Source organism: Peromyscus eremicus, chromosome 7 (assembly GCF_949786415.1).
Source record: "Peromyscus eremicus chromosome 7, PerEre_H2_v1, whole genome shotgun sequence".
NCBI lineage: Eukaryota > Metazoa > Chordata > Mammalia > Rodentia > Cricetidae > Peromyscus > Peromyscus eremicus.
Genome location: NC_081422.1, coordinates 34,305,896 through 34,377,984, shown reverse-complemented (window position 1 = coordinate 34,377,984; position 72,089 = coordinate 34,305,896). Strand labels below are relative to the sequence as shown.

At 39.7% G+C, this 72,089-nt stretch overlaps 3 protein-coding genes across 4 annotated transcripts; 2 read left to right on the top strand and 1 right to left on the bottom strand.

Annotated features, from left to right (window-relative positions):
• Positions 1-14,877: 14,877 nt before the first annotated feature.
• On the bottom strand, positions 14,878-17,339 carry Tmem225 (transmembrane protein 225). Of its 2 annotated transcripts, none has more exons than XM_059266840.1 (4): positions 16,942-17,339; positions 16,232-16,378; positions 15,831-15,965; positions 14,878-15,128 (listed from the first exon to the last, which is right to left on the bottom strand). In XM_059266840.1, the coding sequence occupies exons 1-4, from the start codon at positions 17,120-17,122 to the stop codon at positions 14,899-14,901; spliced, it is 693 nt and encodes a 230-aa protein (XP_059122823.1). In that variant the 5' UTR covers positions 17,123-17,339; the 3' UTR covers positions 14,878-14,898. The 2 variants fall into 2 exon arrangements, with proteins under 2 accessions (XP_059122823.1, XP_059122824.1); XM_059266841.1 differs by having other exon boundaries at positions 15,831-15,944.
• A 24,663-nt stretch (positions 17,340-42,002) lies between these two features.
• LOC131914249 (olfactory receptor 8D4) lies at positions 42,003-42,938 on the top strand. The gene has a single exon (XM_059266839.1). It carries the CDS (start codon positions 42,003-42,005, stop codon positions 42,936-42,938), a length of 936 nt encoding a protein of 311 aa, XP_059122822.1.
• A 24,829-nt stretch (positions 42,939-67,767) lies between these two features.
• Positions 67,768-68,712, top strand: LOC131914248 (olfactory receptor 4D5). Its single transcript, XM_059266838.1, has one exon. The coding sequence runs from the start codon at positions 67,768-67,770 to the stop codon at positions 68,710-68,712; it is 945 nt and encodes a 314-aa protein (XP_059122821.1).
• Positions 68,713-72,089: the final 3,377 nt, after the last annotated feature.

Sequence of the window (72,089 nt, the reverse complement as noted above, 5' to 3'; positions counted from 1 at the left end):
AACTCATACAGAGACAAATGTATACCTGTTAAAAACTTAAAGTATTAAAATTATTGGGTCCTGATAAGATTATAATGTAGTGGATGTGCTAGAAAGTAAGGTTCCTCCAGGAAATTTTCTAGGAGTAGTGATGGGCCGTTCACAGGTGCCCTGAGACAAGAAGAAAAGGCCATATTTGTGTGTGTGTGTGTGTGTGTGTGTGTGTGTGTGTGTGTGTGTGTGGTGAGCTTGCATGGAAACACGTGAAGGCTAGAGGAAAACATTGGATGTTGTTTCTCAGAAATGCCACCCAGTTTGTTTTTTTGAGACAGGGACTCCCACTGGCCTGGCACCAGGCAAGTAGGCTAGGCTGGCTGGCTAGTGAGACCCAGGGATCCGCCTGTCTCCACCTCCCCAGTGCCATGATGGAAGTATGCACAGATGTGTGGGTTTTGATGTGGGTCTGTGGGATTGAACTCAGCTCCTCATTCTTGCACATCAGGCACATCGAGGCTGAGCGATGTCCCCAGACCTATCTTGACCTTGCTTTGATCTTTTCTGTAAATCCTGACACTGCTATGGTAAACTGTGAAAGGCAGGGATAGAATGACAATTTTTCTCTTTGCAGTTTTGGTCAAAATTATAAATAAATTTATCCTTTTTCATTTTCATACTTATTGTGTCATCTTCTTTTGATGGTAGTGGGTATTTGGACCCAGAGCCAGGCATTATGAGTGAGGTCTACTGTAACATAGGCTTAATTTATTTAAAAATGAAAGACAACAGTAGACATGCTAAAGTGGGGATGGGGAAAAACCATGAGGTCTCAACCCTACACAAAAAACTATAGGCAGCTAAGGACTGCTGAAAGTGAAGCACACACCAGTTGGTTATGCAATACCAAATGGTCAGCCCTGAAAACATACGGACAAATAGGATTATACAGACTGAGCAGGTTATATTTAGGAATATGTGTATATTATATCATATAGCTATAATTTATATTATATCTAGTTATAATAGAATATGTTATATACATGTTCCTAAATACACATATATGCATGTAACAACAATTAATAAAGGAAGAGGCCTTGAATTGGAAAGAGAGCAAGGAAGGTATATGGAAGGCATTAGAGGGAGGAAAGGGAAGGAGACAATGATATAATCATATTATAATCTCAAAAATAGAAGAAATAAGTACAAAAATTTTTAAAAAAAGCATTAAAATGAGTAAAGAACATGCATGAAAAATAGTCTAAGTTTGAAAAAGACATTTATGAGACTTTGAAAAATGTAAGTATGTTAAAATTTGCAAATTTAATGTACTGGTTTATTCAAATGAGAGGTTTTATGCAGCCTGAATAGATTAGTTATGGAAGACGGGAGGGAATTAGTCACAATGCAGAGACAAAGGAAAGGGGAAAAAATGAAACTGGAGTTTGAAATGGCATCGATTCACAGATTCAGGAGTTCTGCTGAATCCCGAGGGGAATAAACGAGAAGACACCAACATACCACTTGTAGACAGTATAGCATCAGTGACACAGGAGCATAACAAAAGCCAGAGGACACATTATATACAAAGGGGCAGAAGCAACACACCGACCCTCCCACAGCACAACGGAGACCAGACTATTAGAGAAAATACTGCCGTCCATCCTATTAGTTCACAGCTAGAAAACTCTTTGGAAAAAAAAAATGGAAATATTTTCAAAGGAACAGAAACTGAAAGTGTTTCTACCCACTGGGTCCCATTAACAGAGATTCTAAAAAATAACAACAACAAGATTAAACCAAGGGCTTAAAAATGACAAAACTATGGGGACAATAATGGTCTGTGAGCCAGGGGATGCTGGAGATGAAGCATCCCAGGGATTCTGTGTCATTGCGGAGGTGAGGGGAAGGAGATTGGAGACATTTTAAACTGTGCTTTACAAAACATTAGGAGTCCCTATGAAGAAATAGAGATTGGAGACAGCAAGTTGCAAACCAAACAGAAAAAATGAAAAATAACACCCAAATAAAAAGTCAGAACTCAGCAAAGAAGGAAAAGAAAAAGTAAAAGCAAGCAGGGTAACAACAGGAAGCTAAAAGATGTAAATGAAAGAAGAAAAGAAATCTGCATCTGTCAATAGGTTGAAGAAATGGAAATGGATGAAATTCTTCAGTGGAGAGATTGAAAATCAGTGAGTATTTGGAAAGCAGACATCCATACTATATGCCATTTCTAAGAAGCATACCAATATTATAAGGAAGAAAAGTGAAATCATTAGCTGAGATGAACCAGGCAGATGTGAACACAAGGAAAGCAGGTACAGCCTCATTCTTACTAAGGCAGCAAATGATGGAAGGTTCTTGGCTGCCATCAGCTTCTTGGGCATCACTTGGGACACGTGGATATCAACACGTGGGCATCTTCTGGCACAAACGGCATGTGTGGTGGTTGGTAACACCCTTTTAAATGTAATCACTGAGCACTTCCATGTTCTGTCCAGACAAGATGGCGGGGGGGGGGGGGGGGGGGGCGGCTCTTTTGAGCAAAAGTCCTGACTGTGTTAGAGATGAAGTTACGTCCTGAAGATGATCTACCCAAACCAAATGGTTCAGAGAAATCTGGCACATCTGCAGACAAATGGAGGGACAGCTGTCTTTTTAATGAGCTAGCATGTATGATTTCTAAGACTCTCACCCTGCCAGGCAGCAGCATCCAGACTTCCCCTGCTGAGCTTCCAGCTCTCTGACTCTTGGTTCAGAAAGCATAACTTGCTCTTTGCCTCCTTTTTTTCTACCTCCCTCCTCCAGGTATCTGCAGAGACTGTAATATCGTGTGTCCTGATATTCAGGGTACCCTCTCACACTCTGAGCCTAGTAAACTCATTGAATCCCTTTCTGAGTTCATTTTAAAATTTCCTTTATCTAGGAGGCCAAGGACATGCAAAACAGACTGTATACTCTGGTGACAGTATCAGATAAGACAAAATTTATAGCAAAATGTATTACTGTGGATGAAAAGGTATGTTGAATTCACCAAAAGAATGCTCATTAAGATCAACTGTCATGCACTGAATCAAAAGCTTCGAACTGGTGGAGCTCCACAAGCCCAATTGGCGAAAAAGAGGAGGGTTTGTGTGAGTGAGAATTGTTGAGACCAAGGTTGGAAAAAGCACAGGGACAAATAGCCAAACGAATGGAAACACATGAACTATGAACCATAGCTGAGGAGCCCCCAACTGGATCAGGCCCTCTGGATAAGTGAGACAGTTGATTAGTTTGATCTGTTTGGGAGGCATCCAGGCAGTGGGACCGGGCCCTGCCCTCAGTGCATGAGCTGGCTGTTTGGAACCTGGGGCTTATGCAGGGACACTTGGCTCAGCCTGGGAGGAGGGGACTGGACCTGTCTGGACTGAATCTACCAGGTTGAACTCAATCCTCAGGGGAGTTTTTGCCCTGGAGGAGATGGGAATGGGGGGTGGGCTGGGGAGAAGGCGGGGGTGAGTGGGTGGGAGGGGGGAGAACAAGGGAATCCGTGGCTGATATGTAAAATTAAATTAAATTATAAAATAAAAAAAATAAAGCACCCAAAAAATAAAATAAAAAAAGCTTCGAACTATACAAACAAAAGTTAAAAAGTGCAGAGATATTGACAAGCTAATCATGCCTGTGAGAGCCTTTAACAGGTATCTCTCAATAATCTATAGGTTCCAAATGAGTATAAAAAAACAACAATGTACTTAGTCTAGTGCACCTCACTTAAGTTGTGGGCCCTACCCAATATAAGGGTCACAGGAGGTTTGGCAACAGTAAAGGTTTCTGTAATACAAAATCAAGACATCTAAAGTATCATTGGTGTTTTGGGCAGCTTTTGCCTATGTTGCATCACAAGTTTTTTATTTGTGTATGTGTGCTGTGTGCGCATATGTGTGTTTATATGTGAGAACGGACATGCACATGCCACAGCGTATATGCGGAGGTCAGAGGACAACCACTGGTGTTGGTCCTTGCATCCCATCTGGAGACAGGATGTGCTATTTGTTCACCTCTGCATGTGCCAGGTTAGACTTTTTGAATTTTCAGTAATCCTGCTGTCTTTGCTGCCAATCTTGTTGTAGGAGACTGGGATTACAGGTATGTGCTACCATGCCCCCTTTTATGTGGGTTCTGGGAATTTGAACTCCAGACCGTGTGCATGCATGGTAAGGGCTTTGCCCCTTCAGCCATCTCCCCCTCCCAGTGTCACAACTTTACCTTTACTTTGTGTTGGTTCTGAACATGAAACATGTGTGCTTTGCATTGTATGTGCCGTCATGAGAGGCCGTGCCAAAAGATGCCACTTGAAACACCTCGCTCAGACTGAGACTCCGCGATGAATGCTTTTCTTGGTACACAAAGTTCCCTCTCTATAGAAGCATAGTGATTTACTCACAGAAAACAAAGGCTTTTACTGACATTCCTCAGCATATATCAGATTAGTATATCTTTGAATTGTACTGTTAGGATGTCTGGTTTTAAAACTTGCTGTTTGAGTTGCATAACTAATAGTTATTTAAATTTTAGCCTGGCATTAGAACAGAATTTCTGGCAATTTCTAACATTGTCATTAAACACATCTCTTCTGTTTTGGGGTGTCTGTTTATGTAAAGCAGCATTCTCAGCCTTGGTGATTATAAAATTAAAACCTCGATCAACTATGAAAAACATTGGAGGTGCTCTGTATCCTGCTGTGCCCGATATTCAGGTGAGACTGAATTCTTTATGTCTAAATACAAGCACATCCACCTCAAAATGCACACTTGTTCTCATCATCACCGAGTTGTAAAATTATACGTACACCAAAGGATTATTTTAACCTGAGTTTCTTTATGATGCATCATCATAGATGTTTGAGTTTTGTACCCATTTTATATGCTTGTATACCAGTCACATAAAAATTTCCAGGATAAAAAGGGTTGTGAGTGGAAGATGTTTAAGAAGCACTGATCTAGTGAACATGATTGTGTGGCTCTGCTTCTTCCTCTGGATTGTCGGCTGCATTGGTCCACGAAGGTGGAGGGAGCAGAAGTGGGGAACCAGGTTTGGACGGCTGTGGGTATGAGATAGCCCTCTGGGAGACTACTTCCACGAATCAGCTCATGGCTGTGAGTATGAGATAGCCCTCTGGGAGACTACTTCCATGAATCAGCTCAACCTTATTCCAGAGTATAAGGAATGTATAGGATTGGGAAGCCTGGGGACAAACCCTAATTTGCATTAAGTGGCATGTTCCTATCATAAGGCTTATGTGGCAGCAGGGTCCTATAGCAAAGCTCCTTGTACAAGTCTTAGTTACCATATGTACAGGAGGGGGGAGGCTTCTAGCGGGAAACTGTGCCAAGGGTCGTGCTAAAGACAAATCACTTATCCAGGCTTAGAGACAGCTTTCAGATAAGGTCAGTCCTCCAGGCCCAGGGACATTCTCCAGATAAGGGCAGGTAGAGAGGAGAAAGTCTCACGGTGGGGCAGGGAGTCCCCAATGTCATCCAGCTTTGGAAAAAGTTGCCAGGCCATGATAGACCACAACCTCTGACTAGCAAGGCCTTCCAACAGACATGAATAAAGCTCTTCACCTTCAAATCAGACCATGTATTCATCAAATGGCCACAGGGTATTCACACAGAACACAAGCAAAGAAGAAGTAGTATGCAGCCAGGATACTGTGGGTTCTTGGATTACAATAAAATTAAGTTACAGGGAAATAGTTAAAAGAAACAGCATGTAAGTAGATATACTTTCTTTCTTAGAAATTTAAAATCATCTTGAATAAACTCTTGGATAAAAAAATTATAATGTACCCTATTAGGAAACATTTGGAACTGAATAAAAAAGATAGTAAAATGGTAAATTACAGCGAAGGAATGTATATATATTATAGCTGATGAGTATGTATATATATATATATATATGCATGTATGTATGTGTGTGTGTATGCCTATGACTTTGTAAGTTACTTTGCTCAAAGTATATAATTTAAATACACTTAAAAGATTAACCAAACTTTAATTTTTAAAAATTAGCTAGAGATTTATGAACTGGTTTCTTTTTCTTAATTTCCTTTTGTAAGCGAAATTGTAGTTTTATGTGGTATGTTGTTTAGATTTAGGGATGCAACACAGCTGAACTTGGTTACAGACATTCTGGCTGTCTAAGTAAGCATGGTCCATTTGTTGTTTTGACATCCTCATTGAAATATCTTTAGACACACAAGCATTATATCTGCAGGGAAACCTGGACTTACTGGTTCAACTGAACTTTCTTGATTCTCAGCCTTAGGGTGAAGGGCTTCTCTCCCTTCCCACATTCCCTTAATTTTTTTCTGACTTTCTATGCTGCCCTACTTTTCCATAATTCTTTCCCATAACCATGTGAGGACCCTTCAATGTGATGTCAACCCATTGCTTCTTTGTCCACTTTAACCCTACAACGACTATACTTTCTAAATTGTTATTTGAACTCTAATCAATCGTACTTTTACATGAGAATCACTTTACCTACTATCTCGCCAGACCCCATTGCTATTTTAACATTCTTATTTGAAATATCTCCACATGAAAAAAAAATTTTTATGTAGAAAATCTTCTTAGTGATCTTTCTTAGTTGTGCCAAGATGTTTTACTCTCATCTGTTGAGAGACTTTAACTAGATTCTTGAGTTAAGGATTGCTTTTCCTCACATATCCTCTTTGTCTGTCTATCTTTCTAGCCTGTCTCAGAGAGTGTTGCCTCAACTATGACCTGCCATTGCTCTGGATCATTGCTATGTTTTTTCAAAGTTTAGTTGAGCTGAGAAGACTGATGGGCTGTTTTTAGTCAACACTAAACAGCAATATACATGATATAAGACCTCATATAAATGAATACTGCCTTTCAGAGGAGGCAGGGGAAGGTATTCTGGAGTAGAGAGATTTAAAAAAGATTGAAGCAGATGAGGATTTTGTCCCATATAGAACAATACTCATATTTTATCTTGGCCTGAGATGTATGGTGTACTTAATTTTGTCAATCTAAATAACAATGGGGGGGAGAGAGAGAGAGAGAGAGAGAGAGAGAGAGAGAGAGAGAGAGAGAGAGAGAGAGAGAGAGAAGAGAGATTCACCAAAGACAATAAGAAACATTACAATGTAGATTATGTATACCTTCAACCATATCTAAGGACGTCGAGACAAGGGGAAACATTTAAATGCAAGAGAGAGGAGTCCAAATAATTTGTTTTGAAATAAAAGAAGGCTGGTGACAAGGTCCTATAGCAAGAGTTCTCATCCTTTGTTCATGAATAGAACGTTAAAAGCATGTTAGATAAGTATTCTTGTACATCTGTATAGCTACTCCATAATTCATGAGGGAGCTCTGGCTTGGAAAGTTCTTAGGAAAAGCTCTTATTATGGACATCTGCTTGAAAAAGTCCTCAGGAAGGGTGTGTAATGGTTCCTACATGCATGGGTGCAGAAAGTCATGCTTCCCTCATGGTTTCTAGCTCTACACACACACACACACACACACACACACACACACACACACACACACATACACACACACACACATTTGTTAGGGTTTTGCACATGGGCCTCCATTTTGACTCAGCTTTTTATAATTATCTCTTTCTGAATGGATGTGAAGAGAAAGAAGGAAAGAAAGAAAAGAAAAGAAAAGCAAAAAGGGCACCTAGAGCTTTGTCATGAACGTGGATGATTTGAAGGATGCTTTGTTATCAGGCTGTTAGGATTCTCTGGGCTGTGGTAAATGCTTTTCCTTAAGTATTAGAGCAGTGCATCTACTTTACAAATGAAATTCCCCTGGGATTGCTGCACATATTGGCTCAAATCTTCCTAGTCTCTGTCACACAACAACACAGTCACTTTATTTTATAATTGAGGCCACTGAAAAGATAGAAATATATTGACTTGCTGGACTCTGTTGTGGTATGTGGTGGAACAGGCCTGCCAGAACAGAGGCTATTATAAAAAGACACATCTCTCAATCTGACTCAGACTGTTGAAACAGTGGGTCCCAAATGGAAATTTCCCCAGGAATCTCAGGATGGGAGAAGGACAAGGGCACCAACTAGAGGGGAACTTGTCTCCCTGAAAAAGATTTCACACAGTTCTAATAACTTGTCAGACCACCTCAGAGGATGGGACTGAAGCCCACACAATGAGTCAATGGAGGGCAGGGGGTAGGGAGGGGTGGGTGGGATGAGGGAGAGTTGGGATTGTTCACTGGATCTCCTTATCTCTCTTCCCAATGTAGCCACGTGGAATATATCTCTGTTTTCTGCTTTCCACTTTTAATTTGGCTTTTTGAATTGGCTTATTGAGGACTGGAGGACTTGATTTAGGACACAAGTTGTGACCCTTGAGTTCACTAACAGGAAGTGGAGCACAACTGGTACCCAAGGCATTTGTTTCTTATGCAAGGACTAGGCCTCCCCGATAACAGATTTCTTGATTCCCAGGTTTTCCTGAAAGAGTCTAGATTTTACTTCTTTAATCCATAGTCATTTGGCGTTATCCTCAGCTGTTGCCATCAGCTGCTCTTATTTCTATCACTTATTATGTGGCCAGTGTGCAGAAAACAGCTGTCTGCTCCCACTGCCAGAGTCTCTTTCTGGCTTTGTATTCTTGTAGTTCGTTTCCATGTATAAAGAATGGTGAGTTTAATAACACACTCCTTTAACATGCCACAGGACTCAAACGCTAATTACAAATTTATACCACTCATGCCACATTAATATTTATGGATACAAGAATATATGTATAAGTTTTAGAGAACTGTGCCATTCATACACTGTGGCCACACCTCAGGGGATTCCTTTGCCCCCAATTTATGAAAAGCTGTTCTTTGCCAGATGAAATTTCAGTCTTTTGTTGCATGAGCTTGATTCTATTATTTTTTGCTACTGAATTCTTAAAGTTTGCAGATGCCAACTTCTCACTAAAGTCCTCCTCAACAAATTTATCAAGGGAATAACCTATACATGATAAAAGTATAATTACTTACTTATGCACAATACATTTCTCTCAAAATTTCAAACTTGGTCCCTAAGGCAGAAACCAATAGAGAGATGGCTGGGTCCCATGAAGCTGAGTTCTTAGTTTTGTGACCAGCTGTCTACAGCAGCTGCAGTCAGTCTCCTGAGTCTGTGCAGGACACAGACAGAGAAACAAAATTGCTTATTATTGAGCTTGAAGCACAACCTCAATGTATTCCTTTGATGAGGTAGATGATTTGAGTGACACCAAGACTCTTCCTATTAGAAGAGGTACTCCCATGACTGGAGGCACTTTAGGGTCACATTTGTTCCACGACTCCTTGAAATCTTACTATTCTGACAGCATGAAGAAGGGGAAACCCCTCAAAGAAATAGAACATTTGTGCCCCAAACCAAGAGCCTCTAGCCTATAATAAGAAGGACCATATACCATTGATGTCTTGGTTATGTTTCTCTTACAGTCTAGCAGTAAAAAAGACAATACAAAGATTACTTTTTAACCCTTTATTTATCTGTTTATCCTCATCTTCTTCTTCCTCTCCTCCCTGCCACCCCTCTTGTGTGTGCTGTATGCCACAACACACATGCGGAGGTTGAGGAGACTTGGAGGAGTTAGTTCTCATCTCACACCATGTGAGTACTGGGGATTGAACTCAGGTTATCAGGCTTGGTGGCTAATGCCTCTACTTGCTAAGGCTTCTTGCCAGTCCTTCCAAATTCCAACTGCTTTACCCTTTTTAAAAATCAGAAGCACCAAAACAAAACAACCCAATTTCAAACATTTCTTTTAAAAGCATTGTTTAAAATTTGACATAAATTATATGCATTTACCATATATGTACAACATATTATTTTGAAATATGTATGTATATATATATGTATATACATGTTGGAAAATTACTAAATCTAACTAATTAATGTATACATTAATTCACATAGACACCTTGTTTTTGGCACAGGGAGAGTCAGAATACTTTCCCCATCTTAACACTTTTTTATAAGAGTATAATAAATATATTATTAATTCCACATTATGATGCAACACATTTCTTGAACTTATTCGTCTTATCTGACTGATAAGGAATTTATGTGACTTGTGTTTTTACTTTTGCAATTTTCAAAGCATGTTCTGTATACTTAGGATTTTAAGTATGGTGTGCTGTGGGGATATTCTTTGTCTTGTCTATTTGGTGTCTTGTGTGATTCTTGTATCTTTATTCACATGGCTTTCCTTAGTTTGGGGGAAGTTTTCTTTTGATCTTGTTGAAGATCCGGCCAATGCCATTGACTTGGGATTTTTCTCTCTCATCTATGCCTGTAATTCAAAGGTTTTGTCTTTTTCATTCCCTATATGTCCTTTTCCTGTTCTTGAAATTTCATATTCCTCCCTTATTTGGTCTAAATGGTGCTTTGTCTTTGAGTTCCTGGCGTTCTATCTTCTGCTTGATTCATTCTATTTGTCAGGCTTTCCTTTGCATTTTCTAGTTGAATTATTGGGCTTTTCAAGTTCATTTTCATCCAACTTGAGTTCTCATTGTTAGTATTCTTCTGACCTGCCCCTTGGAAACCTATAGGTATGAGTCTATTCCTGAGGATGGCATTTTTCTCTCTCCTGGTCTCCAATTACCAAAACTACAGGCCTAAAAATTCCAAATAAGTCCATAAATTTTAACTCTGTCTCTAGGCTGTATCTGTTTCAATGGACTTCCATTTGGCTGACTGACACATCCAGGCACTGACTACTGACTTCAACCTGTGACATGGACTTGAAGGCTGATGTAGATTAGTCTAGCCAAACATAATTATTTTCTTTCTCTATGGCTAGGTCTAGACACAATTTATCTTGTTACCAGATCAGATAAACTCACAGAACAGATTCCAATATAACTTTTTACTATTGACTGCTCTCAGTATATCTTGGCTTGTTTATATGAAGTTAGGAAAGCTGTCTCACTTCTTTTTACGTTTATCCTTCTCAGATCTGATCGTGTTTGATGACTAGGATGTATCAGTTTAACAGCCCCAATCCCAAGACTACAAGCACCTTCATAGCTCATTAATAAATTTCCTGTTAAAAATACAGACAGGCATGCCTCATTCACAAACTTCATGGTACAGGTTTCAGATATAACTCCAGAGGTTCAAATTTTTCGATGCAGTTTTGATAAACTAATACAACATTGACTACAAACGGTTAAGAGTCCCTAAATTTCTATGGATTTTTAACTCTTTTGCTATGATGTAAATCTATTCCAGCTGTCTTACAGATACCTGCAGGTTCTTGGGAAAAGTTCTGTTACTGTATCAAAAAATCTGGTTTGATGAAAACTAACAACCTCCAGAGCCCATTTCTGACCCCGCCTATTTTTCGAGCATATTTTGCAGATTCAATCTTCCCACCTGACCTCCAGAGAAACAGCAGATGCTGTGGCTTCTATACTCCTGATTTGGTGTGCCATCCCCAACCTCCTGGAACATCACTGCTGCAACCTGCCTCCTCAGCTCCCTCAAGGAACAGACGCCTGAGATCCCGGCATCGTGCATGACTCCCGGTTTCCCCCTCTACACTTTGCACCATGTCAGCTTGAAGCAGTATCAGGAATTCAGTGCCTTTCTTCCTTCCCGCGCTTGCTATTCATAACTCACCTTTTTATAATAATCAAAATGGAGGAATGTTAGTAGTCTGACCTGCCCCTTGGAAACCCGCCCCTTGGGGGCCCCCTGCATCCTGATGTAAAAACCTCATTCTAAAGAAAGCCCCCCTCCCCTTCCTCTCTTTCTCTCTCTTTCCATCCCACGAGGTGTGCACACCTCCGCTTTCCCTCCCTTCACTTTCTTCCTGTCTCCCTCTTTCCTATCTTTCTCTCCACCTCTCTATTATAATAAACTCTCCATGTGGATGCAATGTTCCACGTGCTGTCGCCTACTGCTGCATCTGCCTGCCACGTTTCCCTGCATGTGTGGGATACCCTGGCCTGGCGAGCTAGGGTCCCCTGCATGATATATCATAACACTCATCAGTGTTTCTATCTCTTATTTAATTCCATTTTAAATTCTGGATTGTCTTTATCATTCCGTCATCCTTGTGTTTGTATTTTCTTGGGCATTATTTAGGTGGTTATTTTCCTTAAGCTGATTCTCTTTAATTTCATTGAGTTGTTTCTTTGTGTCTTTTTTAAACTCCTTGAATTCTTTGATGAAGTTTATGACTGCTCTTTTAAATTTTGTGTGCTGTGGTTCATCTATGTAATTCTTACTGGCAAGCATTTCTATAGGACTTGTATGTTTTGGAGGGAGATACTGCCTTGATCTTTAATATTGTTTGCATTTTGCGATGAGATCTGGACATCTGGACTTCATTAGTTCTGTGTCTGATATGGACAGAACAGGTTGTGGCAGAAGAAAGGATATTTAGTTGGGTTGGGCTTAGATTCTGGAATGAAGTCAGGTGGATAGATAAAACTGAGCTTGTGTGAAAGGTGTGCATCCTGGTCCAAACTTGGAGTGTGGAAATAGATCTGGCTGGGAGAAGAGGTTGGATGTACAATGAGAGGGCCCAGGCACTGGTGGCCACACTAAGCTGGGGCACAGGATGTGGGGCCTGGGCTGGATCAGGGAGCTTGGGGATGGTGTGTGGGAAAGAAAGTAAGATAGACTTACTGAGCTAGACCTTGGGGAAGGATGTGAAGGATCTGGCTGAGTAGAGAGGTTTGATATGGTGTCTCTTTTAGGTTTTTGAACTGCACAGTAAAGTTATTCAGTCAATTTACTGCACTATAGTACCCTAGAACTTCTTATGAAAACCTAAAGGATCCTAACTATTGAAATAAGGTTTAGGCACTAATAAAAATTCTTTCATTACAAATATTTGAATATTGTTTTCCTTTCCAAAGTTTCTGTGCCCAAACAATAATAAATGTCCATACTATTTTCTGGTGCACAAACAGCATACTCTACAATACAGATGGGACAAATGCATTAGAATTCACATTCATTCTTCCTTCTTCATACTAATACTAAGACTTGACAGGCAGGTCAAGTAATTTGTATTCACATTTAGTTGCCTGTTTTCTCTCCCATGTTTTTCAGCCATGCTCTTGCTAACTTCAAATCATCTTTAATATCCTACCCCTTCCTTCTTGTCTGTGTGGTTTTTTTTTATGGCCCTGAAAGTAAAACTGTACCAATTTCACCTATTCTCACCAGGCTGAGAATAGCAAAACTACGGTTTTGCTATATTTGGTTTTCCAGTGATGTAGCTCTAGCACCCAAAGCTTGGTGTGATGTCTACCATTTGCTCAAAAGGCATAGTTGGTACCTAAAACAATCAATATATTAAGTAATAAGAATAATGAAAACTGCTGCTGGAAAAATCACTTCTTAGATAGCAAGCCTGGGAAATGACCTCAAAGAGGAATAGGGTAAACTTGAAGATGAAAATATCCCCAGTTCAAGTGTCATACATTGGTCCTCTTAAGTAGTAGAAAACAGCTATAAGACAACACATCCAAGAACAGTCATTGAAAACAAAACAATACAGTCAAAGAACAATGCATCAAGTTAGATAGCTACCCAGTAGAAGAAGACAAACAACAGTCAGCAGTGCTCAGAGGCTAACGAACTTGTTTCAAACATGTCTACAGAGAGCTGCTGTTTTACACTCCTGTTGATAGCCTGCTTTTCAAATGGCTAGAGAGAGTATGAGAGCATACAGTTTGAGATCTATTTGAGAGACTCTGTAAGAATGAGTTGGGAAACGGGGAAAAAGGATGTTTAGTCAATTGGTTGGTGCTGCAGACTGTAGAGAACAAGGAGAAACACACCAATGCTTTTTCCACAAGGCTTCTCAAGAAATTTGTTTAAAAATACATATATAAATACGTATTATAAAGATACATACATATATGTATGACAAGACATTTGAGTTATTCATTGTATATCATGTTTTATAAGTAACTTACTAATATGTTGTGTGAGATTTGCCTTATAGTCTCAAAAATGTTAAGCTTGATACAAACATTGGTGTAACTAGTGATTAATGGGGGTGTACAATAGCCCCAAACAGTTTAGTGCTTGTCTTAAAAGTCTGTATCTCCACCAACATAATGTGATGCTCTAGCTACCTGGTGGAAGCCTGCTTTTAACACAGGAGAAGCATCTTTAGGGAAGTTTAGTTCATGTTTGCATGCTTACTCTTAACAGGAATCGCTGCCATCATTGACCTATTATGTGATGTTGCCACATTGCTATAGGAAAACTGAATAGCTACTGATTCACAGAGGTAATAAACTTCCTCTTGTTTTTCCTCCTGGTTCTGTCCTAGCTTATGTTTGCCACTGTGTCCTATACCTATACAATTTCTCCAAACACCTGAAAGGTTAGTTGGACATCATTTATCCAGAGGCATTGAGGTAGAAATGAGTTCATGATGTAAAATCACCAGCAAGCCATCCTGAAAAGTGTTTTTATCATAGTAAATAAAGATGAGATTAGGAAAATGTCTAGAGGAATGACAGTTTGAATAAAAAAAAAAAAACTCCCAGTAGAAATAGTGGAAATAATAAGAAAGGATGTAATGTTAAAATTTCATAAAATGGAGTGATGTATTTACAGGTGTTTATCATATTGCTTTGTCTTCCCATCAGTATGTTCAAAATATTACACAATAAAACAAAAAATATTCTATACTGTTATAGAGTTAACGGTGCAGCAAATATGATTTATTTAGAGTTTTTGCATCGATAACAAATATAGAGGAAATTAATGGTTTATCAGACCAAGATTTAAAAAGTGACATTTTTGGAATATTTTCATTGACCTCAATGCATTCATACATATTCATAATGCCATACACAGATGAAATTATTGGAGACACACACACACACACACACTGCTACGTCATAGAGCCCAGGTTACACGACGTGATTGTACATGTGGTTTGTGCAGGGTATCATCCTTTGAGGTCATGGAGTGCACATGGACAATGCTCCGAGGCATTGTGGTGCGCTCTGGAAATGAAATAACTTGGATTGAACTCCCAGACAGTCTTCTGCTACTAACTTCGCTGGATGGTATACAGAATTTCAGGCAGGCACATTTATCTGTGCACTGCATGAAACAGAAGATACCTAGGGACAGAGACACAAGGGAGCAGGATTAGTGTACTGTGCAGAGGTGTGGGACCACTTCCTTCCAAATTCTTAGAAGACTCTGACCACTGAGCCTTGTGAATGCTTCCCAGCTCCTATCTGTAGTCATCCTGGAGAAGAATGATTTAGTTAGAGGGAGTGGAATTATCCACAGTAACCTGTGGAGGGTTCATTCTGAATGAAGATGTGCTTTGATATGGGTTCTTTGAGGAGGTGCAATTCTTATGAAATTTTAAAGACTCCCCAGGAGAAGGAGAAGGGGACCCCTTGTCTTGGTGGGTCCCTCTCATATCAGCTTTGACACTGCCTGTCTTGTAACTGCTTTGGCACCATGCGCTTTTCCTTGGCTCCCTGGCCCTCTAACATAATTGAACCTTGTTCTCAGCCACTGTCCTTGGTGGTGACCTTCATGGTTTATCTCTCCCTTGAAGTTGTAAAGTACTAAAAATATTGAAAAGGAGAAGACGAGGAGTGCTCTTAGAGGCAGGGATAGCCTACCATGTCCAATTTCAGCTTTCTGCTTCTAAGAACTGTATTTAGATTGTCCAGCTGATTTTTTTTCACCTTTTAAAGCATGGGTTTGGCCTCTTCTCCTCGATTCTCCATTTTCATTATTTTGTACTTTACTCTGTATGGATTCACTGACTTCTATCTCTCTTTTAGTGCCCTGGAGATACTCACCACAGGTAAGGAAGAGTGCGATGGCTAAGTAGACAGTGAAAGCGATCCATTTGACCTTGTAAGCAACAAAGTATGTTTGTTGACCTTTATTTAGCTTGTGATGATACACAGTGACTGCATAGAACAAAAGGCAACCTATTGTCCAAAATAAAAAAATTTTTTTCTCAAGAAATTTAAACTCATTAGTCACATCTTCACCCCCATTCACCTTACTTCCCAAACTGTCACTTCCAGGACAGCCATTTCATAGAGTGATCATAAGTTAGTGACAGATCTAACTCAGAAACAATATATACCCTTGAATCAGAGAATTGGAAAGACTAGCTATTTAAGGATTACAGGTGGAACCTACAAGCCCATTGCAACTTCCATCTATACCAGTGGAGCCAGGAAGTTGTTACCTGTGAAGAAACTCAGGAAACCAATTAGGAGGTGCATACACTTATTTTGAGAAATCATAGAGGTGAATTGCAGACCTATGATCAAATTAAGATAGATGGATATGTTGAGACTCATCCTCATCATGCTACTGATCGTCCCCAGGCTATCTGTTGGGAAACAGAAGCTGTATTGAGAGAATGGCAAGGTATTTCTTCTAGACTCATTTCCACAACTGTCGAGGTCAAACTTTCATGAGGATCTAAAAAAGTCAGAATGCAAAAGAGGGAAAAGGAGTAAAGAATAAAGAGGCAGTGTGCTTGAGACAGCTGAGAGACCCAGCAGAAACTTAGTGCTTTTATAAGCTCTTTCATAACTCACAGGTTAAATACCTTAATCCACCCACTCTCTCTTAGGGATGCTAAAATCCATTTGCCTTTTGGCTAGTCATTTTTGTCATACCCCTCATGTCCAGTTGTGCTGGTAACCCTACTGCTACTTACCAGTTTTATCAAAAGTCCAGTGCTTAAACAAGTGAGATCCTAATATTTTCTCCCAAAATCTAAATGGTGAAATTTTAGTTTTCCTCCACTACGTTATGTTTGCAAATGGATTTACTGTGGCCTGAGAAAGTTGCTCCCAGGAATAATGGGTAAATTGATCAGATGATGGAAGTCAAAGGAACCATGAAAATTTCCTCTCCACCCACTACTTTCCATAGTATAGTTCTGACCTTCAGGCCAAAAAGCAGGACAGCAACCCAGCCATGGACTGTGGGTAGTCTTATCCTTTCTTATTTTGGGAATCAGTTCCACCCAGTTTTCCATGATTAATCCTACCACCAACATGAGTATGGCCCCAGAGGAGAAGACTATGTTGACACTCTGGATACTTCTGTTTGGGAGATGCATCATTGTGGATAAAAATTTCTATCGGAGACTATCACCAATGTTTCACATGTCTTTCTTTGATCAGTCACAGGAAGAAGGACAAAATCTGAGTGTTCACTGACTGCAGAGGTGTTGCCACAGACATCAACAGAGGCAAAAGCTGAAGTAACCTGTAGAGCAGAAAAGATGACTTCCTCCCTTTACCATTCTTATATAAAGGGCAGACTGTTGTCAGAGCAACAAACTACCGTGGAATCCTTTGTCTGTTGGTTTGACCCTTGACCTTGGAACATAAGGCATAGGAGCAACCAAGCTGTGCAAAGGTTCTTTGAGAGAGCTGCATGTGGCAAAGTCTGATATCATAGAAAGAGATATCAGAAACGGACTTTAAAGGTGTTTGACAGGTGTAACTAAAGGAGTTCCATATTGCAGTCAGAACTATGTGTGCTGGGGTTAGTTGACACTGGGTGGAGTCTGTGAAGCAGACAATCCCCAGGTCTTTTGGATAAGTGCTCAGTTAATTGGCAGCACAAAAGGGAATGCCCATTAGAAATTTTGGGTGTGTTGTATAAACTCAGGTCTTCAATGTGGTTTCTCAAAGAAGCCTATTTAATTAGGCTTCTGGAGAGACTAAAGCTCTGAATCTCAAAAAAAAAAAAAAAAGTTCTGGTATACTGGGTCATTTCAGTCCACTATCTTCCATAAGATGTAAGAATCATTTCTTGTCAGAATTGCCTTTGTAACTTGACGGAGAAAACATTTTGTGGAGTCCTTGAGGAGAAAAAACTATGGTATGCATTAGGTTTGGATCCAGAGGGATGTTCAAAAACTCCTTAAATGCCTTTTCCTGGGAGCCAAGAAAACTGTCTCCAAATACTTATCCTTCTGTTTTTTCCCCCCATTTTTTCCTTTTATTGAAAATATTCTTTTCTCATACACTGTATCCTGATTATAGTTTTCCTGCCTCTTCTCCTCCCAGTTACTCCCCACCCCTCTCCCCTTAGAATCCACTCCCCTAATGTTTCCATTAGTAAAGAACAAGCAACCAAACATGACAAAATATAATAGATGAAGCAAAAACTATCATATCAAAGTTAGACATGGCAACATAAAATTAGGCAGCACATAAAGGCGTGCGTACATCTTTTCTGTTTCCCTTTTGGAGGTGGAACAGGGGTTGATATGTAAAAGCAAAGAAATTTTTTTAAATTAAAAAAAAGAAAATAGATTTTTTTTCTTACATAATACGTCCTGATTATGTCTTCCCTTCCCTCTACTCTTCCTAGTTTCTCCTCACATCCCCTCCCATTGGATCTATTCCTTTTCTGTCTTTTATTAGAAAACATACAGGTTTCTAGGGGATAATTAAAATAGAATAAAATAAAAACCAACACACTGGGAAAGGATAAAATAAACAAACAAGGAAAAGAGGCGAAGAAAAGGCACAAGGAACAGATATAGACATAGAGACACACTTCTTCCCACATTCAGGAACCCCATAAAAACAGTAAACTGAAAGCCATAATATATATGCAAAGGACCTGTAGTATAAAAAGAGAGAAAAATATATAAATAAAATGAAAACAAAAACAAAAAAATAAAAAATAAGATGAAAAAACTCCAAAATACAGAAAAGCCCTAACATGTAATGAGACAAGAAACTTCCAAAATAAAAATAAAAACAACAACAACAAAATAAGATAAAAAACCCAAAATACAGAAAAGCCGTAACATGTCATGAGACGAGAAACTTCCAAAATAAAAATAAAAACAACAACAACAAAATTAGATAAAAAATCCCCAAATATAGAACAGTTCTAACATGACATGGGACAAGGGACTTCCAATGATGCCACTGAGCTTGTTCGCTGTTGGCCGTCTACTGCTGGGCAGGCAACCCACCCTTATGAGTAGTTTGTTTTCCCAGTGAGATTCCTTTGGAGGAAGCTAAATTTTTATTTGCAAGTGGTTACCAATTGGAAATTGCTTCTGAGTTAAGGATGGGGGCTTGAGTTCACTTCTCCTTTCAGGCTGTAGGACTCCATCCGTTGCAGACCTGTTAAGGCCCTGTGCTTGCTGCCTCAGTTTCTGTGAGCTGATGTGTGCCTGGATCCTGTTTATTTAGATGACCTCATTTCCTCGGTGTTCTCCATTCCCACTTCCTCTTCTGCAGGGTTCCCTGAGCTCTACGGGGAGGGTTAGAATGAAGACATCCCATTTAGGGCTGAGTGCTCCAAGGTCCCATTCTCTGTATAATATCTGGATATGGGTCTCTGTATTTTCTCCCATCTGCCACAGGAGGAAGCTTCTCCGGTGGTGGCTGAGCAAAGCGCTGGGCTATGAGTCTAGCAGAAGGTTATCAGGAAGCCACTCACTACCATTTTTTATTTGGTTTTACTCTAGGTTCCTGGACTATCTTGTCTCTGGTTCTTAGTCACCAAAGCAGTCTCAGGTATTGGTTTCATCTCATGGAGTAGGCCTTGAGTCAAATCAGGTATTGGTTGGCCACTGTTTTTAGATGCTGAGTCATCTCTCTAGGCCCCTTTCCTGGACTCCTACTATTATTTGTCCTTTGCAGATGCCCATTCTGACTGTGGTGAAATGAAATCTCTGCAGAGTTTGGATTTGCACTTGCTTCATTGCTAAAGATGTTGCCCCCCCCCCCATATATTTATTGGCCATTTATATTTTTTCATGTGAGTTTTTTTCTCTCATTTCTATTTCCCATTTATTTTTTCCTTCTTTTCTCATTCCTCAGTGTGGTCCTCTACCTTATCCTTGGCTTTCACAAAGACATTATTTTCTAGGCTGTTGTACCAGAAGAAATGTAGGATAAAACTCGGGGGATAAAATATTTTTGATGACTGCTTTGAATTACTGTGACATTTGATTAAAAGATATCCCTCTGGAAGCTTCTACCCTGAGAACTAACTCTCGTAGTGTCTGAAGGCATTATTCAAACTGACACTCTTGTGTTTAAAGAAATCAACAATCCTATTTCACTATAAAATCTGTGAACCTCAACAATGAGTAGCTTGGCAAGATACTCCTCAATGTGCAGTAGTGGAACTTCTACCCTGAGAACAGCCAACAGCTATTTAAGTGAGTAGCTTGGCAAGATACTCCTCAATGTGCAGTAGTGGAACTTCTACCCTGAGGACAGCCAACAGCTATTTAAGTGGACTTCAAGTCCACTTGGCAGAAGGGAGTTCATGGCTGGTACTATAAACCTAGCCAATTTTCTGTGTCTGGTGAGGTCAGGGACCCTAAAGAGAACCTGCTACTGTCACTTTGCTTAAACTGCATTCTAAATACCTATTCTTACACTCAAAGACACAGGGAGCTCTCACCTCTCATCAAATAAACTTCTTCTTCTTCTTCTTCTTCTTCTTCTTCTTCTTCTTCTTCTTCTTCTTCTTCTTCTTCTTTTCTCCTTCTCCTTCTCCTTCTCCTTCTTCTCCTCCTCCTCTTCTTCCTCCTCCTTCTTTTTTTCTTTTTAGCAGATGGAGATCATTATAGAAATTACAACTGACCAAAATGCCAAGAACAACTGATTATGGAATGCTCACCCTAAGTTGATATATCTACAACACAACCACACCTCAGGTTTGGGGAACATTATGGAAAATGTGACAGAAAGTGCCTAAGAGCTAGAGGATCAGTGTGTCTGCTGTGAGATGGTGTCTTCTATATATCACAGAAAAGCTGCACCCATGACCTCTCAATAATATGATTCCCCAAACAAGACCTTCACAATGAGTTGACATCTCAGTGTGGATGGGGAAAACCTTACAAGGTTTTCCATCTCGAGATGGAGAGCTATAGGCAATTAATAGCTGCTGAGAGAAGGAGACCTGATCTTTTCCAGGGGTGAACCCTCTGATAAGTTACCCAATCTTAAGATACCAGTTCTCAACATATACATATGAGTAACACCAAATGGCCTCATTAGGCTGTATTTATATATATAGTGTGTGTGTGTGTGTGTGTGTGTGTGTGTGTACAGTAAGAAGTATAGAAGAAGAGGTCATGAATTTGAGAGGAGGGGGGCCATAGGAGAAATTGGAGGGGGAGAGAATGGTGAAAATTGATGTAAATACAGTACCTATGAAATTCTGAAACAGTAAACTCTAGTTGGTGAGTACCTGACAAAAAATTATCTTTACTGAAAAACACAGAACTCTAGATATTGAGCAGTGTAAAGTAATGAAAATCACCACTAACAAGAAAAATTATCAGAGTAATAGGATATAAGAAATTTTTAAAAAGCTATAAAAATACTGTTTTGCTGAGGCAACCAATTTCCTTTTGCATATTATTTTCCCATTTCTGTTTATATGCATACATTTCAAATACAGATGTAATAAAAATGTTCATATTACATGTAGTTGATAGCATGAGCCATTAGAAACAATATTAATTAACAATATTAATATAACCACAGTCCATTGTATCAAGTTTGTATTAATGTTTTCCTGTAATATACTTGTCATGTTCACATTCACATATTGTATGGCAATGTATTCTGAAATAATATGGAGTCTGAGGAATTAGATGGTTTTATTTTCTCACTGTTTTCTTCCCTAGAAGAAATGACTACTGTTAATAGCAGCATATTTTTGTGTATCTCTTTATTTTTTATTTTTATTTATTTTTTATTTTTTTTTTGGTTTTTCGAGACAGGGTTTCTCTGTGTAGCTTTGCGCCTTTCCTGGGACTCACTTGGTAGTCCAGGCTGGCCTCGAACTCACAGAGATCTGCCTAGCTCTGCCTCCCGAGTGCTGGTATTAAAGGCGTGCGCCACCACCGCCCGGCATGTGTATCTCTTTATATACTTTATATAATTCTTCACATTTTTCTTGTGTGACCTTCAGAAATACAAAAAACTTAATTAGAAAAACTCCATTTTATATCAGTATTGCCAATAAAGAAACATTGGCTCAGAGAGGTGAGATAACTTGGCCATAGAACACAAAAGTTAATAAAATGGATTTTATTTATTTATTTATTTTTGAGATAGGGTTTCTTTATGTATCCCTGGTTGTACTAGAATTCTCTCTGTAGACCAGGCTGACCTCGAACTCAGAGATCTGCCTGCCTCTGCCTCCTGAGTCCTGGGGTTAAATGCATGAGTCATCACATTCAGCTTAGCAGAAATAGATCTTAATCAGTTTTGAAAATGAAAATGTCTACACATGTAGTCTCTCTCTCTCTCTCTCTCTCTCTCTCTCTCTCTCTCTCTCTCTCTCTCCTTCCTCTACCTCCCTTGTCTTCCATGCTTCCCTTCTCTCTCCCTCCTTCTCTCTCAATGCTATGTGCTCTGTCCAGTTACTTGGATGTCAAGATTATTAAGGTCCACAAGATAAATATGCCATGAATAATGAATCTTCTCACTCTTGTGATCAAAACTCACCATGCTGGCTAGTTTTATGTCAACTTGACACAAGATAGAGTCGTCTGAGAGAAGAGAAACTCAACTGAGAAAATGTCTCGGTAAGACCTGGCTATAGGCAAGCCTGTAGGACATTTTCTTAATTAGTGATTGATTTTGGAGGGCCCAGCCTATTGGGGGTCATTCCACCCCTGGGCTGCTGGCCCTGGGAACAAGAAAGGTTGTGCAAGCCATAAGGAGCAAGCCAAAAAGCAATGTTCCTTCATGGCTTCTGCTTCATTCCTTGTCTCCAAGTTCCTGCTTTGGCTTAGCTCAATGATGAACTGTTACTTGGAAATGTAAGATGAAATAAACTTCTTTCTCCCCAAGTTGCTTTTTGTCGTGGTATATTGTCACAGCAATAGAAACCCTGACTAAGATACCAATGAAAGGTTGGGGGCTAGTTTTTAAAATGGGAATCTATTTTTAAATATATCCCCACATAAAAGTGTTTTTCTCCCGTAGTTGTCTTAGAAAATAGAAATGATAACAGTGTGGCACTAATGATTGCAGGATTCACTTTCAAATAATTGAATGTGCCCCATTGAGACAATTAAGACTTTCCAAATAACACTAGCTCTAGAGACTGTAAGAAAAAAGAAATGATTACTAATCTAAATTACTCTCTCTCTTCTTAGTAGATTGTGTAGGTGCCTCTGTGATCCAAGTGGTAATTGTCAGAATCATAAGGCCTAGTAAATTACAACGAACTTCTGAACTTTCATAACCCTGGGATCTTGTGACAGTTTTTAATTGTATTGTTTCTGTGATTCCTATCTAGATATTGTTTTCTTTCACCTTAAGTGAAAGGGTGACATCTACCTTCATTGGCTCAGTAAGAATGCACGTTGGCCTGGTGACGAGAGGCCCTATAGTAGCAGTCATCTTTTGATGATGTCTGGGTAGTCTGACTCCAGCTTAAACAATATGTATCCAAGGCTATTTACTCAAGGTTTCCTGTAGCTGGAAATCCTGACATCTGAAAAAAATGGCACCAAGCGTCAACATAAATCCTGGAGACTTACATGAAGGAACTTCCTCTCTGCCTGTTGGGTTTAAGTGAAGAAAGTGTTAATGGGCAAATAGTATCCATACTGCATATGTTTATGGAGCATGTATACACTGACAATCAGATGTATTTTATACTACGTGGTCTCTATATTCTTTCCTTCCTTATTCAAGAATCTTGCTGAGATGTGAACAAAGTCTATTAGGATAGAATTTCCTTATGTGCAGAAGTAGGTGATGGACTTTGCTATGCTGTAATATTTCCTGACTCTGTAATTCAGTGAATACTTATGCTTTTGATTATGCTTATTCTTCCCAGTAAACTGGCTCCTGCATGCTATTGTACAAGTCATGAATAATTTTTATCTCACAAATCAACTACTTGCATATGCATAGAATCATGACAGGCTGATAAGAAATTCTTTTTATTAAACATCATTTATAGCATGTATAATTCATTGGCTAATAATCTATAATAGATCTCTGTGCAGTATGCTGGAAGGACGAATGGAAGCAGAATAGCTGATTACTTAGGACATTTGATTTTAAAGATATTTTTTGCCCATAACCACCTACCATCCTCATACCATAAACGTAATCGTTCATATCTGATCTTCTTTGTTAAGTACAGATATAGATTTTCCCCTGCTGTAGGGCTGTTTCCTACTTGAGTCCATGAACTAACAGGGTATCTGCATTTAATCTTTCTCCTTAGGAAATCTATTACTCTCAAGATAACTTGTTCCACATCCTCAAATGTCTGGATTGTTTGCCCCTGTTCTGAATTGGAGCTATTCTTTTTTTTAATTAAGAATTTTTTTATTCACTTTACATACCAAAGATCCTCCTCTTTTTTCCTCCTGCCCCTCCAGCCTCCCCCCCAAAACACCCCCCATTCCTTCTTTTTTTTTTTTTTTTTTTTTTTTTTTTTTTTTTTTTTTTTGAGACAGGGTTTCTCTGCATAGCTTTGGTGCCTGTCCTGGATCTCACTCTGTAGACCAGGCTGGCCTCGAACTCACAGAGATCCACCTGGCTCTGCCTCCCGAGTGCTGGGATTAAAGGTGTGCGCCACTACTGCCCGGCCCCCCATTCTCTCTTACAAGAAAGTAAGGCCTCCCATGGAGAGGTACATTTAGTAGAGGCAGGTCCATGGCCCCCCCTCGCATCAAGGCTGTGCAAGGTGTCCCATCATAGAATTGGGCTCCAAAAGGCCTGCTCATGCACCAGATATGGATTATGATCCTACTGCCAGGGGCCCCTTAAGCAGATAGAGTTATACAACTGTCTTGCTATGCAGAGGGCCTAGTCCAGTCCCATGTAGACTCCACAGCTGTTGATCCAAATTTCATGAGTTCCCACTAGTTTGGTTTGGTCATCTCTGCAGGTTTCCCCATCATGATCTTGATGCCCTTGCTCATAGAATCCCTCTTCTCTCTCTTTGACTGGGCTCTTGGAGCTCTGCCTGGTGTTTGACTATGGATCTCTGCATCTGCTTCCATTAGTTACTGGAGAAAGGCTCTATGATGACAGTTAGGGTATTCACTGATCTGATCATTGGGATAAGCCAGTTCAGTTCAGGCACCCACTCCACTACTTCAAGTAGTCTAAGCTGGGGTCATCCTTGTGGATTCCTGGGAACTTCCCTAGCACCTGGTTTCTCCCTGTCCCCATGATGTCTCCCTCTATCATGGTATCTCTTTCATTGCTTTCCCACTCCATCCCTCTTCTAGCTCGACCATTCCATTCTCTTATGTTCTCATCCCCCATCTCCTACCCTCTATTTCCCACCCCTCATCCCCAGTTTACTCATGGAGATTTCATCTATTTTCCCTTCCCAGGGCGATCCATTCGTCCCACTTAGAGTCCTCTTTGTTAGCTAGCTTCTCTGGAGCTGTAGGTTACAATCTGGTTTTCCTTTGCTTTATACAAATCCAAGGAATGCTCAGTCGTACCACAAGGACACATGCTTAACTATGTTCATAACAGCATTATTCATAATATCCAGAACCTGGAAACAACCTAGATGCTCCTCAACTGAAGAATGGATAAAGAAAGTGTGGTGCAGATACACAATGGGGTACTACTTAACAATAAAAAACAATGACATCATGACATTTACAGGCAAATGGATGGAACTAGAAAATATCATCCTGAGTGAGGTAACCCAGACTCAGAAGGACAAACATGGTATGTACTCATTCATAAGTGGATACTAGATGGAGCTATTTTTGAGAAGGAGTCCATGTGAGAACATGCCTGCTGGAGCTGGGGCTTCATGCACCTTGATGAAGATTTAGACAATTACATCACAATTTTTGCCTTTTATTTACTGGGATCACCAGACAACTGGGTTTTGGAGGTCACAGAGATGACCCCGAGCTGAATAGGAGGAGGAGGAGGAGGAGGAGGAGGAGGAGGAGGAGGCTTTCATATTTGCCCACACATTATATATGCTACTATGAATCTTATTTGATGCTCTTACAATAATTGACTTACTCAACATGCTCTCAACTGTATTTTAAATACTTTCAATAAATCATCTGTTTGTTTATAAAAATATAATTGACTTCTTGAGCTCTTTGACACAGGATGAACTTTCTGAACAGGATACCAATAGCACAGGCATTAACACCAACAATTAGTAAATGGGACCTCATGAAACTGAAAAGCTTCTGTACAGCAAAGGACACCATCATTAAGCAATGCAGCAGCCCACAGAATGGGAAAAATCTTTATAAATTATACATCTGGTAGAGGGTTAGTATCTAAAATATATAAAGAAGCAAAAATAGCAACAACAACAACAACAAGCCAAACCAAACCAACCAACTAAACAAACAAACAAACCAACAAACCCCCCAAAACCCCAACAGAACAAAACTAAACCCCGAGTATCAAGAAAATAAATAACCCAATTAAAAATAGGGTATATAACTGAACAGAGAGTTCTCAAAAGATGAAACATAAATGACTGAGAATCACTTAAAAATGTTCAACATCCAAAGCTGTGAGGAAAATGCAAATTAAAACTACTTTGCGATTTCATTCTATCCCAGTCAGAGTGACCAAGATCAAGAAAACAAATGATAGCTCATGCTGGTGACTTAAAGAAAGGGCATGACTTATTCATTGCTGAGGGGAGTGCAAACTGGTACATCCCCCATTAAAATCAGTGTGGAGGTTCCGAAATAAGCTGAGAACCAAGCTACCACAATATTCAGCTATACCACTCCAGCATAGAACCAGACTGCACATCTTACTACAAAGATTCTTGCTCATTTTGTGTTCATTGCTGCTCTATTCATAATAATCAGAAATTAGAAACAGCCTTGATGTCTATCAACTAATGAATGGCTAATGATAATATGGAACACTTGCATGATATTCAGCTATTAAGAAAAATGAAACTTGAAGGGAAGTGGATGGACCTCGAAGCAATCACCCTGATTATGGTAACCCAGACCCCAAATGACAAACATATCTTATATGTGGACGTTAGCTTTTAAGCTTTAGACATATGTGCTTCAATACATATAATCAAAGATGTTAGGCGGTTAGTAAGGAATCAAGGGTGGGGGTATCTTCCAAGGAAGAGTAAATAGTGTATAGTGGTATAAAGACACAATGGAGAAACTAGAATAGGAAGATTAAATGGAGAGTGGGATGGGAGTGCAAGGTAAAGAAGGGAATATAGCTGGGTGGTGGAGGTGCATGCCTTTAATACCAGTACTCGGGAGGCAGAGGCAGGCAGATCTCTGTGAGTTTGAGGCCAACCTGGGCTACAAAGTGAATTCCAGGAAAGGCGCAAAGCTATACAGAGAAACCCTGTCTTGAAAAACCAAACCAAAAGAGAGAGAGAGGGGGGGGGATATGACAGAGTGACAGCTAACTTTAAAAGTTTTTTGAAAAGCCATACTTTTCAAAAGAAACCCTCTACGATAGAAGCTTCATGTGTATGTGTGTGTGTGTGTGTGTGTGTGTGTGTGTGTGTGTGTGTGTAGTCAAAAGTTTTCTCCAGGACCGCCCGGTCCTGCTGTCCCACAGCTGCTCATAAAATAATCATTCAGAGGCTTAATGTTATTTACAAACTGTATGGCCTTTGGCAGGCTCTTGCTAGCTAGCTCTTACATCTTAAATTAATCCATTTCTATTAATCAATGTTTTGTCATGTGGTTTGTAGCTTTACTGGTCTACTGACATATTGCTCCTTGGGCGGCAGGCTGGTGTCTCTCTTGACTCTGCCTTTCTCTTTCCTGTCTCTCTCCTTGGATTTTCTGCCTGCCTCCAAGCTGCCTTGCCATAGGCCAAAGCAGTTTATTTATTAACCAATGGGAATAACATATATTCACAGCTTACGGAAAGACATCCCCCAGCATATATATGGAATTTAAATAGAGTCACCATAATGGGGGAGACAATGCCCTAAATAGACATATTATGCTACCAAGTAAAACCTCCAGTGCCAGAAATAGGTTACAACATGTTGCATCATTGGTCAAAGGGAACCTGTAGCTGCCTCACCCACCCCCAAATCACAGACAGTTGCTAAGGCTATCAGTTACCCTCCACAACCTGATGATAGGCTCTTATTGTTGAAGACATCATTTACTTATTTCATTGAACATGGAGAAATCATGATGGTGTCCAATTAGAAGTTTGATCCTTACTGATTAATGTTCATAGTGCTTACGGTATTTTGTATGCTATTGGAAGAGAAAAATGCTGTGGATATTGCTCTGTATGCTGTGAATATGTTGCTCTGATTTGGTTGATAAATAAAATGCTGATTGGAAAGTAGCTAGGCAGGAAGTATAGTATAGGTGGGACAAGCAGAGAGGAGAATTCTGGGAACAGGAAGGCTGAGTCAGGAGTCACCAGCCAGACACAGAGGAAGCAAGATGTAAAGATACCAGTAAGCCATGAGCCACGTGGCAAGATATAGATTTATAGAAATGGGTTAATTTAAGATGTAAGATCTAGCTAGTAAGAAGCCTGAGCCATTAGGCCATACAGTTTTAATTAATGTAAGCCTCTGTGTGTTTATGTGGGTCTGAGTGGCTGAGGGCCTGGGTGAGACTGGAGATAACTCCAGCTACAGAAAAATAATCATCAATATAACCCATCAACAAGCTTGTGACCTACAGCAGTGATCTACCTGCAATATAGTGGTACAAAGTATTAGAGAATGACAAATCACTTTTCTTTTACCTTGGACTTAAGGTCTGTTCCATGAGATGGAACCTATACATGACGCTGCTAAAGTGGGCAAGAACCTGATACTAGATAGGTTGTAAGCCTTAGGGGGAAACCTACTACTATTATTCTGCTAAAGGAAAATAACAGTAAGATGGCTCCTACAGACATATTTCTATACTCATAGATCAGTACATCACTCAACCTTCAAGAGAGAAACTTCTTGAAGCAGATGGGAATTAACACAGTGATCCACAACAATGTGGAAAATGTGCAAAGAGTGAGACACTTTGGAGCACCCAGTCCCAAATGGGATGTCTTCATTACCTCCTTTCCTTCATGGCTGAGTGATCTATGTGGAAGAGGAGATAGAAAGAGTGTAAGAGTGAGAGGTAGGGGACAATTCCAAGGAAACACTGTCTTCCAGATACAACAGGACTGATTCATGAATGAACTCACAGAGATACTGTGGGTATGCACAAGACCTGTACAGGTTCAAAAGAGACAATATTCCAGCACTGAGAAGGGGACATGAATGCAAAGTCCTACCCCTAACCGAGAAGCTATTTGCAGTTGGTACCTGCTGGGAAAGGGAAAACCAGTTTTCTCCAATGGAGTGTCACCAGGTATATCAAACCACACTTCAGGGAGGGAGTAGTTGGCCAATAGAAAATGGACTCCAAGATTTTTGTGCACTTTTTGTTTTGATATTTTTTCTTATGGTGTTTTATGTTGTTGTTTTGTTTCAGTTTTCAATTTTTTAAAAGATAGATAGATAGATAGATAGATAGATAGATAGATAGATATAGACAGATAGATAGGTCATGAAGTTAGGTGGGCAGGGAAGTGGGGAGAATCTGGGAGGAGTTGGGGGAAGGGAAGTTATGTGATTGTGATGGCTATTCCTGGTTGTTAACTTGACTGCATCTGGAGTTAACTAAAACCTGGTGACTCGGTGTACCTGTGAGGGATTTTTTTCTTAATTAAATCATTTGAAGTGGAGAGACCCACTTTTAATTCAGATTGTTGAGGTAGGAAGGTCCACCTTTAATCTGGGCCATACCTTCTGCTGGCACATCTATATAAAGGACATGGAAGAAGGAAGTAGCTCTCTTCCCTTGCTTGCTCTTACTCTCGTTTGCAAGTCCATTCCTTCACTGGCTTTAGAGCCTACTTCTTTGGGATTCTGGTGTGTACTGGAGACCAGCTGAGACATCCAGCCTTGTGAATTGAACAACTGCTAGGTACACGGATCTTCTGTTGGTAGACAGCCATCTTTAGATTAGTTGGAGCTCAGCCTGTAAGCCATTCTAGTAACTCCCACCCCACCCCCCCAAACACACAATGTTCTCCTCTAGAGAACCCTGACTAAGACAGTTTTCAAAATATACTGGCCCCACCTGGACCTGAATTGATGATGGACACAGATGGTACCCCCCAGACTTTTGGGTCTGTGGGGGCCACAGTCAACCAGGAGCTGCTGGCCCCACCAGGAGTCAGCCTGGTACCTCTAGAGCTGGGCAATCAGGTACCATCATACCAAGTGCTGCTCGAGATCTCTAGGCCCAGGCATGGGAAAGAGAAAGGCAATAGCTTTACACCATCCCTATGGCTGGAGCAGGCAGTACTCAACCAAGTGCCACTTGTGACCCAACCAAGAGCGCTGATACTGGGTGATTGGGCACCATTGTGGTGAGAGAGTACAGGGTGGGGAAGTGGAAGAGAGGGAGAAAGTGGGCTGTAGCAAGAGGTGGATCTGAAAGGCGAGGGTAGTGAGAAATGGGCTGACGTGAATATCCAGTTGGCCACCCGAGTCTAGGGAGATGTCTGGGCCTAAACTATCACAAAGGCCAGGTCTTGATCTAGGCCCCTGGAGCAGCCAAGAGGGCCTGTGATGATTTCTGTGGCTCCTGTTGTTCCTGGGGGGCTATATGGAGGCCTGTGGTGGGGCCACGTTTGTGTCCGAGCCTCATGGCTATGGGGGCCATGCCAATCTGGGTGGCCTGCACAGCCACCTGGGGCCATAACGACAACCTGGCCTGGGCTTCTGCTGAGGACCATGTCTGGGTCCATGGTCCTGCCAAGGTTGGGGTCTGTGTTGATGCTTCTGGCCCATGTTGCTGCCAGGGCCCATGTGAATGCCTGAGGTCTGGACCACAACCTGTGATCCTGTTGGTGTCCGAGGACTGTGCCACTGTTGGTGCCAGGCTGATGTGGGTGGCCATGGCTGTCAACTGGGGCCATGGTATTGTCAGGAATATGTCTGTGGCCGAGGGCCATATCTAGGTCCATAGCCCTGCTTCATCTAGGGTCTATGTTGATGTCTGTGGCTCCTGAGATCATCAAAGAACATGCTGATGCTGGGGGTCTAGACTGCCACTTGAGGACATGTTGGTGTCCAAGGACCATGCTGTTGAGGGGGCCATCCCAGTCTGGATGGCTTGCACTGCCACTTGGGACTATGGTGACATCCAGGCCTGGGCTGTTGCCTAGGACCATGTCTGGATCCACAGTCCTACCACAGGTCTTCATTGATGTCCATTTGTCTTAGCATGGGGGTCATTGGGACCATACTGTGTTGAGCTGGCTCCACTCTTCACTAGCCTGGGGATGACTAGTCCTGGCCCTGGTTAGTTGGCTCTACCTAGCCTCATTTCTCATACAGGTGTGCACCTCACCTGGAAAGCACACCAGAGCTGATCCTGGGGTTGGGGGTGATTCAACCCTTATGATGACATGAGAGCTTATGATGACATGAGAGCAAGAGAGCTGATCCCCCCCCCCCCACCAAGATTAAGATGCTCTCCTCCGCCTCACCCATTACCACCTGCTGTAGATAAGAGAGCTGGCCCTGGGGTCACAAGAGTGAGAGAGCTAGCAGTGCACAAGGACGCAGCCTCGGCTTCCCATCTGGGCAGCACACTAGAGCTGACCCTGCTGTCAGGGATGCAGGTGAGCTAGCCCTGAGGGTGTGAGAGCAAGAGACCTGACCCCCTTTTCCGCCCCCATATCCCCTACAGCAATTGGGAGAGAGGGCCCTGTATCTTGCCTGGGAAAAGCAGTAGAGCTGGACCTGGTGATATGAGTGAGGGGGACCTGGATCTGAGCAGGAGAACTGGCCTGGCTCCTTGCTGTAGGCTGCACTGGCTGAGGCAGTGCTGAAGAGCTTATCTGGGTAGTGGTGATGAGGGAAAGCTAGCAAGCTGACTAACCCAGTTGCCACCCAGGCCCAGAACCAGGGTTACGAGGTGGCCCACCCCAACATCCACTGAATCTATAAACTGTTGGAACATATGAAGGAGACGAACCTACAGATCCAAAACAACAGGATCTTCATGACACAGGACAACAGGATATCCAAGAGGAGCCCCAGTGAGACATTATTAGGGGTGTAGCAGAATTCAGAAGCCTCGAGCCAGACCAATGACTCGTGGCAATGAACACTTACAAGTAAAGATGAACAGACTAAAGGGTCAACTGTGTATGCCTCAACAGCTTCCATGACCAGATTCTTCTTTTTCTTTTCTTTCTTTTTTTTGTTTTTGGTTTTGATTTGTTTTATCTCTTTGTTTTGTTTTTGTTTTTTCTTTTAAATTTGGTTTCATTTTGGGAGAAGTTTGCAAGGGCAGAGGGTGGATGGGAGGGTATGGGGAGATAAGTTGGATCGGAATGCATGATGTGAAACCACAAAAAGATCAGTAAAAGTAAAAAAACAAAAAAGAAAACAAAAAATACTGTGTGAAAACACTCTAAATAAATGATGACAGACTAGAAACTTCCTCTATGGATCCAGTTAATGAGAAGAGGAGAATGAGAAACAATAGACTCTATTCTGGAGAGCTAGAGGAAGCACTTCAGAGTTCACAAAAGCAGTGACACAAATCTGTCACAGCTGAGAAAAGGATGAATGACTCATGGAAAAGGAATAAGCCAAGTGAGCTTCGGCTGCTGCTGTACAGCTCCACAGCCCGGAAGGGAAGTGGAAGCCTCATGCAAACAGTTAGCCAGGCATCTCTGGTGAAGAGGCCGGCAGTCCTCTGTCTAGAACAGTGGTTCTCAGGCTGTGGCCCTTGAATACAGTTGCTCAGGCTGTGGAGACCTCCAGCCATAAAATAATTTTCGTTGCTACTTCATAACTATAATTTTGCTACCATTATGCACTGTAATGTAAGTGTCTGTGTTTGCCATTGGGCTTAGGGGACCTCTGTGGAAGGGTCATTCAACTTCCAAGGGATTGTGACCCACAGATAGAGAAGCAGTGGTGTAGAGCAAGCTCACAGCCCTCACAAACCTCAAATCAAGTTGATAAAATAGTGCTTCCTTCAGAAGGCAAGTCAGTGGAGAGCCATACCATCATGCCATTATGTCAGTCAGAGCACTGTAGTTGGGGGCCACTAAGAGAGGGAATCTTTTGTTAAAACCAAGTTCCCTGAGCCCTGGGAACAAGGAACACACACAAACCAGGGAGCTAGAATTTAGTCTGCCACAGTTCCTATGTGAGAGACAGCCCAAGGAGGCAATTGTGGCGAGTAGGAGTGCTGGACACTGACAAGTTGAAGCACGCAGACTTCACGAGGCTCCATCTAGGCAGTGAAGCACACAGCCTTGCCCTCAGTGGCCCGGAGCAGGTCTCATCGGCTGGAAATGACATTGTAGATGAAAGGGCTGAGCCTCGGGTCAGCAAGCAGATCAGCCTCCAGAACTACCTCTCTGCCAGCCCCTGATGTGGAACCAGGAGCACTGAAGTGCAATCCTCCAGCAGGGTGATTAATACTTTAGCACTTCAAAATCTTGAAAATCTTAAGAAGGATGCTCCACAGGTACATGTCCCAGTGCTCTGGTTGCTCCCCATACTCCCACCTGGAAGTTACTCTCCAGCTAGAATCTGAGAGACCTCCAGGGAGTCTGACCCGGAGAAACTCTGGCTGGCAGATGGCAGAACCTGACCAGCTCAGACTGCAAAGCTGAGCATGGGAGCCCAGAGTCGTGGTGTGCAAAGAAGGGAAGCCTGAAGAGAAGTCTCCACTTGTCCAGCAGAGGCACCAATGTTGCAGAAGCCACAGGAAAGACAGGGGCTCCCAAGTCCAACCCATGCCTTCTCTGTCCCATCTCAAGCATGTAACTGGCAGTATTCTCCAAGTTCCAAAGTCCTGAGAGGAAGTTGCATCAATTCTTCCTTCCTTCCTTCTTCCCTCCCTTTCTCCCTCCCTCCCTCCCCACCCTCCCTTCCTTCCTTCCTTCCTTCCTTCCTTCCTTCCTTCCTTCCTTCCTTCCTTCCTTCTCTCTCTCCTTTCCTCCTTTTTTCTTTTTGCTACTGTGACTCTCATTTTTCTTTTTACTATACCTTTAGTGGTAATTTTTCTTTATTGCCTACCTTTATTTTTCACTCTCCTTCACACATTCATATAATTGTTCACACATTGTTTTCAATATTGAGTAGTCTGTTTTCTTCACATTTTTTTTCATTTCTTTCTTTCCTTTTTTTTTTGCTCCATTCCCTGTTTTCCTCTCTGTTATGCTTTTAGTGGCATTTTGCATTTATCATATTAGTTAATTTAAAAAACTTTTTATTTTGTTTTATTTTGTAAGGTGCTTTTTATCTTTATCTAATTTTGTTTCTTACCACTTTGATTATTGAGATGCTATTTTTTGTTTTGTTTTATTTTCCCATTTTTTGTTCCCTTTTCTAATGTTTCACTCTTTTCCAGTCCACAAGATTCTTCTTGGTCATTTTCTTAATTATTTAATTTTATTTTGCTTACTATTAATAGAAAAGAAAGAAAAGAACAATAATTCAAAAACCAAGAAAAAACAATTGATAAAATTAAAGGAATTAATTAGCATTTCTTTTTTTTTTTTTTTAGTTCGAGACAGGGTTTCTCTGTGTAGCTTTGCGCCTTTCCTGGGACTCACTTGGTAGTCCAGGCTGGCCTCGAACTCACAGAGATCCGCCTGGCTCTGCCTCCCGAGTGCTGGGATTAAAGGCGTGCACCACCACAAGCCCGGCGCATTTTTTAATAATATGTTTAAACATGAATAGCCCCAACTAATGAATAAAGAAATGCAGACTGACTTACTGGATTAAAAAACAAGATCCTTATGGATCACCCTGAGAAGGGGAAACAGAGGAGATCTCCATGTGTAAACTGAGGATGAGGGATGGGAAATAGAGGGTAGGAGATGGGGGATGAGAACATAAGAGAATGGGATGGTCGAGCTGGAACAGGACAGGAGTGGGAAAGCAATGAAAAAGATACCATGATAGAGGGAGACATCGTAGGGCTAGAGAGAAACCGGGTGCTAGGGGAATTCCCAGGAATCCCCAAGGATGACCCCAGCTTAGACTACTTGAAGTAGTGGAGTGGGTGCCTGAACTGAACTGGCTTATCCCAATGATCAGATCAGTGAATACCCTAACTGTCATCATAGAGCCTTTCTCCAGTAACTGATGGAAGCAGATGCAGAGATCCACAGCCAAACACCAGGTAGAGCTCCAAGAGTCCAGTCAAAGAGAGAGAAGAGGGATTCTATGAGCAAGGGCATCAAGATCATGATGGGGAAACCTGCAGAGATGACCAAACCAAACTAGTGGGAACTCATGAAATTTGGATCAACAGCTGTGAAGCCTGCATGGGACTGGACTAGGCCCTCTGCATAGCGAGACAGTTGTATAACTCGATCTGCTTAAGGGGCCCCTGGCAGTAGGATCATAATCCATATCTGGTGCATGAGCAGGCCTTTTGGAGCCCAATTCTATGATGGGACAGCTCACACAGCCTTGAGGCAGGGGAAGGGGCTTGGATTTGTCTTTACTAAATGTACCTCTCTATGGGAGGCCTTACCTTCTTGTAGGAGAGAATAGGGGGTGGGTTGGGAGGGGGAGGCTGGAGGGTCAGGAGGAGGGAAGGGGGTGATCTTTGATGGTATGTAAAATGAATAAAAAATTTTCTCAATTAAAAAAAGGACTATGGAGACTTTTGAAAAACAAACAAACAAACAAACAAACAAACAAAACACAAGATCCAACTGTCTGTCACCTCCAAGAAGATACCTCAGAGACAAAGTCACCCATAGATTAAGAGTAAGAGTACTTACTGCTCTTGCAGAGCATCTAGGTTTGGTTCCCAGCACCCACATGAGGTGACTTTCAATAGTTTGGCATCTGCACATACATGGTGCACATAATCTCAGGCAGGCACACATCCATACACACAAATAAAAGTAAAAACAAATGTCAGAGGCTAATAGTGAATCTATCAAACAAATAGAAGAGGTAAAGTTGTCATGATATCTGATAAGGTAATCTTCTAACTAAATCTGTAAGAGACAAACAACAACAACAACAACAACAACAACAACAACAACAAAACAACCACTGCATTATAATAGTGAAAGCAATTCCTTAAGGATTTATAACAATTACAAATACACATACTTCAAATGTTGGGACTTCTAATTTCATAAAACAAACACTAAGGCCATGATAGCAATGAGTAACTTCAGTGCCCCACTGTGACCTTTAAAGGTCAACATAGGAACTTCAGAGACAAAGTAACTAAAGGAAAGAGAAAAAAGACACATGTTAATAAATTAGAGATTAAAAAGAAGATATTACAACAGACTCTGTTCAAAAAATCACTAGAGAATTAGAAGAAAACTTTAAACTATAACAGATTTAAAAATAATAAAGTGTTTAGTTGATAAACTTATCTCCATCCTCCATCATACTAGATGGGGACAGACAAACACTTCCTGTAAAATCAAGAGTGAAACAATGGTGCCCACCCTTTCTGTTCTTGCCCCATTGGTACTTATCATAGCTAGAGCAGTGAGAGAAGAGAAAGACTTAAAAGGAATATAAATAAAAAAGGAAGAGTCCAAAAAAAGTATTCTTTTCAGATAAAATGATCATATACTTAGAAGATCCTAAAGACATGACCAAAAGACTCTCAGATCTGATAATACATTCATTAAACTAGCAGGATGCAAAATCAACATACGAAATTGGGAGATTTTCTATATACCAATCATGACTTGTTGAAAGAAAAGAAATCAGAAAATTTTCATGTATTGTAGCTTAAGAATACCCATAAAAAAATCTAATTGAGGAAGTGAAAGATCTATCTATACAAGACAAAATTTAAGATACTGAAACAAATGAGAGAGAGAGAGAGAGAGAGAGAGAGAGAGAGAGAGAGAGAGAGAGAGAGAGAGATTGAAGGAGACACTCGATGATGGAAAGACTGTCCTTGCTTATGGATTAGCAGAACTAATAATATACATATGGATATATTACTAAAAATATTCTACCAACTCAACACAATCCCCATCAAAATTCCAATGACATCATCTACAGATAATCCCCATCAAAATTCCAATGACATCATCTACAGAACTGGAAAAAATCCTAAAATCCATATGAACCTTGAATAACTAAATCAACTCTAAGCAGAAACCATGATTCTGGAAGTATCATAATATCTGATCTCAAATTATACCACAGAGCCACAGTAATGAACATTGCTAAGCATTGGCACAAAAAACAGACATGTAGACCAATGGAGTAGAACAGAGCACCCAGGAATAAATTCTCACAGCTATAGTCACCTGATTTTTGACAAAATCATCAAAAACATACTTTGGAAATTAAGATCTTCCTCAACAAATGGTGCTGGGAAAACTAGGTATATTCACGTAGAAGAATAAAGCTAGCCTGATATCATTCTCTTTGTATAAAAGTTAATTCAAAGTGAGTCAAAGACCTTAATGTAAAACCTGAAACATCAAAACTGCTAGAGGAAAGCATTTCAAGACACGCATAGAGGCAAGAACTTTCTGAAAATCACATCATTAGCTCAGGAAATAATTCTAAATTGATGGGAGCCCAAAATTGATGAATGAATTAAAAAAGCTTCTGTATAGCAAAGAAAATATCACCAGAGTGGAATGGCAGCCTACAGAATGGAAAAAAAAACTTTTCCAATTATGCATCAGGCAAGGGATGCAGTGCAAGAAAAAATGAAATGACCTAAGTATATAAAGTACCATAACAAAACTCGTTACTTTGTATTCTTTTAAATATTATTAATAAATGAAAACAAAAGAATCAAATTAATATAGTCACTTTCCTGGCAAATATTAATGAAAATATTTCTCTGGGAGTCCATTTTCATTGATTTTTTGGTTAATAATATTTTTAAACAGGCAAGAACAAAATAGTCTGATTGAAAAAGATTCTTAAGGTGAGATAGCTCACCAAATAAAGGGCTTGCTGCCAAACCTAACAACCTAAGTTTGTTCCCCCTAGACCCACATGGTGGAAGGAAAGAACAAACTCTTTTTTTTTTTTTTTTTTTTTGGTTTTTCCAGACAGGGTTTCTCTGTGTAGCTTTGCGCCTTTCCTGGAACTCACTTGGTAGTCCAGGCTGGCCTCGAACTCACAGAGATCCGCCTGGCTCTGCCTCCCGAGTGCTGGGATTAAAGGCGTGCACCACCACCGCCCAGCAAGAACAAACTCTTACAAGTCATCCATGGGCCCCCATATGTGTCCACATGCCCACCCCCACACAAACAAATAAACAAGTGTAAATTTGTTTTTAGAAGGTATTTGGGGATGAATATGCTATTGAAAGAATAGATACTTGTATGTGCCAGGTGTGGGGACACAACGAGAAATAAGAAATTATGCATTATCTCAACAAGCTCTAAAATGGTAGGGAAGATAACACACACACACACACACACACACACACACGCACACGCACACGCACACGCACACGCATACACACACGCACATACACACATTTGCAGTGACTGGGTGAATTCACAGAACTAGGGCTTTCTCCTTTATAAAACAGATGTGAGAGGAAGGGGTGTGTGTGTGTGTGTGTGTGTGTGTGTGTGTGTGTGTGTGTGTGTTAGAAGAAGTTCTATAATGGCTGTTCCCTCAAAGGGAGGATAGACAGTTAGGGGGATATGGATGATCCCAAGGGCATGTTTCCTAAAAATACAGATTCATTTGAGGACATAGTTTAACACCAAATTGATATAAACAAGAGCCACAACTTATTATTTTTTCTCCACCCACTAGAGTTACTCGTTTTAATGTAGTATATACTTTATAACTAATTATGAGATAACACACAAATATTCCCAAAGCCAGATCTAGTTGTTTTCCCTGAAATTTGGAAGTTTTAAGTACATGTACTTTTTTAAGGTCTCTAGAAAGAGACTCATCCAAAGATCATGAGGCACTCTGCCAGATGTCCCAGAGATCCATGCCTAGGAACCAGAGGCCAGTTCTGTGTCCCTCATGGGGCACCTTTATCCAGGAAGTACTAAACCATTCCTGATGTCTTTTATATATGCTTATGTTTTCTGCGTCTTAGTTTCTTTGTTCATATCCTTATCTAAATATTGAATATTTCATCATATATCTTCAGCTTAAGTAAATTCATCCCACCTTTTAAAGGCATAATTTATAATCTAATATACTCTATAGTAATGAGGCTTTCCATTTCTGAGATCAAACAACACCTATGAGCATGTAGGTGCCTCCTGGGATGACCCAGTAATTCAACAGCATGTCCTAGAGGGGTCTGTGTTGGGTGGCCTTCAGATCCAGTGGGCTGCAAAAGCTCTAAGGGAGTGTTTGGAGCTTTGCTCAGTGTGCCTAATCTATGCCGGATGCATGAAATGATGTATCATGCAGCTTGGGACCAGGTCTTACAAACTCACAGGTTGATAGGCCCTAGGAAAAAAGAAACCCCAGGGATGACTGTCTTTATATTTCTACATTAATGAATGCAGAAATTTATTTTAGTTCAAATAAAATGCTTAAACTAAGAACCAAACTCTCAGCTTCTTGTTATCTGCTGTTGTTTAGTTAGTTAGGGAAGAAGGTATTAACCCACCTTTATTTCTTGGAGAAGAGGAAAAAAGAGATTCTCATTTGAAACCACCAGGAGGAAGAAGTCTCCTGAAGCCACCAGAAGGAAGAAGGTGAGTTTCAGAAGTGGTCGTATCTTCTGACTGTGATAACGTGGTCTAACATCCACTCCTGATTGCCCCATGAGCTCTAGAGTCTACGCGTATTTGTGCCCCGCTGAGTCAGCGACAGGAGTACAGGGAAGATGACGTTAGACTGAGCTTCAACACGTGCTTTGAAGACCTTACAGTGTTAGCATTTGCTCATACTTTTGGTCTTATGTAGCTTATACAACAATGCTTTGCAGTAGTTCTAAGTTTTACGGAAAAAAGTTCACAAAGACTGCATTGTGAATTAGTGGCTTCCCTACAAGTCTTAGAGATTTGGTCAGAACTATAACGGTGTGCTCACTGTTGCCCTCTGCATTCATAATGAGACTTCATATTTAAAAAAAAAATTTACGGTAAGATAGCCTCTAAGTGGCTACTGAGCATTTTAAGTGTAGCTACATTGACTGGATATGCACCATAAGTTGAAATACACTATGTGTCTCAAGATTTGTCCTAACAAGCTCCCAAGTGATGCAGATGTTGATGGACAAAGGACCATTTTGAGGAGAAAGGACATAAACCTAAAATTTCCATGGACATTAGGAAAAATAAAAAGGAGAACTGATTTGAACAGAAGTCAGAAATATGTAGGACACTAGAACAAAAGAAGAAACAGGAAATATGAAAGACATTTTCCTTTGATAAAAAGGCTGGTAAGACTAGGGGCTTGTGTGGGAGCATTAGATATGTACTGAGAACGGTTAGTGTGTATGTGACCCTCAGGACAGATTAAAGACTGGTATGGAAACATCTATGAGGTTAAAGGAGAAATAAAACATGAGAATAAAAATCTTGTTGAACACCCCTTTCCTTTGCCTTTCTGTACAGTCATTATGACTAGTCTGCATATGTGTACCCTAACTGGTAAGGGTAATGGGACAGGAAGACACCTATAGATGTTTCTGTAACAGGCCAAGGGCAACTGGGTACCCCCATTTGCTCATGATGCAAAAGATTTGTGCTTTGCAGAGTTGAGCCCCACTAAGAAAATACCTGTTGAATGTCATGAAGCTCCCTTTCTTCAGAAAGAGAGAAGGTTCTGGGAAATAATTTCCTGCATCTTTGGAAGTTCAGGTAGCCAAATGGTATCTTGTCCTTAATGTTAATAACTGATTGGAAACCAAAATGGAACAGCTTCTTGAAGAGCCATGGAGGGAGACAGATCCAGAACCAAAGAGGTTGAGAAAATGATAGATACAAGCCTGAGAAGGACTCCATGTGTGAAAGTTCAGACAGAGCTCTGTGGTCAGTACAACCAAGGAAAAAGTAGTCAGGCCTCAGAGACAAGGCCTTGTTCGACCTGAGGGCAGGCCACTTCAAGATTACCATCTTGGCCCTTCACCAGAAGACAGGAATAGAGAAGTGCTGTTTGGAAGCCTCCAGGAAGAGATACAGATCTCGGGGTTACTGATGGACAGGCGCTGAGAACAAAAAGGCTGGAATGCCTTTGAGAGGTCAGCATTCTCCCATCGTCTGTAAGTGCGAGGAGAACAGACTTTCAACCAGGAAAACCATTTAAAGGCCACTTGAAAATACTGCTAACACATAAGAACTTGTTTCCCGAGTCACACTATTGCTATACAAAAAAAAAAAAAAAAAAAAAAAAAAAAAAAGTGTCCAAGTGGCCTATCATTAAACACACTTGGAAATATTTTATTCTATATAGTCCTTTACGAGAACTGAGGAACAGTCTATGTAACTCATCAGGTGTTTCTAATAAATGATCCTTGAGTATTCATTTCATGCAATACCTCTTAATACTTGGCCAGTATTCTGTTATCAATGCTGGAAAATCTAGACTGCAAAAAAAAAAAAAAATAGTTGGTAGGAATAACAACTTCTGTGTGGGCAAAGCAGAGTGAGCCACAGTCACACAGTCTTTTGAGAAGTGTCTTGGTTCCATCCTCTTAGTTATGCACTTCTGCTGATTTGCTTCAGGAGAATGCCTTCACAATCCTTAGCATGACTCCTGTCCTAGATTCTAGGGTGGAATGTTTGATCCTTTGCCCAGAGAATTTGAAGCCCTGGAGGAGATGGTGAAGTATATTGGTGGTTCATAAAACAGATGGTAGTAGGTGCTTACTGACTTTCCAATGTATATGTTGATCCTTTGAATTTTATAACACAGTCTTTGTTTTCACAGCTAGAAACACCTGGGCTCTGGAGGACTCAAGAACAAGGATTCGCTCTTATTTGACATTTCCCCCCTCATCTTTACAAATTTCTCAGAGGAGAATGAGCTTAAGAAATCACTCCACGGTGACTGAGTTTCTGTTGTTGGGGTTAACCGAGGAGCCAATGCTTCAGCTGCCCCTTTTCTGTCTCTTCTTGGTGATTTACATAGTCACTACGGTGGGAAATCTTGGCATGATGGCACTCATCAAGCTGAACTCTCAATTGCATACCCCCATGTACTATTTTCTCAGTAGTTTGTCCTTTTTAGATTTTTGCTACTCGTCTGTTGTTACTCCCAAAATGCTGGTGGGGTTTCTAAGCAGGGATAAAGCTATCTCTTATTCCGATTGTATGGCTCAGCTCTTCTTTTTCTGTATTTTTGTCATTTCTGAATGCTACATGTTGGCAGCCATGGCCTACGATCGTTATGTGGCCATCTGCAGTCCATTGCTCTATGCTGTCATCATGTCCCCTCGGGTCTGTTCTTTACTGGTGGCTGCTGTCTTTTCAGTGGGTTTCACCGACGCTGTGATTCATGGGGGCTGTATATTAAGGTTATCTTTCTGCAAATCCAACATCATTAAACATTATTTCTGTGACATTGTCCCTCTTATTCAACTCTCCTGTTCCAGCACTTATGTTGATGAGCTTTTGATTTTTATCATTGGTGGCTTTAATATGGTAGCCACCAGCCTGACAATAATCATATCTTATGGGTTTATTCTGGCCAGCATCTTCCGCATCCACTCGAAAGAGGGCAAGTCCAAAGCCTTTAACACCTGCAGCTCCCACCTGACAGCTGTTCTTATATTTTATGGATCGCTCATGTCCATGTATCTGAAACCTGCTTCAAATGGTTCACTTATCCATGAGAAAGTGACTTCAGTGTTTTATACTACAGTAATTCCCATGCTAAATCCACTGATATACAGTCTGAGGAACAAGGAAGTAAAAAATGCATTGGTGAAGCTTGTAAGAAGAAAAATATCTTCATAATAAATGTGCTTTATACTGAGATGTATTTATGTATTCCTAATCATGTCTATACTCTGATCCCTAAAAGCAATCTGAGCTGAGCTGAGGTTAGCTATGTAACTATATTACAAATATTCAGATTACTGAATTACACACACATATGATTAACATAGTATAATATAGTAGATATGAAAGCAAGCAGTAGCATATATTTTAAATTTAAAGTTTCATATCATTACCAGAATTAAACATTTTATTTTTTAACCCTTGTTTTCCTAAATCTAGTCCAAAGAGGAGGAAAAAACCACAGTGCATTGCATAGTCATTTAGAGAAAACAAAACAAATGTGTGATGGAATTCCTACAAAACATTTTATAACAAATGTGGAGGACGTTTTCCTGTGTGTTTACTGTAAGGGGCTCATTAAAATCCAACACTCAATGTAAGTGTAGTTCTAGGATGAAGGTTAAGCAAATAATCAAGTGAATATGACCTCAGTGAGAATACATGACATCTGGTCATCCAGGCAGAAGACATAGCATATCGAGATTAGGAAATATTTAAATCTAATAAAACATCATACTTTTTTCCTCATCTTGAACAGTGTGTATGCAGTATTTTGCTTCTTTCTGTTTGGTTTCTGTGAGATGACATTTTTTTCTCTATGCCATAAATTAGGCATCTTTAATTTTCAGTTCATGGTATGTTCTGAATGGAAAGTTACATTAAACAGTTTCAAGAATGAGCTTGTCAGTGTGAAAAGTAAAATGAGACACACCGAATATAAACAGAGCTCATCTGAGCCCAAACACGGTTGGATCAGAATAAGTGCACTGAAAAGGCATCCTGCATGTCTGGGGAACAAACAAACAAACAAACAAACAAAAGACTTCAAAAGGGTCGCTGCAAAGCAGTGGATGTAACTGTGGTGGCTGTGGGTTTCTGTGAAGAACAGCACCATATCTGGCCTGGAGGTCATTCACTGATGTTCTGCATTCCAGGTAAGAATTGAGATAAGCTAAAGAAGGCATTCTCCAAGTTATTTATTACTTCAATGGCGTCAGTATGTCTGCAAAGAACTGATTTTAAAGGTTAAAATTAACCAGAGTTTGAAATCCAGGTGCACATGATTGCCGCCTGAAAAGCCACATCTGTCAGGCCCATTTGGGGTTTGTAGATCCCTCTTCCCAGTGTCTTTAAACTCATGATCAGCCAAGAAAGCCCACTGCATGGAGGGTGTGATGTATTTATTATAGCAATTCATTTATTCAGTTTGTGCTGAATAAAAGACCGAACACACCAGACAGAAAGTATTGGAATAGTATGGGATATGTGATAGACAGGATCTTATTTTGATGGATGACATTATGCTAAAATATCAGCAATTAAATGAGCAAACATTTTACTTACAGGCATAGACATGAATTTAGAAAAAACTGACCTATATGATTTTCAGTTGCCTAAGGATTTTAATCAATACAACTGTGTAAATAAAGACATTTGGGATGAAGTGATAGTAGATGGAAAGGTATATTCATGCTTGCTCATCTGAGGGGCTGTTTGGATAAGTAAAACATGTTGCTGGCCAGCATAGAAATGTACAGAACACTTTCTATGCTACTGAAATTATTTAAATCAGATTTAAATTAGGGATGGAAACATGAGCGGACTGAAACTTCTTGAGTCAAGATTTATCATTGAATAGAAAATACTGTGTCCAACAGCGGTAACATTTTGTACAATTAGAATAAATTTGTAAATAAGAAAAATATAAACCACAATCACTAGATGAGTCTTATTTAAATAAAAGCAAAATTAAATGAGAGGCCTAAATAAGTGTGGAGTTTATACATGTGTCATTTTATTTTCCCATGGGGCTGAAATAAATATGAACATGGTAGAGTTAGTTATCTGATTGTTCTGAGGAAACACACTTTAGGGTTAAGTAGATATTAGAATGGTAGGGTTTTACCTCTCTTAAAGGAAAAATTAATTTTCTCCAATGGAGTCTCACTGAATATACAAACCACACCTAAGGGCAGGCCCCATGCCCAGCAGTAGACGGCCAACACAAAATGAACTCTGGTATTTTTGAAGGTTTTTTGTTTTTGTTTGTTTCATAAGGCTTTGTCTGGGCATTTTTCTAGCTTACATGTCTTTTGTTTATATTGTGTTTCCTGATTTTGCCTTTTTATAGGATTTCTGTGTGTGCAAATGTGTGTGTCTCTGTGTTTGTATTTTTTGTGCTTTTTCTTTGGCTCTATTATTTTTTAAACAGTTTCTTTGTATGTTTTGTCCTATTCTGATTTTTATTTTATTATTACTTTTTAGATGCCTGCTTGTTTTCTAATGAAAGAGAAAGAACGTGGATTTGGGTGGGTGAGGAGGTGGGGAGTGTCTGGAAGGAGTTGGGGGAGGGGAAATCACCATCAGAATGTATTGTATGAAAAAAATATTTTCAATTAAAAATGTTAGGGTTATAGTGGTGGGATTAGGAATACCCAGGAAAGTAAATGAGAGAGTTTGCTGAATGTTAGACTGTCACTCAGACCAGATAAGAGGAAAGACAGTGCTCTGGAAGACAAACAAAGCTGATCTTGGCAGGTTTCCAGGCTCCAAACAGGCAGGCTTCCAGGCTCTGAACGGCTCTCTCCCCAGAGGAACACATTCGAGACATTGCTGACTTTCGCATGTTCTAATACACTTAACTGCAACAGACTAAATGGTAAGAATGGTCTACTCCAGGAAGTAGACATGGAAGACCACCACATAGGCTAACAACTAACTATGATGGAACCAAGGAAAACTACAGCTGCACCTTGGTTGCTGTGTCTATCAAAAATGCCCCTTTGTGGTTAAACATCCTTGAAGCTGCAGTTAGATTGTTCCGGAAGCTAAAGCACTGGAGCATCCCCTACCCTGATATGTGCACTAATGAAGGGCTTTCAACCTCAAGAATCCGGCATTTTGTTTTTGACACAGTTTCTTGTATCTTTCTTTGTCCTGCTTGCCAGCTACCAAGTAACCACGAGGAGACTTCTTATTAATTATGAGTGCTTGGTCTTAGCTTAGGCTTGTTCCCAACTAGTTCTTATAACTTAAATTAACCCATATTTTAAAATCTACATTCTTTTATGTAGCTTAGTTACTTTTACTCTGTACTGCCCATCCTGCTTCCTCTCTGTCTGGTGACTCTGCCTTTTTGTTTCCCAGAGACCTCTCTATCTCCAGAAGTCCTGCTTAACCTCTTTCTGCCTAGTTATTGGCCATTCAGTTCTTTATTAAATCAATTATAGTGGCACATCTTCACACAGTGTAAAGGAATATTCTGCAACAGTTTCCCTTTTGTGGAGATCATGAAAAAAAAAAAAAAACCACTATGAAACTAATGTCTGGCTCACCATGATTGTGACATGAACTGTGTCAACTCACCTTCCAAATGCTCCACCCTCCTCATGAATATTCATTAAGTCACACAACAGAGAATCCATTATGCGCTCCCTGCCTTGGGGCAGACCACTCCTTTAACTCCTTGCACTGCTGGCTTTGTTCAGTTTACCCACAAGGCTGTGCTTCCTGCCTTGGGGCAGCTCCCTTCCGTCTCTGGAGCTCCAGCTTAGTTTACCCACAATGCTGTGCTTCCTGAGTCCACTCTCTTGGGAGAGCTTACTTTCCTTAGCATTGCTTGTGCTGCTTGCCAAACAAACGTGAGTTCCAATCGTCTCTGTCTTGACTGGTCATCCTTCAAGAAGACAAGAATCGAAGGACCCCGTAATGACACCGAAATCCTCAAGATTATGACGGACAAAATATTCCAATTACTTATAGTAAACAAAGTTTTCTTTTAGTCTTTTTTTTTTTTAATTCTTTGAGACGAGAACTGTGTCCAGTGTGTTTTGATTGCACTCACCTCTCTTCTACCTCCTTCCAGATCTACCTCCTTCTCTACCCACCCAACTTGGTTTTCTTTTCTTTTCTAACCCAACAATTACAGTTGTGCTGCTCTTGTACTCTTGGATGTGTGGACTTCCGCTGGAGTGTAGTCAACCTACCTGGGGTGACACCCTTAAAGAAAACTGGTTCTCCCTCTCCCAGTAGATATCAATTGTCAATAGCTCCTTAGCTGGGGGTCATAACTATCTCCAACTCTCTCCCTCTGTCACAAAGATATATATATATATATATATATATATATATATATATATATACATACACACATACATACACACACACATATATATATACGTATATACATATGTATACATATATATCTTTGTATATGTATACATACATACACATATACACGCATTTATATACATACACACACACACACACACACACACATATATATTTATATACATAAACATGCTAGCAGTTTGAGCTTTTTTTTGTTTTTGTTTTTGTTTTTCGAGACAGGGTTTCTCTGTGTAGCTTTGCGCCTTTCCTGGGACTCACTTGGTAGCCCAGGCTGGCCTCGAACTCACAGAGATCCGCCTGGCTCTGCCTCCCAAGTGCTGGGATTAAAGGCGTGCGCCACCACCGCCCGGCCAGTTTGAGCTTTTAACAGGAGAACAAAATAGGTTTACACATTAGCACAGGTATCTCTGAATATATCAGTATATGTGTGCAGCCACCTGTCATTATCTATCTATCATCTATCTATTCATCTATCTATCATCTATCTATCTATCTATCTATCTATCTATCTATCATCTAGCTATCTTATCTATCATTTATCTAATCTATTTATCACCTATTTATCTTTCTGACTGTCTATAATCTACCTAGTATTTATTATTTTTTTTTGGCTCCTCTCTCTCTCTCTCTCTCTCTCTCTCTCTCTCTCTCTCTCTCCTCTCTCAGGATAGCTCCCTACTATTACTGATGAGTTGAGATGCTCCCAAGATTTTTTTTTTAATCCAAACAAATAAGGCGAGACTTTGAAGTATCCTGGCTTTTTTCTTGTACACACCTTCCAGATACAATTCTCAGAAGGAAATCCCAGGCACAGAGGAGTAGTTTTGCTGCTTTGAGGAGTTAGATATCAGGGTTTGAGAAAGTGAAGGCTCTTTCAGTATTTGGTCCATGATATCAATGAGGAGAGGAACTGACCAGAGAAAGAGCTGCATGTACCAGTGAGCAGGGTTAAGCTAGCTTAAGTTATATAGCATGAGCCTGGAGAGGGAGAGGGCATATGAGACTATAAGAATAGTAACTGCTGTGGAGCTGGAAGACGAAATCTTGCTAGTGCTTGTAGTGACCAGCTAGCTGTGCCACATCCATCCATCCAGGGAACAGGACAGAGATGATTTTGAGCAATTAGCATAATCAGAAATTAGAAATATTATGACAATAGTACAGCTAAATTTTCTGAGGAGTAAAGCCAGGGTAGACCTGTCTTTTAAAAACTGGACTTAAAGCTCTTAATGGCTCAACCTCATTAGTAAATAGCTTCCAAACATAACCGAAGTCTATGCCCTCTCCCTCTCCAGGATCATGCTATGTAATTTAAGCTAACCTAGCCTAGAACTGGTGATGCTCCAGTCCAGCCTCCTATGTGCTAGAATTACTTGTGTGCATCACCATGCTTGGACCTTAAAATAAATTTAACACCCATTAAAGTAAGACAAGAAAATCTGAATATGAACCAGTACAATGTTAACAATTCATGAAGGCCATTTCATGCAAGGAGCTGCATATTATGTCTCATAAGCAAGGGAAAATTAATAGGAAATGGACAGAAAAAAACAGAGATGATGGAATTAGGATGGGGGGAACCTTGAAATGGCTAGTGTAAAAATGATGTAAGGTTACAAAATAAGCTTGTAGAGGAAGCAATAAAAGCATTATAAATATCCCAAAAGGAGTGACATCAGTTAAATCAGCAAAGAAGGCCTACCCTACTACATGAAAACTGAAAAGTTGCCCAAACTGTCAGAATCAACTTTGTTAGAATTTGGTCTGTAGTGGACAAGTAAATGATGAACCAATAAAGAGGCAGATGTGGCTGTTTTTCAGCAATTAAGTACTTACCTCACAGGCACTAAACCCTAGGTTAACATGCCAGTACTCCTGGGGCTTCCTGGTAGATGCTGAGTCTTTGGTTTGTGACCACACTGTGGGGCCCTAGTCCTCAGACCTGGAAGAAGCAGATTAGGTTTTATTATAAAATAATTATGTTTATGTGACCTAACCTCTGGGGCCACATGACAGGATATACGATATTTTCCTCCCTTTGCCAAAAGTAACAGAAATGTCACCACACAGGGTACAATATAATTTGATATTTGCATATGTAGGTTTTTGCCTGACTCAGGCAGATTATCCTCTGACATTCACAGATGTGGCATAGCATGAGTGTCCACATTGACAAACACATGTACAAGCATCACATGTGTGATATGCACACACATACATACACATAATAAGAAAGTGTGGCAAATACAAAGATATTGAAAGCCGAACAGTTAAATCTGAAAAGAAAATCTTTTGGAGAATTAAAATATTCATAAGTAACATATATCTGAAATTTATTAATTTTATGTGTATAAGTGTTTTGTGTGCATGTATGTTGGTATACCATGTGTGTTCTTGGTTCTTGTGCAGATTGAAATAGGGCAACCTCTGGAACTGAAGTTATGCATGGTTGTGAACCACTATGTGGGTCCTGAGAACTGAACACTGGTCCTCTGCAAGAGCAGCAGGTGCTTTTAACTTAACCACTGAACCATTTCTCTAGCTTGGTACCATGGAGTTTTGAGAGCCATTCACACCCCCCAGGCAAGACACATGTGAATAACTACAAAAGAAGACTAAATTTTTATCTCTGACTGGTCTCTAGGATCGGCCAGCAGGAAGTGTGGCTGAGGGAGAGTAGCAGTGCCTACTGCAGAGTCAATCTGCAAAGACACAGATTTCTGCTGTTCTTAGAAACATATTTTCTTTCCTCTCACCCATCCTTCAACTCCCTGCTCCCCTTATCCTCTTCCTCTGTATTCTCTTGCTTTGGTTTTGGCTCTTGGCCATCAAGAACATCTTTGGCAAAACACCAGCTGAAGACAAGCAATCAAAGAAGTGAACAAACAGCAATTTGATTATTTTCAGACAAACAAAAGCTGAGGGATTTGCTGTCAACACTCACCTGTCCTATGAGAAAGGATGGAGTGACAAGAAAAGAGATTAAATGTAAACACAAAGCTAAATGATGAACACAATGTTTCCAGGGAAGTACCTCTGTAGATAACTACAAAATCCAGTATTGCTGTAGTTTTACAAATATACCTTTTACTATGTACAAGATTTAAAGACACATACATAAAAAGAACTATAAATTTACCCTACTGAGTATAGAATATGTAGGGATGTAATTTGTCACAAAAATTTCTTTAAAAGCGATAGATATCATTATATAAAAAGATAGTGTTTTCATGCTTTAGACAGCAAATCTCTATCTCTTTAACCAACTTGTTATACATTTGGGATGTTATTTATTATCTTATGGTAATCATTACGTAAATATCGAAAATGTTTATGTGAAGAGATGCGAGAGAAGAACAGAAAAGCAGCTGTGTTAGCTTTCCTTTGCCAGGGAAAAGTACTGCAGACAGCCAGCCTGTGGGGAAGGTTTATTTTGGCTCACACTTTCTGAGGCTGCAGTCCATACTCAGCTCCTGCATTGTTCTTGGGACTCTGTGGCAGAACACCATGGTGGGGACAGCGCAATGGAGAAAAGCTGCGGTATCATTGTGACCAAGAAGCAAAGAAAGAGGAAAAGGCTGAGGTCTTAACATCCCATTAAGGCATCTCTACTAGATGTTGCAGTACCTCTCAATACACTGGAAACCAAGCCTGTAACAAATGCTACTTTAGAGAATGGTTACTATCCAAACCATACAGGACTGCATTAAATCAACTAAACACACAAAGAAACAGTAATTGTGGGAATGAGAAACATAAACTACACAACTTACTGATATAAAATGGAAGAATTACAGAAAGCCTTTCATATCAATAATCACTTTAAATGTAAATGAGTTAAATTGCCAAGGCAGTGTTCCTATAGAGGATGAAGAAAGACAATATGATTTTTTTTGTAGCCTAGATCTCATAAATAGGTTAAAAGAGAAAGAACAGAAAAATAACTGATGGAAATAGAAACCAAGAAGCAGAAGAGAGGCTACAGTTATATGAGACGGCATAGACCTTGAATCAAGACTATTGTAGGAGATATAGAAGACTCATATATTAACCAAAGGGTCAATTTATCAAGCACCTATACCAATCACAGACAGATACATACCAAACAATAGAGTCTCAGAACATATAAAGTAAGAGAGTTTTATAATAGTATCTGGAGACTGCAAGCCACAATTTTGATAATGGCTAAACAATATGAACATGGCAGATAAAAAGGGCATACATGTCACCTATATACAGCATCCAACTACAGCAGAAGACATATTTTCCTCAAATACATATAGACTGTTTTCCAGGATAAACCATATTCTAAGTCACAAACAAATTTTAATAAAATTAATTCTAATTAACAGTGTATGACTTAGTTAGGGTTTTTATTGTTGTAAAGAGACACCATGACCACGGCAACTCTTATAAAGAAAACATTTAATTGAGGAAGTGACTTACAGTTTCATAGGTTTAGTCCATTATTATCATGACCTTGGAGCATGATGATGGCATGCAGGCAGACATAATGCTGGAGAAGTATCTGAGAATTCTACATCATGCAGGCAGACAGGAAGTGAACTGACACTCTGGGTGGTATCTTGAGCATATATGAGACCTCAAGGTCCACCTCCACAGTGACATACTTCGTCCAACAAGGCCACACCTACCCCAACAAGACCACACCTCTTAATAGTGCCACTCCCTTTGGGGACCATTCCCCCCCCCCACACACACACCACAGTGTATTCTCTAATTATAGTGGAATAAAACTAACAGTGAACAATAATAAAAAATTGAAAATGAACAAGATGTGGGAATTAAACAGTATATCTCTAAGTACCTGCTGTGTCAAAGAAGAAAATGAAGGGAATGAGGATGTACTTTGAGATGAATAGAAAACAAAACGTAAGATATGCCAAAGTTTATAGGATGATGCAAAACTTAAATTTATGTTGCACATTAATAAACAGGGAAGTCCTATCTGTATATCCATGGAATTAAAACCAGTAGCAGAAGAGAAGAAGCAACAAAGATTTGACTGGGTAGATGTGACCCATGTAATAAAAAGCAACAGAGTCTCCAGCCCCAGTCTGCTTGGGGAAAAGAACAACCCAGAAAACTATAAAGAAAACTTTGCAATGATGGCTGAGAAAAAAGAGAAGACAATATAAAAATAAGGAAGGAGGAGGAAAACATAGCATAAAACGTGAAAATAGAAGAGAGGCTACTGGGGTGGGGTGAGAAACCAGGGAGGGAAGGAGGATGCAGAAAAGGAAAGGGCAGGTGAGAAACAGCAAAAAATTTGTTTGTAAAATGCAATAATGAAACCTAATTCTTTGAAAACTAAGTTTTCAAAATTAGTGTTTTTTAACTTCAAAAATTTCAAACAAAATTTTAAAATGTGTAATTTTTTCACTTGACAAATTGTCATTCATCAGTGAAAGACCACTTTGCAAAGCACAAAGTGAAATATGAGAGATTATAAAAATTATTAATAGCACAAATACACAGATCCCTATGAAAGCATGAAAATCTTAGTGAAATGGAATAAAATACACACTTAAGAAATGTGTATCAACTTCAATAGTCCTGATAACCCATCGGGACAGTAGGAAAGGTCAAAGTGAAAAGACCAATTTTTTTAATGGCTAGAACCATAAAACCCTGAAACTGAATCAGTCCCATATGTATGTGATTATGGAGCTGTCTGTTCAATGAAAAATGTAAGTAGGTCTATAATTGCTATGTCTATACTGAACAAGCACAAATTCTTTTCTTGCCATTATTTCCTAAATAAATTAGAATAGCAACTACTTACACAGGATCAACTTTGATCTTACTGTATATAGTATAAGCAATTAGAGATGTCTGACAATGTGCAGGAGGACATGCACATGTTATAGTGAAAGAATACGTCATTTATATAAAGGTCTTGAGCTCCAACGCTTTTTGTACCTGATGGGATCCTGGAACTAAAGCCTGGTAGATACAAAGAGGCTGTCCTAACAACCCCAAGCAATAGTTTAAAAAATCTAGCTCAAGGGGCTGGAGAGATGGTTCAGTGGTTACGAGCACTTGCTGCTTGCTCTTCCATAAGACCCAGGTTCAGTTCTCAGCACGGCTGTCAGTCATCTGTAACTCCAGTTCCAAGGAACCTGATACCCTTTCCTGGCCTCTATGGGCACCAGGCACACACATGGTGTGTAGACATACATGCAGACAAAACGCCCATACCCACAAACATTAAAACTAGTATTAACTAAACATAATGTTGAAACCAAAACATAATCCAGAAAATTTAGGATACATTTCTTTAAATAATACATCAAAATTTACTTCATGTATATTAACTACATTACAAAATAGTGATAATTTCATGCTTCGAGTATCTAATTTGAAATAAACCAGCAGTTAAAATCCATATTTTAGTACTCTATTAATAAAATCATCTTACCATAACAAAGAAAAAAATCCATATTTTATATTAGAATGAGAAGTACAAGACAAAACTACTTGATATCAGCATTTCTATATAATGTTTTTTGTGATTAAATTTAATTTAAAACAGGTAAAAATGATACACAGCTAAAGTGTATCATTTTAAAGGTAAATAATGCTAGGTCATGCTGATAATAGAATTGATAGAATCTTTAATAATCAAATCAATATTATTGATTATAACAAACTCAAAGTTATAAGATTGAAAAAGAAGAGAGTTTGGAAATTTAGGTTTTTTCCCCCAGAATAAAAAAATACAAGCCAAAACAAAACAGATATCTTTTTAAGTTAAAAAAAACCAACAACCCTAAACTCTTGTTAGATTTAACTGGGAAATAAAAGACTAAGCTAGACAGAACTAGGAATTCCTCCCTGCTGTTTGGCTTTCACAGTCCTGAGAAGTGCTATGCTAGCTGCTGGGGGTGGGGGGTGGGGGTGGGGGAGTCACCAGCAGTCTGACCCAGTGCTGGACCCTGCATGTTACAATTCTGACTTCCAGGCAGGATGTACCTACCCACTTGTGCTGTAGTGGCACAACAGTAATGGGAATAACCAACAACTTTTTTAGATCTGCAGTTTGCTTCCTAAAAGGGGATTCATACTTGGTTCCGTAAACTTGGCCAAAAGCCTATGGCTCAGGAGGTCATAAGTCCCAAGGGGGAATTTATCATTGGTATTTTGCTACATGAATATGCTGTCAAACTGCCTTCTAAATATTTGTGTTTATACCAGTGTATTAATGTTGCCACCAATCTTGGTTAGAGAAACTTGTCTTTTCAGTGGGCATCAGTTATTGCAGAGACTCAAAACTAGTCAAAGTGCTGAGAATAAGTGACTGCTGAGTGCTTCTTATTAAAGGAGACATCTATTGTTCCCATCTATTGAATCTAAGACATCTATTGAAGGCTTAGGAAACACGATGATAGAGGGTGCAGAAAGAAGGTAAGAGCCAGAGGATGGGAAAGAGTGTTGTGAACTGCTGATCTCTGGATATATATAACAGGGCCATTGAGCTTATCAGTTCTCAGCAGCCGTGGTTAAAAGCCCAGATAAAGCCAGAGAACATTCCAACATGGATGGGGGATGACTCATGAGGCCTTACCCCTAGCTCAGGAAGAGTTAATGGCTTCTGGGGATGGGGGGAGTTATTTTCTCTACATTTGTGTAGCCACTGGTAAGCCGCACATGCTCCTATAAATAACTCCACACTCATGCTCTTGTAAGCAACCTAATTAAACCCAGTGAATCAAAAAGGGAACATGAAAATGAGAGGGAACTTGTTGGAAAACAAAGGTATCAGAGAAAATGGTTGAGGTGTGAATATGATCAAGAATGGTAGGGAATAAATATAATCAAAGTATATTATATACATATATGAAATTGCCAAAGAAAAAGTAAAAATATTTTAAAAAACACACCTTAGGAAAAAAACTAGATTAATATAGAATGATTATTGAAATGGATTTTCTAAACACAGCAACAAACTTAGATTAAACATTTATATAAGTTATAAATATACATACTATAATATATGTATGCATATATTTATATATAATAGTATACCTATGTGCACGTATTACATTTGCATAACTATGAGTAAAATACTTAAGAAAAACAACTTACAAGGAGGAGTTATTTATTTCGGCTCAAGATGATCCAGTTCATGATTGCTTGGGCTTATGGGCTTGAGCAAAACATCATGGTGGCTAAAAGATGTGATAGAAAAGATTCGTCATTTCCTGGTGGGCAGAGAAGGATGGAAGGAGGGAGGCCAGAGCAAGACAAATCCCACAAAATCATGTCCCAGTTACCCACTGCTTCTAGCTAGGTCCTCCCTTCTAAAATTTCTACAATCTCCCCAAATCATCTCCAGTACCACCACCAGGCTGGGACCAATCATTCAACACATGAGCCTATGGGGGCCATGCCATATTTAAACCACGACAGTACATTTAATATAGTGTCTATTTATATGTAACCAGAACTACTATTTTAAAATTTTCATTTTTCTAATTGGTTTTTTGAGGTAGAGTTTTGCTATGTAAACCTGGCTGCCCTGGCCCCCAGTATATGTAACTTGGAGTGGCCTTTAACTTCTCCTCTCTGTGCATCTAAATTCTGGGATTACAACTGTGTACTACCATGCCTGGCTTTCAGAGCTATAGATTTTAATAAACAACTCACATATTAATGAACAAGACAATAACAACCTGAAAGACACTGAAGAAAATTTAAAGGCAAAAGAAATTTTCATCTTTAATGACAATTAAAATGCACATTAAAAGTAGAACTTTAGAAAACAACTAAAAATCATGTAAAATAGGTAACTTTTACTCATGGCAACAATATGGTAAAAATACACAAACAGTGTAAATAAATATATAATAAGCATTCTACTGATTTTGCCTATTTTTTTATTTAATCAATTAATTTACTTATTTTTAATATACAAGTTCTCTGTCTGCATGCATGCCTGCAACTGAATCAGGACCTCTGGAAGAGCAGCCAGTGCTCTTAACCACTGAGCCATCTCTCCAGCCCTGACTTCCCCTATTTCTGAGAGATGTTTCTAAGATATCAACATGCTTATGTGTTTTCTGCAGCAGAAAATTGACCTTATTAACATGCACTGAGTTCCATCAGTTATCTAGATGACTTTTAAAACCTTCAACATGGATAATGGTGCAAAAAATATAGTGCTCAGAATGGAGTTCAGTGGTTAGAACATCCATTCATGTATGAGGACCTGGCTTCAACCACAGCAACCAAGAAAAGTAAAGCCATATTGAAGTGTATTTGTATTAGGTAAGTAGACTTCTTTCTTTTACTGTATTTGTTGGTATTACATCATCAATCCATTCAGTAGGTTGGTGGGATTAATAATCAAATACAAAAGAAATATATGAAGAAAAGAATTTTGAAAAAAAATCATGAAATTTTTATTCACTGAACTATGGAGCTGTGATGTGGAGGTGCTGGAGTGTAGCTAATTTATCCTTCAGGGATGGTTCATGTGGGTCACTGCTCTTCCTTGCCTTGGTCCCTGGTGTGGTCCCCAGTGACATTTAGCTGAGGATAGCATGGGAGGTTTTCATGCCCCACAGCTGGCATTTACCTCTGCTTTGCCAACACCCCTTAGCAATAGACCGTCAAGTCCTGAAGCTCTCTTGAGGGCCTGCTGCAACATTTTGATCCAAATTTATGCCTCACCAATTTCTACAGTGATATGTGGGAAGCCACAGGTGAGTGAATCACAGCTGTTTAGTGTATTAAGATTTTCCTCATTCATTCGGAGGGTTTGAACCTGCGATCACCCACTAGAAGAGCACACTGAAGGCTCCGCTTCAGGCTGTGCTAAGTGACTTTGGAGACTCTGTGTCATTGCCCTTCTCTGGGTCACCATTCTGAACAATTTCATAATACAGTGTGTGTGTGTGTGTGTGTGTGTGTGTGTGTGTGTGTGCTATCTATTTTCAGGATGAAAAATAAGATTGACATTACTGTTTCCCTTTGAATAGAAATGCCTGTTTGCTAAAATAGATTTAAGTATTTGTGATGTGACTAGCTAATTTTAAATCATTACTTAAATTGAATGCTCAAACGCCACAGGTAGGTGACACTAAAGCCACGGTTTGATTCCTTGTCTTCCTTCTCAAAAATCCTCATTTAGATTCGAGACTCCTTAATCTAACATTTAGCTGGAGTACAACTTGCCCTTTATCTACTTATCTCCACTCTTGTCCAGATTTCTTTTCCAGGTCAGACATTTTGGCTGTATTCCTGCGTATTCTCCACTGCTGAACACTTTCTTAATCTCTCTTCTCTTTGAAACTGAAACTCACCATCTCTGACCTACTTTCGACAACCAGCTATACTCTCCAAATTACAAGATTTAGCTAGGCACATGCTTGTGTTCAAGATACTGGTAGTTAACCTTCTTCTAGGCAATAGGCTATAGGCCTTTTCTATATTACCTAATTTCACGATTAACCCCCTACAGAGCAAATGTTATTTCCACTCTACAGTTTTGAAAACTGCAGGGTTGACCTCAGTGCTAACCCTTGGCAGAGTCAATCCAGAACAATTAGGAATGTTTGCCCAGATGTTCACTGCTAGTTCTAGAGCCAGCATTCTTACAGTCAGAGTTATCTCCAAGGCAGTGTGAGCTTCCCCGTGAAACCTACTGATAAGGGTCAGCAAATGCTATAGTTATTCAGAACCCAAGGCTGACAGAAATGGGGGACCTGAGGTAAAGGAAACCGAGTCCAGTGTGCTCAGGTAGAAGTGGCTTTTTCCCTTATAGATCTTTACCTATAATCCTGTATAAATAGTTATCAGTTATTAAATTTATTCCCAATTGTTAACTTATTCACAAAAGTGATTGTTTCCTTACTTTTTCACCCAAAATATGATCCAAGAAGGTAAAGAACATAGAGGTATTATTATTATTTCAACACGGGGTATCATAATGTTAGTGGACAGCCTTGAGTAATCTTTTTTTTTTTTTTTTTTGGTTTTTCGAGACAGGGTTTCTCTGTGTAGCTTTGCACCTTTCCTGGAACTCGCTTTGGAGACCAGGCTGGCCTCGAACTCACAGAGATCCTACTGGTTCTGCCTCCCGAGTGCTGGGATTAAAGGCGTGCACCACCACCGCCCGGCTAGCCTTGAGTGACCTTGAGCCCCTCTCACTCACACCTATCTTACAAGTGATGGATTACAGCTGTACATCTCTATGCTCAGTTGTATTACTCCTGTGGTGGCCAGCAGTCTCTACACAAAGCATTCAGAGAAGGAAATGTTTGCTGAGTAAAAGAAATAGATACTTCACACACGTGTGTGTAGGATTACACACAGAAATGTATGCTAAAGACAAGTCAGTTCAAACCTGAATTCTGCACTCACATTTCTCAAAATAAGACATTACAGTGAGGCTCGATGGAGTCTAGGGAGGTTTCAGGTAAAATGAAGCAGTAATTCCTTCGCATCCTGTTTTAGTCTTGTCTGCAACAGTGAGTTACTTTTGGGCAATTTCCTTTTTAAGCAATTCAGCTTCAGCCTACAGATTTATGTAAACATGAATTTATATTTCCACTGACTATGCATCCAGGATAGCTATAAGTATGGCCCAACACATTTATATTTGTTATTTGTTGACCACAATATCATGCTACAGTTTTCAAAGGTTGGGCAGCCCTGGTAGGCAGAGGTTGAAAAAACTCAATGCCTTACATTTGTTTTACATATTTAGCCTTACTTGATACTTAAAAGAGCTCAGTGAGGCAAACTGGGCATATTGTTATGATTATCATTTTACACACAGGAAATCTAAAGAGAAAATTAAGTACATTTTACAGGGCCACAGACATTTTAGTGCGAAGCCAGAACTAGAATTCAAGTTTTGTGATATAGCTTCCATAAGTGGAGGTTTTTGTTAGGCTGCCTACTGTGAACAAGTGTGTTCTCTGGTATCCCAGACAATCTTGTCCCCTGGCTGGTACTCTCAGGGCTTGTGGCTGATTTTTACACGTGTTTCTCATCTGCAGCTCTTGCCTATGCTTTGTTCAGTGTGAAGTGGACAGTGATGAGGGGGTCCTGGGTGATGTCACATCATTGTGACATGACTAACTTGGAAGAGTGTGGTGTGGAGCATGAGAAATTGCAGCATGGTTTCCTCAGAAGCACTTCTATCTGTTTACCAATATAACATCCCCTAGCCATGTGGGGCCATTAGAACACTTGAAATACAGCCAGCACAATGTTAAGAAAACCCTTTTTAAAATTTATTTAGCTGATACTTTCATGTAATTTGACAAAGTATAACCCCATGTATTTAATGGGGTAATAGTATGTGTTAATGTATATGTATAATAGTTCAGTATAGTTGCAATGCTGTGCAGTGGGTTTCACAAATTTTTTCTTCCTGCCAAAATGAAATTTCATAAACTCTGACTATCTCTCTCCATTCCCCCATATTCTAATCTGTGATTACCATCTTTCCACTCTATGTGTTTAATGGCTGTTGATTGCACACAGAAGTGAAGAGGTAGAGTTTGTCTGACTATGGTTTGCTCTCTACAACACAATGTCTTTCTTTAGATTAACCCACATTGTTGCAAATGACAGATTTTTTTCCTTTTAGAGGCTACACAGTATTTCATTGTAAATATGTGCCACATTATCCTTATCCATGGGGCCATTGGTAGATGCTGTTTCTGTAACATGGCTGTCACAGACATAGCTGCATTAATATAAGAATGCAGATATTTCTCCAACATACTAATTTTGAGTAATATGGATCAATATCTAGAAGTCTAATTGTTAGTTTTTATGGTAAATATATCTTTTTTTTATACAGTGAAAGGCAGAAAGAGTATATTTATTTAACATGGTCACACTGGGAAAAGGAATAAAGAGATTCGGGGACCTCACAAGTCAATCTTTAATGTTCGCGGCATGAGGGTTAGGTTTAAGAAGATGGTCAGCGTTGTGCATAGCTAGACAGTTCTGACCAAGGCACGCTCCTGCCCACCATTGATTCATCATTGTAGACTCCAGTCTTCCCAGCCAGGTGAACTGATATGTCTCTTTCCAGGGTACTAGCTCATCCTTTTCCTAGCCCAGGCTTTAGCCTTTTTATTCCAGATCTCCTTTACTCCCTTCCTCCCTCCTTCCCTCCCTTCCTCCCTCCCTCCCTTTCTCTCTGTTTTGTTCTTTTTATTTTTTTGTGAAAACAGTCCAGTTTTTTTTCCACAGTAGGTTTATTAACATACGTTTCTTCCAAAGTATGCAATAACTTCTTCTCTTTACATTCTTGCTGACTTTTGTCTTTCTTTTGGATAACACCCATTCTGACAGGTACGAGGCAGTATGTCATTGTGGATTGAATTTGCCACTCCTTAATGATTGGTGATATCAGACTTTTTTTTTTGACACAGGATTTCTCTGTGTAGCTTTGGTGCCTTTCCTGGAACTCACTCTGTAGCCTAGGCTGGTCTTGAACTAACAGAGATTCGCCTATCTCTGCCTCCGGAGTGCTAGGATTAAAGGCATGCGCCGCCACTGCCTGGCAATGTCAGACATTTAATTCATGTGTCTATTGGCAATATGTATGGCTTCTTTTGAGAAATCTTTATGGTGCTCTTTTGCCCATTTTCAGTCAGGTTATTATTTTATTGTCATTGAGGAACTCAATATCTACAACATGATTATTATATATAATATTTAAGGAATCAAGAAGAAAGGCTTAGCATACAAATAGAAACATACATGTGTAGAATGGAGACCCTTCATTGAGGAGCAGAGCTAGGGTTGAAGAGAAACCAAGCAGGAGACAATGTTACCTTCTCACCCTGTCATACTCCAGAGCAGACGTGTGAGCAAGAATGAATTTCATGTAGCAGTTTATTGGTATGAGATACAACTGAAATACAAGTTAGTGTTGGTCTCCACCTGTACTCTTGTGATTCATCTCTGGAGTGATGAAGTAAGAGTCATGGGAAAGGGTGGCATGATCGAAGGGGGCACAGGAATAGAGCCTACTTCACTAATTGCTGAGGATTTTACAACAAATCCATTTCTTTTGGAATTTATTGATATCTTTTTATGTGTTATGTAGATTTTTTCTGATTTGGAAATGACAGTCTGCATTTAAGATGTTGCAGGTTAGTAGAATGCCAAACACTCATTATTTGATGACATTTGAGACTATGGATCATATTATACTTGAAATTGCATCATTTGTCCATCAGTTTAAGTAGCAGCTGTTATGAATTTTGTAGGTGATTAAAGATATACAATAAATGAAATACATTGTTTCTTCTTGACATTTTATGTGTATTGACTGTATTTAATTCCCAGAATTTTTTAGTGTGACATAGTTAGCCAAGAAAAGTAATTTCTTGGTGTCAGAAAAATCATACTAGAAGAATCTGTAATCTGCCCAGCGAATGTCACAGAAGACCTTCATTAGAATAATTTTTTTTAGGAATGGAGGAATCATTACATGATATAAGAGATGGACACAGACATTGAATTGAAGTGACCAAATATTAATGTGGCGTGGAAAAGTAAGAATGGAGGGATAGGGAGCTGCTAGAGAGATTAGCAGAACATTTCACCTTGGGAAGATGAGGGGCAGGGAGTAAAACACCTGTACAGAAAATGCGTGCTCTTCTACACTGTGTGCTAGACACATTTGGCAATGTATGGCCAGAGCCTTCGTCAGTAGAAATCTATTTTCAGATATAATGTGGCAAAATGATGCATACTTATTTCATTAAAAATTATGGATTAGAAACTCAAGTTTTTTTTTTTTTAAAACAACTCCAAGAGCAGATGTGCTCAGTTTCTTTTGTGTTCTAGATATAGATCCCACTTCCCAGTGTTTCCACAGGAAGCCAGTGTAACTGCATTTCTCACTTAACCAGAGACGATGGAGCAGAGTCACACTGCATAAAGTGTAGGGTCGCTCAGAAGATAAAAGGAAGGCTCCATTTGATTAATTATATTTTTGGCTTTTGATTACCCAAGCAATAAGTGAATCCAATCATGTAGAATTCAAATAAGTGAATGTAATGGAATAAAGCACAGGCATTCTCTGACCCATCATGTTTCTAATGCCATTTGCTCATGTAGAGGTAACCACCGTTATCAGTTCTGAGCTTCACAATAATAGTATGCATTTCCATACTATACTAGCAATGAAAAAAAAAATAAAGCTTTCAAAGCCAGAGAGCGATCATGTTATGCACTTCATTTTGTATACTGTTCTCAACCTTCTTCCAATTTATTTAAACATTTCTTTACAAGAACTTAATTATTTACACTTTCCTGCTACCAAGTATATTTATTATCCTAGTATATTGATTTATCTTCATATTTCTTAAGGGTTTTGGATGTTAGATATGGAGAAGCGGAGTTCTGGATTCAAAATATGTTCAAATTCAAAATGTATGCTTACTTGGGTTTTGAGGAGAAGCTGTCCAACTACTTTCTAAGTGGTGATGGTGGTGGGACACGGACGACTGACATGTTTAAATGTGAACCTGTAGTAATTCCAACAATGTGTTTCAAAGTAGAGGAAGCTCCAGGCTCACAGAAGCAGTTTAGCAGTTGGATCTTCATCATGTAGAAGGAAAACTCTGACTTGTAGTTCACTTTCTAATTCCTGAGTAAAGTGTGTTAATCATCTTCAATGAGAGTTAAAGCGTGATATGTTCTTTATCCCTTCAAAAGGACTGTCTTTATCCAAGGTATCTTCGTGCTGTTAGAGGAGTTGAGTTTGCCCACGTGGATTTACTTCTAGTCTTCTCTGTCCTCGTCAGCATGTCCGTACTTACGTCAATACCTTGCCATTTTGATTTACAGCACTGGAGGATATTTTGAAGTCTGGTAGTGTAATGATTCCTGCTTTTGTTCTTTGTTCTTATGCTTATTTTATCTAGTAAGGTTTATTTATTTATTCATTTACTTATTTATTTGGTTCTATGCTAGTTTTATTTTGTAGTTCTGTGAGGAATGCCACTAGTGGATTGGTAGGAATTGTTTTGAATCCTGTAAAGTCTGGTAATTTTAGTAATATTTATTCTTCATTTTTCTTTTCTATTAGTGATTTATCTTTTTAAAAAAGCAGTTTGAATTTTACTTATTTTTTTTCTTGTTGGTTTTCTAATGTTAGCGGCACCGATTTATGTTAAGTGTTTTAAGTTTATTTAGGCCTACATTTCAAGTCTTTCTCTGTTCAGGTGGAAACTTGGTTTATTGACTTAGAATTTCCTTATTTTCTCATTTATGTATTTAATGCTTTAGTTTACTTCTGAACATTGCCTTTGATGAACACATTTTGATAAATTATGTTTACCTCTTAAGATTTTATACTTCTGAAAACTAGATTTTTTTATGTTTTCTTTGAACCATGTGTCACTTAGAAGTATTGCTTAATTTTCAAATATTTGGGAATAAATAGCTATTTTTCATTATTGACTTGTAGCATAAATCACTATGTGATTTATATTCTTCTAGACTTGTTAATTTATGTATTCTTGGATGTAACATGGTCTACTTTAGAGAACATTTGATGTGAGCTGGAGAAGAACATGTGTCCTACTATAATTCCATTTCTCCTAGTCTATTTATTGGCCGATTTGTATTTCTTTGTCAATGTAGCAGCATCTTGAACACCATGGCTTAACAGTGAGACCTAATATTGGCCAGTGTCTGTCTTCTCATTTTATTCTCCTTAGATATTGTTAGATATTTAGCATGAGTTGCTTCTCCATATATACCATAAGATCAGTTTGTTGATATCTATGTAATAACACATTGGGATATTGATTGGGATTACATTGAACCCATCTATCAAATATTGAGGAACTGAAGTTTTGATAATGTCAAGGTTTATTATTATTGTGGAATTCAATAGTCTTAATTCATTTTTCTTTTGAACTTTTAAAAAATTATGAATTTGTAATTTCCCTCTTATAAATCTCATGCATACTCGTCAAGTTTTTCTCCAAATACTTGTTTTTTCGGGTTGTTTACCCTACAACCTCATCTCTGACTGATTACTGACGTTCAGCTTATCGACATTTTTCTAAAATTTAGCACTGACTTTCAAGCTCCTAGAATGTTGAGACTTGCAGTAGAAATCCAAAATTATTGTATAATTAAAGCATTCCATCAAATTAAAAGCAAGATGCATAGAGTGTAATAAAGAAACAAGAAGCAAATCAAGGATTAAGAGTGTCAAGTGCTGGGAACTCAGGAAGGTTGGTGTGCAGTGTGAGGAAGTGTACTGTTTAGTAAGACAAAACAAGACTGATACTCAGGGGTCAGCTGTGGACAGTCCCATGCAGAGTGTTACACATTTGGAAATTTGCAGACATGCTAAAGCTTTTCTTTTTCTTTTGACTTACACCATAACACAGGCTGACTTTGTAGTTCAGGCTGACATTCAACTCCTGGTCTTTTTGTGGCAGCCTCTCAAGCTTTGGGATGATGGTGTGCAACCAATGCCAAGTGTGGTGGTTTGAATGAAAATGACCCCCATAGGCTCATGTATTTGAATGCCTAGTCACCAGGGGGTGGGCTGGTTTAGAAGGATTAGAAGCTGTGGCATTGTCAGAAAAGGTGTGTCACATGGGTTTTGAGGTTTCAAAAACCCATGCTCAAGCTCAGAGTTCTGTTCTCAACCTGCTGCCTGCAGGTCAAGATGTAGCTCTTAGCTACTGCTTCTGTGCCGTGCATGCTACCATGCCCCTGCCATGATGATAATGGACTAACCCTGAAACTATAAGCAAGACCCCGGTTAAATGCTTTTTAAAAAGTAAGTTGCCTTGGTCATGATGTTTCTTCCAATCAACAGAACAGTGGCTAAGACACCAGCTTAGCAAGCCATTCAATTCTTACTCTTTCTAAATTCTTAGCATTTAATGCAATGCTTAATAAGTAGAAGGTGCTTAATTTATACAAATTGAATGAGTAAAGTACAAAGGAATACACCACTGAAAAAGCTATATTTAAAATGAAAATTAAGTTAAATCGAAATGACATTTCACATTTCTGTTAAGTGAGATGAGGAAATTAATTCCAAAAGTAGTTTAAATGTTTTGCATCTTAGTTTCCATAAAAATACTTAAGTATATAGAAACACTCCTGTTACTTTAAAAGTTTCCAAATGTTGGGGGTAGATTGGCATTTAGATGATGATTCTGAAGTTTCAATTACAGCCTTCTCTTCCTGTATCACATATGAGTAAAAGTTATTCCTTGAGTAATATCCTTGAATTAACATGCATTCTCAAACTTGTGGGAAGAGGTTTTATATTCTAGTTACAGTCCCTTGCATTTTCCCAGGGCCTGTAGTTTTTCTGGGCTCCTCAAAGCCATAAGATTGGAAACTCTTCTTTCATGTGCCTTCTTATCTAATTGTAGAGAAAACAATAGTTCTTGTCTGCCTTTAAAAAGTGGAAGAACATCATTTTCTATCTTGTTGTCTTCACTATGACTTTAGCATCCTTCCACTTTATTTTATTTTTTGCATTAAGCTTCATGAGTTTATTAAACAACCTACAGCTGACTGACAGGGGTTCATGATAAAATAGAAGATATCTGAGGAAAGGTGTTGGAGCTGGACTCTGCACACACACTAACCTAATAATGCATATGAAATGAATGACAATAGCAAAAATGCCTTCATATTGAAATTCTGCTTTTTATGGTTTTCTAATTTTTATACTGTTGGTTAAGCAGCAGCACTTGTGGCTGGCCGCCACCTGCGGCAGCCATGTCAACAGAGAAGAGGGCTGGTTGGAAGAATCACAAGCCATGGTTACCTTTTTAGAGCTTTAATTGGCGGGGGAGAGAGAGAGGGAGAGACAGAGAGAAAGAGAGAGAGAGAGACGACAGATGGAAGGAAAGAGAGCGGAAAGAGAAGGGGGCGCACAGAGGGCCCGCCTGCTTTTTAGGCTAGGACGCCGTCGCAGGCTGGTGATTAAGGACAGAATCCTTACATATAAAATAACAAAATAAAAATATTTTCTCTTTTTAGGATCCAATATTCATTTTCCTCTAAATTTTCTGACTTTGTAGAACTTAAAATAAATGTTAAGGTTTGTTTATTTTATTTTGTGCATATTAATGTTTTGTCTGCATGTGTGCCTATGCACCTGGGGATTTCCTGGCTCTTGGGGGGGGAGTCAGGAGAGGGCATCTAATTCCCTGGAACTGAAGTTAAGGAAGGTTGTAAGCAGTCATATTGGTGCTAGGAATCAAACTTTGATCCTCTGCATGAACAACAAAAACTCTTAAGCGCCAAGCCATTTCTCTTGCCCCACAGCCTGTGGAACGTTTTATATAATAAACTCATTCAAATGAAAGATTGTGTTTTCCAAAGAAAAAGGTGGATGGATGTCTTTAATGGCACAAAGAACGCTGGCAAAATGATTCAGTTATGGATTATTTCATTATTCTTATATTCAGCTGCCCTTCAGTCCTCTTCAACCCCGTTACATGATCTTTAAGACAGAAAAGAAGGCTTATATATTTTTAAATAATTACAAACAGACGACCAGTGAGCCTGCATGGGACTCACCTAGGCTCTCTGCATATGTTACAATTGTGTAGCTTGGTCTTCTTGAGGGACTCCTAACAGTGGGAGCAGGGCCTATCTCTGACTCTTTTACAGGTGTTTGGGACCCTACTCTTCATACTGGGTCACCTTGCCCAGCCTTAATACATGGGGAGGTGCTTAGTCTTACTGTAACTTGATAGCTATATCTTGTTGAAACTCAGAGGAGACCTGCCCTTTCCTAAACAGAAAAGAAGGAGGAGTAGATTGGGGGTGGAAACAGAGGGAGAATGGGGAGAAGGGGTACTAGGAAGGGAGGGAGGGGAAATGGTGGCCGTGCTGTAAAATAAATAAATAAATTTATTATGAAAAAAATCGAAAAGAAGAAAAATCACATTTAAAGAGCAACGCTCAAGTCAGGAGATATTTTCCTATTATGCTCTTCTATGATCAAGTGTCTAATAAAAAAATAAATATGTAGAAGGCAGCCAGATGTTTATTCCTGGGTGCAATGTCAACTTTAGGCTTTTGTTGTTTGAGGATATAAATGATAAGTGTGTCATCCCATGGGCATTATTTGGCATCTGGGGGATTCATCAGGCTTTCTAAATCAAAGCCATATTATTTTCAGTTCTACAAAGTCAGGAATATTATTAGTGCTGCCCTGATTTTTAGTCCCTTGAAGTTTGAACAGCAATGTATAATGATCATGTGCTCTATTGAACCAATTATAATACTATGTTTTAAAATGTAAACATATATTGATGTTTGTGTGTGTTGACTGACTGTGTGTGTTAGGGGTGTTTGCCTATGAGTGTGGGTGCACACATAGCACTGTGCATGTGTGGAGATCAGAGGACAACTTGCAGTAGCCCCCTCAACCTCCACTATGTGGGTTTTGAGAACTGAACTCAAGTCATCATGATTTGTGGAAAATATTTTCATCTGCTGAATCTACATTTATACTATTCTTATGCTAAATGAAATAGTAGACATTGGCCCCAGAAGAGACAGAGAGAATTATTTTAGAGAAATTTGTAGCTCTTTTAAGGAATATGTCCATTTTCCTTGACAGGCTCATTTACGAGGTCATACCAGGCAGATGAACCCAACAAACCATTCCCAGGTGGCAGCATTCGTGCTCCTGGGGCTCTCTCAGGTATGGGAGCTTCGGTTCCTCTTCTTCACTGTCTTCTCAGCGGTTTATCTTTTGACTGTCACAGGCAATCTTCTTATTGTGGCCATAGTGACCTCCGACCCACGCTTGCACACAACTATGTATTTTCTCTTAGGCAACCTTTCATTCTTGGACTTCTGCTATTCTTCCATCACGGCCCCCAGGATGCTGGTTGACTTGCTCTCACACAGCCCCACTATTTCCTTTGGAGCCTGCCTGACCCAGCTGTTCTTTTTCCACTTCATCGGAGGCATCAAGATATTCCTGCTGACTGTCATGGCATATGACCGTTACATCGCCATTTCCCAGCCCCTACGCTACACACTAATTATGAACCAGACAGTCTGCGGACTCTTCATGGCAGCCTCGTGGGTCGGGGGATTTATCCACTCCATTGTACAAATTGGACTGACTATCCATCTGCCATTTTGTGGTCCTGACAAGCTGGACAATTTTTATTGTGATGTGCCACAGCTAATCAAATTGGCCTGCACTGACACCTTTGTTTTAGAGCTTCTAATGGTGTCTAACAACGGTCTGGTCACTCTCATGTGTTTTCTGGTGCTGCTGGGCTCCTATACAGCCCTGCTTGTGATGCTCCGAAGTCACTCCAGGGAGGGGCGCAGCAAGGCCCTGTCTACTTGTGCCTCTCACATTGCTGTGGTGACTATAATTTTTGTCCCTTGCATCTACATCTATGCAAGGCCTTTCAGGACGTTCCCCATGGACAAAGCAGTTTCTGTGCTATACACAATGGTCACCCCCATGCTGAATCCTGCCATTTATACCCTGAGAAATAAAGAAGTGATTGCTGCCATGAAGAAGCTATGGCGGAGGCAGAAGGATTTTCTCGGTCCCTCAGAGCATTGACTACTCAGCAAGTAGCCAGGATTTGGGGAATTGAAAAATGATTCAGAAGGTCCATAAAGTAGACAAATCTCCATGCTTGCTGCTTAAAGATTGTTTTTAACCATAGTTAATTTCTGGTGTCTGAAACATGAGTAGAATATTCTAGAACTGCTATGTGTCTTCTAGGGAAAAAAGGTAGCAATTGTCATATAATTTAGAGAGCACATTGTAGGATGGCTGTGATGCTTACCATGCTAAGAATGTTTTAGGTTAGGCTTCAATATGCCCACAAGTAATGAAGCTGGTGACCCTTTCCTGATATGTCTTGGGTACAAATCATAGAATTTTTTTTCAGTTGATTAAAATAAATGTACAATCATATGTATATTTCAGGAAGCTGAATGGTTGTCAACGAAGAAAGAAAATTACCTTGGGCAAGTTAGTTTTGACTTCACAGTTTCTTAAAGTCATAGTTGTTATCATCATCATCATCATTGCCACTGTTATTAATATCCTTATTGAGATCATCATCATCATCATCATCATCACAATCTTCATCATCATCACCATTGCTTTCAGTGGGAGCTCAGTGTGTCAAGCATTGAATGTAGTGGTTTATAGTTATTATCTATTTTAATTCCCCCTATATTATTTGAATTATTTACCATCATCAATTTTAAAGATGTGTCATTTGCAGATTAGAGATACTAAATAACTTGTTTAAGTACTCAGCTTATTTCTGGAATGGAACCTAGGTCTTTACACTTTTAAGTCTAAATCCTACATTATATTAAAAACTTCTTTTTGTGTCTCAGGGTGAGTCTCCCTGGAAAAGACAGATATGGCATTTTACATTGGACTAGGTAGGTGGTGTTTGGAGAATGAGGCACATTGGGAGGGTGATTCTTGAACTGAACACATGAAGATTAGGGAACTTGGGGCAGAAGTATGGAGAATTGAAGAAGAATTGACTTTCGGGGACTAACATCCAGAACATTGGTGAGGTGGTTTGTGTGAAAATGACCCTCATAGGTTCAAATGTTTGATGGAACCATTGGGGAAAGAATAGGTAGGTGGTGTGGCCTTGATGGAGGAGGTGAGCCACTGGATGTGGGCTTTGAGGTTTCAAAAGCTCATGACATGCTCAGTTAGCTCTCTTTCTGCCTCATACTTGTGGATCAGAGGGAAGCTCTCAGCTACTGCTCCAACATCATGCCTATCTGTTTGCTTCCCTGGTCCCTGCTGTGATGATCATGGGCCATATGGAACTGTAAGCCCTCAATTAAACGCTTTCTTTCATAAGTTGCCTTGGTCATGGTGCTTTGTCACAGCAATAGAAAAGTAGTAACTAAGGCAACTGGTATGTATGCATCTTTTTCTTCCACACATGTCTTTCAAGTTCAGCTGCCTACCAGGCTGTCCAGAGTGGAGGTTGACTGCTATGATGATGCTCCATTCTCTGGTTCTTGAACAGAGGGTGGTATGAGAAGGTTCGTAAGTATCTTTAGCAGCTCCACTTCAAGCTCAGAAGCTTTGGATTTTCTTTGCTGTGCTTTTCTTATTTACTCAGGCCCAGACACTACATGTGAAAATGATGGTCCTGCCTCAACTGAATGTACCAGACTTTGCTGACTCCCCATGGGAGGCCTTACCTTATCAGAGGAGGGGATGGGGGTGAGTTGAGGGGAGAAGGCTGAGGGGGAGAGCAGGAAGAGGGAAGAGATGAGGATCTGTGGTTGGTATGTAAAATGAATAAAAAATTTCTTAATAAAGAAAAAAAAGGAAAAAAAGAAAAAGAAGAAATGCTTCAGCTTTCTAAACCAGTTATGAACTATTTTCTTGGAAAATTTCACACTTGTATACAGTGTATCACAATCATATCCCAAATCCCTCCAAATTCTCCCAAGATCCCTTAAACACTTCTCTCTCACAAACCCTCCCTTGTATAGTAACCATTTGAGTCCAGTTAGTGCTACCATGTGTATACGGGTGAGTCATCATCCACATGGGCAAGGTACAATGAAATTTGATGACATTATTATTATTATTTTTAGTTTTAAAATTTATTTTACATACCAACCACAGATCCCCCTCTCACTCCTCCTCCCGCTCCCCCTACAACCTCCTCTCCAGACCCACACCCCATCCCCTCTTCCAAAAGGTTAAGGCCTCCCATGGGGAGTCAGTGAAGCCTGGTATATTCAGCTGAGGCAGGACCAAGCCCCTCCGCCCTGCATCAAGACGGAGCAAGGCATCCAAACATAGGTAACGGGCTCCAAAAAGCCAACTCATGCCCCAGGGATAGATCCTAATCCCACTTCCAGGGTCCCCTCAAACAGACCAAGCTACACAAGTGTCTTCCATATGCAGAGGGCCTAGTCTGGTCCCAGTCAGGCTCTACAGCTGTGTCTAAAGTTCATGAGTTCTTATGAACTTGGTTCAGCTGCCTCTGTAGATTTCCCCATCATAATCTTGACCCCCCCCCTTGCTCATATAATCCCTCTTCCCTCTCTTCAACTGGATTCCCAGAGCTTGGCCTGGTGCTTGGTTGTGGATCTCTGCATCTGCTTTCATCAGTTACTGGATGAAGTTAGGGTATTCACTAATCTAATTACCTGGGTAGGCCAGTTCAGGCACCCTCTCCACTATTGCTAGTAGTCTAATCTGGCGTCATCCTTGTGGATTCCTGGGAATTTCCTTAGCACCAGGTTTCTCCCTAACCCTGTAATGTCTTCCTCTATCAAGATATCTCTTTCATTGCTCTCCCATTCCATCTTTGCTCCAGTCATGACATTATTTTTGAGACAAAGCCTTTCTATACGGTCCAGGTTGTTCTCAAACCCATGATTTTTCTGTCTCAGTCTTCTAAATTCTGAGATTGGAAGTATGTACTGTCACACCTGGCTCATGGTTGTCATCTTGATGTAATGATTTTGAGACTTAGATTGCTAGGTGCCTTTTGTGCCTGCCTCTCTCAGACACACAATAAATATTAGAAATAGAAAGCACAATAAATATATGTTTTAAGGAGGGTATTTAAGCATTTGATTTATTGTTTTCAGGATGTTTGCCCTGTGAACTACAAAATAGTTCTGGTAGACTATAAAATTAATGTATCTGAATTGACTGGTGGCAACACAGATGACTGGAAATTAAATGATCGTTTTCTTACCTAATTCAGGTCCGAACTTGAAATGAAATTTATGAGGTTGAGGAATCTAAAGAGATTTATAATCTTAGAAATTATTAGGTTTTACAGTTGCTTGGCAGAATGATATATATTGTATGACAGTTTTAGTGGGGAGATGTAAACAAACACTTTTACCTCAGAGAGGAAACTGATGACAGGCCAAATTAATGATACCACTGAAATCCAATTTATGTTGCATCTATTGCAT

Coding starts and splice junctions, on each gene's coding strand:
- Tmem225 (XM_059266840.1), bottom strand. CDS start 17,122: ATGATGCATCTCCCAAACAGAAGTATCCAGAGTGTCAACATAGTCTTC. Junction 16,379..16,941: donor TCCTGCTTTTTGGCCTGAAG/GTCAGAACTATA, acceptor GTTTCCCAACAG/ATAGCCTGGGGACGATCAGT. Junction 15,129..15,830: donor CGCACTCTTCCTTACCTGTG/GTGAGTATCTCC, acceptor CTCTGTCCCTAG/GTATCTTCTGTTTCATGCAG.
- LOC131914249 (XM_059266839.1), top strand. CDS start 42,003: ATGAGCTTAAGAAATCACTCCACGGTGACTGAGTTTCTGTTGTTGGGG.
- LOC131914248 (XM_059266838.1), top strand. CDS start 67,768: ATGAACCCAACAAACCATTCCCAGGTGGCAGCATTCGTGCTCCTGGGG.